At 45.9% G+C, this 72,089-nt stretch overlaps 1 long non-coding RNA gene across 1 annotated transcript; it reads left to right on the forward strand.

The window, feature by feature from the left end:
- The first annotated feature begins 15,899 nt into the window (after window positions 1–15,899).
- On the forward strand, window positions 15,900–31,550 carry LOC116988253. The gene is made up of 3 exons (XR_004415900.1): window positions 15,900–16,021; window positions 24,458–24,460; window positions 31,538–31,550. It is a non-coding gene; the product is annotated as an uncharacterized LOC116988253 (long non-coding RNA).
- Window positions 31,551–72,089: the final 40,539 nt, after the last annotated feature.

Consider the following 72,089-nt stretch of genomic DNA (forward strand, 5'->3'; position numbering starts at 1 on the left):
GATAGCCATGTGAGTCAGTGGGTTTGTAATGTATGTCGGTCAGGAGTCTGTCCCCTGCGATGGAGATGGTGAGGTCAAGGAATGGTAGGGAAGTGTCGGAAATCGTCCAGGTGTATTGGAGTGCCGGATGGAAGTTGGTGGTGAAGTGAATGTAGTCAGTCAGTTGTGTGTAGGTGCAGGAGGTGGCCCCAAAGCAGTCGTCAATGTAGCGGAGGTAGAGGTCGGGGATGGGGCCCTGGTACATCTCGAACAAGGATTGTTCAACGTAACCGACAAAGAGGCAGGCGTAGCTGGGGCCCATGCGTGTGCCCATAGCTACGCCTTGTGTTTGGAGGAAATGGGAGGAGTCAAATGTGAAGTTGTTGAGGGTGAGGACCAACTCCGCTAAGCGGGTGAGAGTGTCAGTGGCTGGGTATAGGTTGCTCCTCTGGTCGAGGAAGAACCGGAGGGCTCCGAGGCCATCCTGGTGGGGGATGGAGGTGTAGAGTGACCGGACATCCATGGTGAAGATGAGGGGGTGAGGGCCCAGAGAGTGGAATGCGTGGAGGCGGCGGAGAGTGTCTGAGGTGTCTAGAACATAGGTGGGGAGGGATTTGACCAAGGGGGATAGGATGGAGTCAAGGTATGTGGAGATGAGTTCGGTGGGGCACGAACACGCAGAGACAATGGGTCTGCCGGGAGAACCGGGTTTGTGGATTTTGGGGAGAAGGTAAAAACGGGCCGTGCGGGGCTGGGGAACGATGAGGTTGGAAGCTTGGTCGGGCAGGGCGTGGGAATTGATGAAGTCGGTGATGGTGCTAGAAATGGTGGCCTGGTGCTCGTCAGTGGGGTCATGGTCCAAGGGTAAGTAGGAGGAGGTGTCCGAGAGTTGGCGCGTGGCCTCAGCTTTGTAGAGATCGGCGCGCCAGACTATCCACGGCACCTCCCTTGTCGGCTGGTTTGATGACCCAATCTTTGCGGAGTGATTCAATGGCAGTGCGTTCAGAGGGGGAAAGATTAGAGTGAGACAGGGGAGTGGAGAAGTTGAGGAGGTTGACGTCGCGGCGGCAGTTCTGGATAAAGAGTTCCAAAGCCGGGACTTTATGAGGGGGGTTCCACGAGGAGGGGGTGCGTTGGAGACGGGAAAAGGGGTCATCATTGGGGGGCGAGGACTCCTTCCCATGGAAGTACGCTGTGAGGCGGAGACGACGGTAGAAGCGCTCCAAGTCATGGTGGGCGCGGAACTCATTGAGATGGGGACGGAGGGGGACAAAGGTAAGACCTCTGCTGAGGACAGACCGTTGGGTGTGGGAGAGGGGGAGGTCGGGGGGATGGTGAAAACCCGGCAGGGGTGGGAGTTGGGGCCAGAGGAAGGCAGGTGGGTAGACTGGGGACGGGGCGATGTGTGGGGGGGGGGGGGGTTGTGGGTGTTGGAGGAGTGGTGGGTGGTCAGGGGGTGGGGGGGAGAGAGGGCTGTAATGTGGGTGGGGAAGAGCGGGAGTGACATGGTTGGGGGGGGATGGGGGAGGTCCAGTGGAGCAGCCACTGAGGTTAGCAAGGCAGGGCAGACGGGCGCTAGGACCCAGTGGAGTTAAGTCCAGGAGAGTGGGAGTAAGCAGCGTGGAGGCTGCAGGCCCAGTGCAGAGTCCAGGCTCCAGGTAAGGCGACGGCTGTGGGTTTCTGGAGGGGGGTGGAGTGGCGCGGGTCACCGGACCCGATGGTCGGAGTCCAGTGGCGCGGGTCACCGGACCCGATGGTCGGAGTCCAGTGGTGGTTGAGTCGTGGTCCGCGGGCGATGCGTGCGTGGTCCCGGTGGGCGGAAGGTCGGCGGGTCGGCGGCGAGATGAATCGGGTGCGTTGCGGCGGCCATGTTGAGAGAGCCCCGGTTCGGCGGCGATGTCGGGTAGGTCGGGTCCGGCGGCGATGTCGGAGGAATCGGCGAGGGGGAGAAAGTCCGAGTTACTGTAGAAGCTGCGAGGCTGGGCGTCATCGGTCGGCAGGTGAGGGTCGGCGGTGGCATCGATGTGGAGGTCGGTGAAGGCGGCGTCCCGGTGAGTATGGAAGTCGCTCATAGTGGCCAAGATGGCGTCGCGGGACTCGGGCAGGCGATGCGGGCCAGAGTTGGGGCCCGGAGTCTGCGGGCGGTCGAGTCGCGGAGTGTAGGCGTCGGGAGCGGCCTGGAGTCGGGATAATTTAAGGTACTTAGTGGAATTAAGGTAGGCCAGGAATTTTTTATTAAAGAGGTGGATCTTCCGGCGGATGAAATACAGCTGGGGTCCGTTGCAGGTCTGGGTTAGTGAGGCCTGAAGTCCAGGGAGTGTCGATGTGAGGTCCTGTTGGTGCCGGCGCATCGCGACCAGGGTAGATCTCAGTGCCCGGTTGGAGAATTGCTGGGTATGCCGATGGATAGCCAGTCGGTACCGATGGTCCGGTTGGGGTCCGAACTGGGAGGTAGGGAACTGGAGCTGGAAGCCATGGGGTATGAGATGATGGCGCAGGCAGGCCCCGAGGAAGCAAATGTGGCTGTGGTATCGAGTCTGGGTAAGGATGTGGTCGTACAGTTGGAGGGCAGGGGGGATCACAGAAGGTGTGCAGTTAGAGAGGAGGTTGTGAAACTGTCTCCGGAGAGAGGAGGAGAACTTCTTCAAAGTAGGCATACCTTGAGGAGATATCGCAGTGGAGTAGATAAAGTTGTTATGGCCTATCTGGATGATATTCTAATTATAGGGAAAACGCTGTATTTGGCAAAATTAGCTGTTTCTGCCACAAAACTCATATTTGAGAAATTGGGGTTTCTCATCCATCCAGTTAAATCCAAGTTGATACCAACTAGAGTTATTGATTATTTGGGATTTACCATTAACTCTATTAATATGTCTGTGACTCTGCCCTGGGGCAAGAGATTTGAATTAATAGAAGCCTGTAACAACCTTGTTGTCATTGAGCAGCCTTCTATTCACCAGGTGGCTAGTGTAATAGGCAAAATAGTGGCTGTTTTTCCAGCTGCATAATTTAGACCTTAGCATTATCAGAATTTACAATGTGCCAAGGAACAAGCACTCAAGTACCATTTAGGTCATTTTAACAGACCTATGCTATTACTAGCTGAAGCCATATCATAATTACAATGGTGGATGACCAATATTCAGCATTGTTCCAGTAACATTTTGGTCAGTAAACCTTCAGTTATATTACAAACTGATGCTAGTGCTCAAGGATGGGGAGCTACTAATACCATCTCTAGTTGCGGTGGCAAATGGGATGTGCATGAGTTGTCAATTCTTCAGTTATATGGTATAAACTACCTGGAGTTGCTGGGGGAATTCTATGGGTTAAAGGCTTATTGTGGGAATATGCATAACTGCATGTTCAACTACAAATTGATAACACTACAGCGGTGGCATATATTAATCACATGGGTGGAATCAAGTCAGTATCCTGTGATAGTTTAGCTAACCTCATTTGGCGCTGGTGTATTGAAAAAAGCATTTGGATTTCAGCTACCTACTTGCCAGGTAGGTTCAACATGCTGGTGGACATCAGGTCACACAAATTTAATGACAACACAGAATGGATGTTGAATCACAAAGTATTTAACGACATTTTGCTCGGTATGGAACACCAGATATCGATTTTTTTTTGCATCCAGGCTCAATCACCAATTGCCAAAATATGTTGCATGGGAGCCAGACCCTGGGGCAGTGGCGATAGATGCATTCTGGCTACACTGGGGAGGGATGTTATTTTATGCCTTTCCTCCATTTTACCTCATCAGTCAGGTCTTGCAAAAAATCCAGCAAGATTCCACTTCAGGCATTTTGATAGTGTCTGACTGGCCTATGCAGCCATGGTTCCCGCTGATGTTGGGAATGATAATAGAACCATATATGGTTATTTCTAAACACAAACATTTACTGGTTCATCCCGTGACTCGGGAAGCCCACCCTCTGCATGATAGAATCCAATTATTGACTTGCAGACTCTAAGAAGACCTTTCCTGGGGTTTGGGTTGTCAGACTGAACCGTGGACGTGATCACTGCAGCTTGGAGGGATAGCACCAAGAAGCAGTACATTTCCTACATCAGGAGATGGGAAGTGCTTTGTTTAAATTCTAATATAATGTATAATACGATACGGATAACTGACGTCTTGGAGTTTCTTTCAAAATTGTTCTTTGACGAAAAATTAAGTTATAGTGCTATTAACTGTGCCAAAAGTGCCTTGTCATCATATTTGTTGCTGGGTTCGGGACACCACTCTGTCGGGTCTCACCCTCTCATATCCAGATTTATGAAGGGTATCTTTAACACAAATCCTCCCAGGCCCAGGTACACGGAAGTATGGGATGTTAACATTGTGTTAACACTACTTCGCCGGTGGGCTCCAGCTACATCCTTATCTTTGACCCAGCTCACATATAAGGTAGTTATGCTCATGGCTCTAGTTTCAGCGCAATGCGGCTGGACAGAATGGTTATATCTACCAACAAAATAACGTTCTATGTAAATGAGCTAATTAAACAAAGCTGACCGGGGGTGTTAGGTCTAAAGCTGGAATTTCTGGCATATCCTATGGACCATAGATTGTGTGTTGTCACACATATTCATCAATATTTTAAGGCTACAAAGAACCTTAGAGGCACTGAGCTGGCAATGTTCGTTAGCCACAAAAAACCACACAAGAGGGTTTCAGTGCAGACCATCCCCAGATGGTTAAGATATGTATTGGATTGTGCAAGAGTGAACACTGATGTTTTTAAATCTCACTCCACCAGGGCTGCAACAACATCAGCAGCGAGGTTCATGGAGGTTCCGTTGGACCGCATCCTAGCGACAGCAGGATGGTTGAATGAGCGGACTTTCCAAACCTTTTATAATAAACCGATTGCCAGGCCGGGTTCGTTTGCCAACTCAATTTTTAATTCTGTTCAATAATTTGCTTTCCGGATGTAAGGGATCACTATTATTATTATCATTTGTTTATTAAAAGCATCAGCATGTTTTAAATCTATGTCATGTCTGAATGCATTATCTTTTCAATCATTTCTGGTCAACTAATGCAGTGTGTTGCATGGACTCGAGTTCGCGGAATGAAATCACAGAGCTTTAAAGTCTTCACATAGTCACTCACGTGACTTCGAAGTAAAGTAGAAAGATTAAATAAGAACTTACCAGTTTGAAGTTTGATCTTTATTTATTGAGAAGTTGCGATGAGGGATTACGTGCCCTCCACTCCCAACCCTCTTCTCATAAAGATCATGTGGTAGTTCTAGTTCTTGAATCTTACTATAATCTGTTCAGCAATTGTTTCTGTAATTTCACACCGCTGCTTTAAAGGTTGACGCGCTTGCGGGCTGGCGGGCTTCTTCACGTAATCCCTCATCGCAACTTCTCATAAAATAAAGATCAAACTTCAAACTGGTAAGTTCTCGTTTAATCATTCTATTCTTGATCCCTTGATGAGATGACCTAATAAGCTGACTCACCCAGCTGCAAACTATTCTGAGCTATGTCAATAGCTATTGAAAAAGTGCGGACAATCATTCATCTTATTTGTAGAAAGGTAAACCAGAGAATGAAATAAGCGAGGGTATAGTGAGAAGAGATGACTCATGAACAGATGGGATAATGTTTTGCAGTAGCCAAGATGGAATAAATATATTTCGGGAGAAGTTGTGAGGCTGATAGCACTAAAACCAAGCTCCAAAGGAGAGTGGAGAAAGTAAAACGGGTTTCTGTCAGTAGCATTTCTGAAAAATATGGATATTACATTGTACTGCAGAAGCAAATGCACATGTTATTTGTGGAATAGAAAATTTATTGCACTTTTAAAAACAATAAACTAATTGGTGTAGGAACTATGTGTGGGAAGGAACTGCAGATGCTGGTTGAGGCCAAAGGTAGACACAAAAAGCTGGAGTAACTCAGCGGGTTAGGCAGCATCTCGGGAGAAAAAGAATAGGTGACGTTTCAGGTCAAGACCCTTCTTTAGACTGAGAGTCAGGGGAGAGGGAAACGAGAGGTATGTCAAGGTACCTAGAACCAATGAATGAAAGATATGCAAGAGAACAAATCACAGCCAGCAATTTGTTCTATGTACCTTTTCATAATCCCTCGTTTCCCTCTCCCTTGACTCTCAGTATGAAGAAGGGTCTCCACCCGAAACGTCACCTATTCCTTTTCTCCAGAGATGCTGCCCGACCTGTTGAGTTACACCAATATTTTGTATCTATCTTTGCCAGAGGAGCTGTGGGTCAGGCAGCACTTGTGAAGGGAAATGAACAGTCGACATATCAGGTCTGGATCCTTCCACTGGACTATAACACTGGAGGAGAGATAGCACCCTGCTTCATGCTGGCTATCTCCCCTCCACTGTTTCAGTGCAGGGGAAGGATCTCCACGTGAAACATCAACTGTCTATTTTCATCCACAGGTGCTGTGAGTTTGTTTTTCTGCTCCAGATTCAAGCATCTGCAGTCTTTTGTGTCTCAAGTTTGCATTTATAAAATACCTTTTACAACCAAGAACATCCCAAAGCATGGTATAGCTGTCAACAGCCTTCCAGCCAGCATCTCTCACATGCAGTAATACGATGATGCTTGATCATGGACCAATTATGCATAAGAATTTAGTGCAACTTTTCTTCATGTTGCTTTTGTTAAACAAAGAGTGTCATTGACAGTCATAGAGTCATACAGCATGGAAACAGGCCCTTCGGCCCAACTCGTCCATGTGACCAAGATATTCCATTTAAGCTTGTGTCATTTCCCTGCGTTTGGCCCATATCCCCTAAACATTTTTATTCATGTACCTGTCCAAATGTTATAGTGTCTTTTCAATGCTGTGTTAGTACCTGCTCAACTACTTTCTCTGGTAGCTTGTTCCATATGCCCACTACCCTCTGAGTGAAACCCCCTCAGGTTCCTATTAAATCTTTGGGCAGCATGGTTGTGCAGCAGTAGACTTGCTACCTTACAGCGCTTGCAGCGCATGAGACCCAGGTTTGATCCCGACTGTGGGTGCTGTCTGCACGGAGTTTGTACGGTCTCCTCTTGACCGCATATAGGCTGTGGGCCAAGGAGCTTTTTTCTGCAAGTTCGTGACCCAACTCACGCAACTACATGAAATTTTAACATATTGCGTAAAAATATTATATAAATCATCCCTGAAATTCGTCAAGAACAAAATCTACACATTTTTAATAAATTTGAGAAAAACCTGAAATTTTTTGAGTAGCTTTTGTCCAATCAAAGCACGTTTAACATTGAGTCGGAGGCCAATTGGCCAATCACATGCTTTGTTTCAGGCCAGCTAGGCAGGGAGCACATATCATGGCTGGGAGTATTTCTACTGATTGAAACATTGTGAATTAACTGGAACTGAAAGGTAAGATCTAAAGTCTGAATTTATGAAAATTAATCTGTATGGACTTTAATTAAATTAATTGCACCCTTTTATAATTTGAAAAAAATGAGATTTGGAGGCTATTCATTCATTCATTCATTCATTCATTCATTCATTCATTCATTCATTCATGAAGTTGAGGGCCTAAACTAAGTGTATCCATAACAAAGTAAATTAAAAATGTCACTAATACCAGCTTGGTGAAGTCTAATAAGTCTTCTTAACATCTAATCTTGGAGCTGCCTGCGATCGCTTAAACCCCTGTCTCACGGTGCGAGTCGACTCACGAATGACCCCGAGTTTAAAACAAATGAAACTTGTGGTAATCACGTACAATTAACGTAGCGGGAACGTCGGAACTCGTGGACGCAACTTAGCGACTCGTGGCGCTAATGGCAGGTACCCGGAAAACTTGTTAACTCTTGAAAATTTTTAAACATGTTTAATGATTTCCACGAGTTAAATTTACTCTTGAAGTTAAAATTTGAAACATTTAAACTCGTTGTAAGAACGTAGTGCCCGTGAGTTTATGGTAGTGACTCTTGAGTCTACCATGGGTTTGGCCTGAGTGCCAGAAGTGAAATGTTGAAGATTAGTCAGATCTTAATAGAAAATGAATGAATGGATGGATGGATAGGGGTCGGAAATTAACTTGGATACTTTCGATGGGAGAGAACCGCCGATGAAGCTGAAGGTACAGAGCGAAGACGGGGGCTCAAGTTCAAGTTCAAGTTAGTTTATTGTCATGTGTCCCTGTATAGGACAATGAAATTCTTGCTTTGCTTAAGCACACAGAAAATAGTAGGCATTTACTACAAAACAGATAAATGTGTCCATATACCATGATATAAATATATACACACATGAATAAATAAACTGATAGTGCAAATAACAGAAAGTGGTTGGTAATAATCAGAGTTTTGTCCGAGCCAGGTTTAATAGCCTGATGGCTGAGGGGAAGTAACTATTCCTGAACCTGGTTGTTGCAGTCTTCAGGCTCCTGTACCTTCTACCTGAAGGTAGCATTGATGGGAAGGGTTAACACCGGGCGGGACGCGTGAAAAGTGACCATACTGAGGGAATTCCCACGTATATGATGCAGAGAGAAATGTGAGTTCTACATAGATTATGTTTGAGCCAGCGAGGAGACATTTCTTCCGATAATGATTTTACATTGTGAGGTGACATTATAAGCCATGGGAGAGAGACACAAAATGTTGGAGTAACTCAGCGGGGCAGACAGCATCTCTGGAGAAAAGGAATTGGTGACGTTTCGGGTCGAGACCCTTCTTCAGACTGGTTTTGTGCTGTGCTGTTGCCGTATCTCTGGAGGGAAGTAATGGGTCTCGACCCGAAACGTCACCCATTCCTTCTCTCCGGAGATGCTGCCTGTCCCGCTGAGTTACTCCAGCATTCTGTGTCCATCTTCGCTGGCGAGGAACCGTGCGTGCCCTTTGCAAGTTTTCGCTCTCGAACACAGATAGCAGCGGATTATTAGGGGAAGAAACTCGCGTTCATGCCGCACAATGTGTTTGACCACCTGCCCCCGCTACTCAAGGAGCTTGTGCTGAGCGGTAACCAGCTGTGGAGCTTCAACTGGGGCAGGTTTTACCTGCTAGGCTGGTTGGAGCTGCTGGACCTCGGTAGCAACCTGTTGACCACGGTGCCTCGCATGCTGTCCAAATGCACCCAGACCCTGCGCGTCTTCAACCTCACCCGCAACCAGATCTCCAAGCTGACCAAGGACTTCCTGCGGGACGTGACCTCCCTGCAGTACCTGGATCTCAGCTACAACAACCTGAAGACCATCCAGGCCTCCAGTTTCCCGGACAGCGCCATCAAACACCTTCGGGAGCTGCGGCTAAGCGGCAACCACTTCCTCTGCACCTGCGACGCCAGGTGGTTCGTGTGGTGGATCAATCAGACCACGGTCTACATCCCTCGCCTGGTCACCGATGTCACCTGCACCTCCCCCAAAGCCCACCGCGGCCACGGCGTCGTCATGGTAGACCTGCGCTCCTGCCAGTTGGAATACCTGGGCATTGGCCTCGACACTTTCTCCGTCTTGATCATCTTCTTGCTCCCCTATTTGATACTTAAAACACGCCTTCATTCACGGTGGTGCAGCTGCCTGACAGCGAATGCAGCGTCGGAGACCCGGGTTCGATCCCGACTACAGGTGCTGGCTGTACTGAGTTTGTAAGTTCTCCCCGTGACCTGCGTGGGTTTTCTCCGAGATGCCCCCACACTCCAAAGACGTACAGGTTTGTAGGATAATTGGCTTGGTGAATGTAAAAATGTCCGTAGTGGGTGTAGGATGGAGTTAGTGTGCGGGGATTGCTGGTCAGCGCGGATCCGGTGGTCCGAAGGGCCTGTTTCATCACTGTATCTCTAACTAAACTAACATGGGGAGAACACTGGACAGTTTATTATTTTACATTTATATACATCACATAGATCACGGAGTGTGAAATAAAGCTGGCAAGCCGCAGTCATGCAAGAAACGGAGGAAAACGGGAGACGATTTTATTCAGCAACTCTGTTCTGTCAGAACATCTATCCTGTGTTAAGAAACCTAACTTTCAGGGCATTTAAATCTTGAGTTCAACTTCTACCTGAATTTAATCGATTTACAAAAGCTTTGAAGTTCTCCCTGCAGTCCGTTTCTTAAACACCTTTACGTTTTGCGCTTTTTTTGACAGCCAAGTGCTTTAAATGCCATTTATTGCATTGTAGCAATAAGAGGCAACGATTTGATAAAAGCGGTTAATTACACGACAAGAGAAGCATGCAGCTACATAAGAGACACGGAGAAGCTGATCATCGGGGCAGTTCTGTCCATGGTCATGGGAGGCTTTTTATAGTAAAAAAAAACTGCATGACATTTTTATCCATGTGATGATTTTTCCACACGTCGGTACTCGTTGTTGGCTGAAGAGTAACTCGGGAGTGGAACTTGGTACATCGCAGAAATGAGAAGTAAACGGCAAACTTAGACTTACACGTGGGAACTCGTTTAAACTTGTGAACATAAACTTGGAATCTCGTAGACAGCCACGAGTTTGATTTTTTCTTTCACTCGGGATCACTCGTGGGTGGACTCGCACCGTGAAAAAGTGCTCCGACCGCGGGGCCTATGTACTTAAAATAGTGAAGCCGCGGTCTCCGTTAAGAAGCGGACGATTCGCGAATGCGGAGCTGCGGAGTGTGTTTGGATCATCTCCGCGGGCGGGAGGCTGTACATAGTGCCATCCGTAGTGGCCGTTTTCTGGCCCCAACCACGGGAGAACAACAGAGGAATATGGACTGCACCTTATAGGCCTCCATCAAAGTAAGAAATGGTCAGAAATGGTTGATGTTTATGTTGAAATCAATTGGTGTATGTGAACTTGAACTTGAACTAATTTATCTACGGTAGTAACAGTGTTAGCCTCATTACATTAAGAAGAGGTTGACATTTTATGAATTGAAGTCCATGCAGACCTAATGACTATGAAATGTTTTTTTGTTCCTGTAGCCTCTGCCCCTCCAGTCTTCAGAGCCCCATGCAAACTCACACACAAAAGTGTTTTGTGTGGACATGCACTGTAGGCACTGTGCCATAATGAACACTAATTTGATCATTTGCTGACTTGCCATCCCATCTACCTGGACATGCGTACATGTATAATTTCTCCATTGATATGTTGATATTGTCTTACATAATATAAAACATGAAAAGATGTAAAATACTCCCTGACACATATTATCTTCTATTATTAGGAGGCAGCAGTATATCCCGGGTTATCATGCCGAGTGCTATCATCACTTCTGCAACATAACAATAAATCGAGCTTTAGCAAGGTCTAGAAGGAAGAACAGTAATGATAGGACTCAAACAACAATTCTTTGTATTTACGGTCATAAGATGTTACTTTGAACAATGAAAAGATATATTTGAGGATATTAATTTATTTTACTTTTCATTCCTTTTCTGTTTTGTTTTTCCTCTTTCAATTGATTTCAAGAAGCTGAAAAGCCTGAAGCAGGTGAATCACCTCAAGAGGCAGTTCCAGGTAGTGAAGCAGATGAGCCGGCCCCAAAGAGACTGCTTCTCTTGGTCAACAAACAGCACCTGTCGAGCACCCTGACCACAGTAGATGAAGCTAGATACAGCCTGTCCCTTATTCAATTCAATTCAATTCAATTCAACTTTAATGTCATTGCACAAATACTGAGTATGGGTACAACGAAATGCAGTTTTGCGTCAGTCCGTAGTAGTGCAATATAGAAATTTTAAAAAAAAAGAGGATACAGAATAATAAAAAATACAGAATAATTAAACAATGGGGACGGAGGGACCAGAGGAATCTATCGGCGGGACTCCGAGTTCAGCAATGCGACGGTATGATTGTAGAAGCTGTTCCTCATCCTACTGGTACGAGACCTGAGGCTCCTGTACCGCCTCCCTGATGGGAGGAGGGCAAACAGTCCATGGTTGGGGTGGGAGGGGTCTTTAATGATCTTCCCAGCCCGTTTCAGACACCGTTTTCGGTGGAGGGCATCCATGGCAGGGAGCGGGGCACCGATGATGTGCTGCGCGGTTTTCACCACCCGTTGTAGTGCCTTCCTGTCCGCAACAGTGCAGCTGCTGTACCATACCGTGAAGCAGGCGGTCAGGATGCTCTCGATGGTACACCGCTAGAAGTTGGTCAGGATCTGGGGGGACAGGTGGGCTTTCTTGAGCCTCCTCAGGAAGTAAAGGTGCTGTCAGAGGCACGTCGTCCACCAACAGCAGACTCTCTCAGAAAGCATGTCATGAGAGCAAATTACCAGGCTGCTGTACATTCAAAATGTCTGGAACAGTTTCCACAAATTCCTAGTCCAAAGGGACATGGGTGGAAAATTGTAGGTGGTGAATTGGACATTGACTGGGGTGATCTGCCTCCAGCCCCAAGCACCTTGCTAGAACTAACATACTTTTCATGCAAGAAAACAAGCTGTGAGAAGTCAAGTACAGGGAAAGGAAGATGCTCATATCATATGCATGGTGAGCCATGTACAGATTTATGTAAGTGTGTTGACTGCAGAAACTCTATTACTGCAAAAGACTTGGAATCTGATGAAGAATATTCAGATGAAGAATCTTTCCTGCAGCAATAAAAATACAAACTTCTCATTTAAGTATAAAAAGGAAAAATATAAAGTACATAATTTCAATTGAAGCAACATTTCAGCAATAGTCAGACTGCCAAGAGAGGGAGGAATAAGAGCATAGATTTAGTCTGGATAACCGAACGAACTTGTCCATTACAAAACGTCTCCACTTTATTTAGAGATTTTTTAGAGATACAGCACGGAAACAGGCCCTTCGGACAACTGAGTCTGTGCCGGCCAGCGATCCCCGCGCACTAACACTATCCTACACACACTCAGGACAATTTACAATTTTACCAAGCCAATTAACCTACAAATCTGTACATCTTTGCAGTATGGGAGGAAACTGGAGATCCTGGAGAAAACCCACGCAGGTCATGGGGAAAATGCACAAACTCCATACAGATAGCTCCCAGAGTCATGATCGAACCCGGGTCTCAAGCACTGTACCACTGCACCACCGTGCTGCCTAGTATTCTCCAATCTGGATTCCGTATAAAGTGAAATCTGATATGTGTTTGTCATACAGCTACGACTTGTTGAAAGTCAATTGCATTATAATTCCAGCACTTACTAAAACGGTAGTTACTCTCAAGGGAGAATGCCATTACAAAGAAAACGAATGCAAGCTTTATCATTGAATTTCCCTTAAAAAAAACACACTGTTGATGAAAGAGGTATTGCCCACTGTCCTTGGTGTGAAATACAAACACATTAATGTTCCTCTCGAACAAAACAAATTAACATTTTTAACCGACATTCTCTGATCAATTTGATTTAAATTGTTTATAAAAATATTTGAAAAATATATTTAAATTCCCACAATGTTGCTTGGGTTCATAAAATGTTGACTGCTTTTCCTTGCAACATTATGTATTATTTTCATATGCATCAACAATGTCTGCCTCCCGTTATATCTCTTCCAATCCCTTTATTTGTCTATCACTGCTTCTATGTCTCGCTTCAATTGCTCTGCCTTCTTCTCTGTTCTCCCCTACTCCGACCATTTGATGTGTCCACACTTATTCCTACTGTTCCAAATATTACCTTTGCATGTGTCCCATCTTTTCTGCCGCCATGTGTTGATAGAGGATGGAGTTGTCCTCAGGTTCATAAGTTCATAAGTGATAGGAGCTGAATTAGGCCATTCGGTCCATTAAGTCTACTCCTCCATTCAGAGCTGGGCTGATCTATCTCCCCCTCCTAACCTCCCATCTGCTTTCTCCCCATAACCCCTGACACCCATACTACTCAATAATCTATCGATCTCTGCCTTAAAAATATCCACTGACTTGGTCTCCACAGCCTTCTGTGGCAATGAATTCCACAGATTCTAAACCCTCTGACTAAAGAAATTCCTCCTCATCTCCTTCTTAAAGGAACTTCCTTTTGTTCTGAGACTATGACCTCTGGTCCTAGACTCTCCCACAAGTGGAAACATCCTCTTCACACCCACTCTATCCAGGCCAAGTTCATGGGAGAAAAGTTGAGGACTGGAAGTCAACTGATTAGTTTAACTGGAATGAGATAGACTGGGGTTATGCAATGAAAAAGAGCAAAGGAAATGCTGGAACGGAATAGGAGAAAATAGAACATGTAGATTTGAGTGGAATATGCATGACTCTCTGATTAATTATTTAGTATATTCATGAACTGCGCTGTTATTTAATGTACTGTGACATTTTAATTAATTGCACTGAGCTTATTTCACCGGTTAACATTGGCTGTATAAATTACATTACAAATTACTGCATTACATTGCAACTTATTTCAACAAATTCACAGTATGATTTGTCACAATATGCTTCCTTTATGATATATTTTTGTTAGAATATTTTATACTATTCAATTTCCAATTTATTATTCTGCACATTAAAGCATCTTGGTGGTGTGGGTATATCACACTCTAAAAGACCAGAGCAAATTTTAATCTACGCCGCAAAATGGTTGATTGTAAAGAGTGAAGCAGGCTCTCTTCTCATCTATTATTGGGATTGTGAAGACCGAGACCATTGAACTCTGTATCTTATGTAATGGATGCAATGAGATGCCAGAGAAACAAAATGGAGCTCATTGTTTGAGAAGGTTGGGGAACTCCTTCCCAGAAATGACCAGCAGCATTTCCTGCCTTTCCCAAGCTTTAAAAAAAAAAAAGTGTTTATTGAACAACCTCAGTGATCCCTTTAAAGAAATCCTGCCACTGATCACTGTAAGAGGTTTAGCTTTGAGATACAGCGCGGTAATAGGCCCTTCGACCCACCGAGTCTGCGCCCACCAGCGATCCCCGTACATTAACACTATCCTACACACACCAGTTTATACCAAGCCAATTAACCTACAAACCTATATGTTTATGGAGGGTGAGAGGAAACCGAAGATTTCAAAGAAAACCCATGCGGTCACGGGGAGAACGTAAAATCTCCGTGTAGGCAGCACCTGTTGGCAGGATCGAACCCAGGTCTCTGGCGCTGCAAGGCAACAACTCTTCCGCTCTGCCACCGAGCCACCTGATGACTGACAGTATGACTGAGAAAGGGATGTAATCATATGCCACTCTAAACGAAGCCTATTTTCACACGAGCAGCACTAAAGCAAAGTGCTCTCGCAAGAATGTCTAAATCTTTTTTTTAATGTTCCAACTATGTTTTGAAGTGATGCTCTGTGTTTATGTTTCACCTCATGCTTTTGATGTTTATCTTATTACTTCATTGACATTAAACATACCAGAGGATTATAACTACCACATAATCCAATCCCTAAAGCCATGGCATTCTCAGATGTCCTTGCTCTGCTGTGGTTATCTGCATATACTTGTTAACGTCTTGTTAGCTGAATGTGACATTAAAATGGCAATTATGTTGAAAATCCAGCACGGGGAAATGAAATAAAAGCCAACACATAAAACCCTTAATTAAATACAAAAACTGACATGCGATGGGTTGGGATATTGTAATAAGACTTGCTCAAAGATGTAATCAAAGACAGTATTGAATCTATGCAGCGTTTATGAATAATCTGTTTTCTTACTGTTTAAAAGGAAATATAATTGTTCTGACAGTTTCAATAGCTATTTTTGCTGCTAAGATCTCTTTGATCTAGGTTGTGATGTGCTAGTCACTACATCATACATACATCCCTCTTTATCGATTTCAATTTGAAAATAGAGACACTTGATTTTAAACACTGCTGTTACATGGAGTGATAATCATTTTGTCACACAGTAAAATGCTTCCCCCTCTGAATCTTTCAAATGCATTTAATGTGTGTCACTTTGTGAGGCAGGTTTGCCCATTGAAGTCACTGAGGCACACGTCAGATATAATTGGGTGTCCAAAAGAAACATTTTCTCTGAGATGTCACAGACCCATTCACACTTTTTTTCTGAGGTAAATATTCTTTTCATTTATACCTTTATGATGTCTATTTTTTTGTTCAAAGTTAATCTCATTGCAAAGGTACAGTACAATACACCACCATATCTAATCTGACAATGTTAACTTCAGTGTGCTGAGACGTGGCACCGACGGACGAGAAGCCGAAGCAAAGTGGAGCCAAATAACCGAATGGAAACGAAGCCGAAACGCCAACTAACCGAAAGGGTGGGACGCCTAAAAGCCAACTAACCGAAAGGGCGGGACGCCTAAAAGCAAACTCACCGAATGGTCGCTCTGCCAAAACCCCACCTACTCGAAAGGCGGCATCGCCTACAAGCCAACGAACCGAATGCCACTCAACAGAAAAGTCAAATAACGGACATGACATTGCTGGGAGGTGGGACTCGTCAGTGATTAGTCCAGACCCCTGTGTCCATCACATCACTGTGGAGGGATGAACATTGTCCCACACCTCCCCTCCACCCGACCACAGCCCGCGGAGGGTGGCCGTGGGAGAGTGCGGGCTGTCCCGAGGGATGCGCACCTTCGGCCGCTTACAACTTGGTGCTTGGGTTCAGATTGCCCGGTCACCTATGGGTTGTGTGGGAAAATGACCCCACCCTCCCGCCCATTTCTCAGTTCTCTGACCAGTCTTACTGTCTGACTACACTTTATGTCTGTTTGCCTTCTTGTTACTCCTCCAAACTAACAATGTTCTATACAACATTTTCCTTTGCCCTGTTTTCACACGTTACACTTCCTTATCTATGTACCTCCCACTCCCCTGACATCAGTCTGAAGATGGGTCTCGATCCGAAACGTCACCCATTCCTTCTCTCCAGAGATGCTGCCTGTCCCGCTGAGTTACTCCAGCATTTTGTATCTACCTTCTTTCAAACCTTTGCACTTATCTGTTTCAGCCACAACCTGGAATGGATGGCTGGTTGTTTCAAATGGATCACCAGGCAGGATTTGCCAGTGATCAAAGACCACTGGGCTTATATTGACTAGAATTCAGAAGGCTGAGAGGGAATCTTATAGAAACATATACAATTATTAAGAGATTGGACAGGCTAGATGCAGGAAAATTTTTCCCGATGTTGGGGGAATCCAGAACCAGTGGTCACAGTATAAGAAAAAGGGGTCGGCCATTTAGGACTGAGATGAGGAAAAAACGTTTTCACCCGGAGAGTTATGAATTTGTGGAATTCTCTGGCAGACAATTAACTGCCACGGATACAAATAATGTCATACACAAGAAAGGGCAGATGCTGGTTGACAAAAAGTGAACACACAGTGCTGGAGTAACACAAAGATGCAGCAGAAATTTGGAAACGTCATCCCGTCACCCATTCCTTCTCTCCAGAGATGCTGCCTGTCCCGCTGAGTTAAAGAGTGCCCACGGTAGACTCACGAGTCACTACGGTAAACTCACGGGCTACTACGTTCTTACAATGAGTTTAAAAGTTTTAAATTTTTACTTCAAGAGTAAATTTGACTCATGGAAATCTTTCATTATGTTGAAAAATTTTCATGACTTAACAAATTTCCCGAATACCTGCCGTTAGCGTTACGATTTCCGATGTTCCCGTTACGTTAATTCTATGTGATTACCATGAGTTTGATTTGTCTTAAACTCGGGATCACTCGTGGATGGACTCGCACCGTGAGACAGGGCCATTACTCAGTGTTCCCCTCTGCTCCAAGCGCACCAGGTTTTGTTCCGATCGGTGGAATATTACAAAATTATGAAGGTTTAAAAAATCGTGAGATGAGCAGATAGGTCATCTCGCCTGTCAGTCAACATTAAGGTAACGCCCCTTCCGGCACCCGCTGGAGAGTAAAGTGCCGGAGGCGGTGCTGAGTCCACAAGTGCTGATTGAGTCCGCAAGAGTGAATTCAGGAAGGCCGCTATGTGGAGTCGGGAGGTGCTATGTGGTACAGCAGCTGGTGGCCGCTGAGTGGAGTCCTTCCCCCCCCATACAGACCCCCTCCCCCACAACCCCACACCCCCCCATTCCCCCTTCACCCTTCCCCTCTCCCCTCCTTCCCACTCACCCCCTCTTCCCCTCCCCCCCTTTCCCCCTTCTGCCCCACCCCCACCTCCCCTCACACCCCCTCTCCCCACAGACCCACACCCCTCCTTTACCCCTCCTCCATTCCCCCCATCCGCCACCCCCATACCACCCCACCTCACACACCACCTAACGCCCCACACCATCCCACCCCCTCCCCCCACACCAACCCCTCCCCCACACCACCCCTCCCCACACCACCCCTCTCCCCCACCATGGTGGAATATTGCATTGGCGACCAGGCCTCCTGTGTGACTGGGACCCAACGCCTCCCACTTAGTCTAGTATCCCTTTAAACCTATGCTACCCAAGTACCTGTCTAAATGTTTCTTAAATGTTGTGATAGTACCTAACTCAACTACCTCCACTGGCAGCTCATTCCATATACCTATCACGTTTACCCCTCAGGTACCCCTCCGGTTCCTAGAAAATCCTTCCCCCCCCCACCTTAAACCTAAATCCACTGGTTCTCAATTCCCCTACTCTGGGCAAAAGACGGTGCGTTTATCCGATCTACTCCTCTCATGATTTTGTATACCTTTATAAGGTAATCTCACATTCTCCTGTTTTGCAAGGAATAAAGTCCTAGCATGCTCAACCTCTCCCGCAAGCTCTGGCCCGCGAGTCATGGCAACATTCTCATACATCTTTTCTGCACCTTGTCAAGCTTGAGAATATCTTTCCTGGAACATGGTGACCAGAACTGAACACAATACTGTGAATGTGGTCTCACCGATGTCTTGTACAACTGTGACATAACCGCCCAATTTCTATACTCAGTACTCAGACTGATGAAGGCCAATGCGCCGAAAGCCTTCTTGATCAATCTATCTACCTGTGACTCCACTTTCGAGGAACTATGTACTTCATAAGTTCATAAGTGACTGGAGCAAAATTAGGCCATTTGGCCCATCAAGTCTACTCCGCTATTCAATCATGGCAGATCTTTCTCTCACCCCATTCTCCTGCCTTCTCCCCATATCCCCTGACACCCGTACGAATCAAGAATCTATCTATCTGTGCTTTAAAAATATCCATTGACTTGGCCTCAACGGCCTTCTGTGGCAATGTATTGCACAGATTCACCACCCTTTGACTAACTCATCCACTCTCTGATGTGACCTCGGAGATCCCTCTGTAGCCGGGATGCTCATGGCAGGCAGGCCCGGCAACCCACCACGATCTCTGGCAGGATCGGGAACCCGCCCGAAGGCTCGCTGTCGGCTGAACCTCACCTCAATGCTCGCAGTCAGTGGGACCTCGCCTGAAGGCTCAGTGGATGGCGCATGTGTAAAATATGCACTATTGATTGTTGACTATTAGCTCTCTTGCGTGCTATCCAGTCAGCAAAAACCTTACACATGATAACAATGAAGCTATCCACAGTGTACAGATACAGGATCAGGGGTATAATGTTTACTGCTCGAAAAAGCCCAGTAAAATTAATCAGAAACTTACCTATAATTAGTTGATGTTGTGTTTAAATGGCATGGTCGAGGGATTCTTAACAAGCAAACTGATAAGGGCATTAATTGGAATGAAGAATGTCATGATTTGTCTGTACTACATACAAATTGAACAGGACGGCCAGCAATGTGATTCACCCTGAGATATGTAAATGCACTTTTAATGCCACTTTAGACATCTATACTGGTGCTAATGATGCCATTTTTTTTGGACTATGGAGAACCTCCTTCTCAGAACCTCCTTGACTCTCAGTCTTAGTAAATGCAAGTCACTACTGGAAATATCTTTACCTGCTGGTTACTTGGCTATAGATAGTTTATCTTCAGTTCATATAGTGTAGTTTATTGTCACGTGCACAGTCGCATGCTAACCAGTCAGCGGAAAGACAATACATGATTACAATTGAGCCATTCACAGTGTACAGATGCATGATAAGAGAATAACTTGAATAACCTTTAATGCAAGATAAAGCCAGTGAAGTCCAATCAAAGATAGTCCAAGGGTGCTCAATGAAGGAGATAGTAGCTCAGGACTGCTCACGTTGTGGTAGGATGGTTCAGTTGCCTGATAACAGCTGGGAAGAAACTATCCCTGAATCTGGAGTTGTGTGTTTAGACACTTCTGTACCTTTTGCCTGATGGGAATGGGGAGAGGAGGGAATGGCCAGGGTAAGACTCGTTCTTGATTATGCTGCTGGCCTTGCCAAGGTATAAATGGAGCCAATGGAAGAGAGGTTGGTTTGTGTGTGTTATCTTTGGATAATTGAGGGCGGATGTTCTGGGAATGGGGGCCTGATGTCTCAGCAGACCTCGGTATCGGGAGGGAGCCGCTGGAGACATCGGACACGAGTAGCAAGGGTGGCTAGGAGGGTGAACTGGGGTAATACGTCCAGCACCTGCAAAGTCGGCTAAACCAAGATGGTGGCGCTGGCTTAACAGCTGTGGCCCACCTGCAGTCCGTCTGTTTTTTTCTTTCTTTTTGTTCCTTGTCATGTTTTAGTTAATTTTGTTTTATTAAGTTGTGTATGTGTGTGGGTGGGGTGGGAGAAACATGTTTTGGTCTCTTCCTTCGGGGGATGCGACTTACCTTTCTGTCGTATTCCCCGTCCCCGTCTCCGTCTGCGCCGAGGTCTAATGGCGGAGCTGGCGGCCTCGGTGCTGTGGCGGCGGCAGCGGAGATCCGACTCGGCCCCGGAGCTGTGGCGGAGGCAGCGGAGACCCGACTCGGCCCCGAAGCTGTGGCGGAGGCAGCGGCAGCGGCGGCGGCAGCAGCGGCAGCGGAGACCCGACCCGGCCCCGGAGCTGTAGCGGCGGCAGCGGCAGCGGCAGCGGAGACCCGACTCGGCCCCGAAACTGTAGCGGCGGCAGCAGCGGCAGCGGAGACCCGACTTGGCCCCGAAGCTGTGGCGGAGGCAGCGGAGACCCGACTTGGTCCCGAAGCTGTGGCGGAGCCAGCGGCAGCGGCAGCGGCAGCGGCAGCAACGGCAGCGGAGACCCGACTCGGCCCCGAAACTGTAGCGGCGGCAGCAGCGGCAGCGGAGACCCGACTTGGCCCCGAAGCTGTGGCGGAGGCAGCGGAGACCCGACTCGGCCCCGAAACTGTAGCGGCGGCAGCAGCGGCAGCGGAGACCCGACTTGGCCCCGAAGCTGTGGCGGAGGCAGCGGAGACCCGACTCGGCCCCGATGCTGTGGCGGAGGCAGCGGCAGCGGAGACCCGACTCGGCCTCAGAGCTGTGGCGGTGGCGGCGGCGGCAGCGGCAGCGGCAACGGAGACCCGACTTGGCCCCGGAACCGTGGCGGCGGCGGCAGCGGAGACCCGACTCGGCCTCGGCCTCGGAGCTGTGGCGGAGGCAGCAACCACCCGCGGAGTTTGAACCGTCGCCTCGGCGCAGAGGGAGAACAAAGAGGGAAGAGACAGAGACTTTAAGATTTTGCCTTCCACCACAGTGAGGAGGTGTGTGGTGAACTCACTGTGGTGGATGTTAAATTTGTGTTGATTGTGTGTTTTTGTCATTTTTATATTATATGTATGACTGCAAGGAAACAAAATTTCGTTCAGACCGAAAGGTCTGAATGACAATAAACGCATCTAATCTAATCTAATTTAAGGAGGGGCCCCGGGCCACAAAGATGGGCGGGCGAGGAGAGGGACGTCGGTTCGCAGGCCGATCCAGTCGAAGGTGACAGAGGAAAGCCCTGCAGGAACCTGGGGCTTACCTGGATCGGGAAGTGCTCCACTTGACCGAGTGCGGAAATGGTGGAAATGGCGCGGAAAGTGGAAATGGTGCCAAAACATCGCATGTGTAAATATGTAAAAATAATCTCACTACACAATTGCACATGTGACAAATAAACCACCTTTAAAAAATGAACACTTGGCTAAAAATAGTTTATCTTTGGATAATTGAGGGGGAATGGGGTAGAAAGGGGACACGGCTACAGGTGGTTTATATTCGGATAATTGGGGAAAGCTAATGGGGAAAAGAGGATTTATCTCATAAAGAGAACAAAAAAAATAATATATACAAAAGATTACAATTTGTAAGAGTTAGAAAGTATCCTTTCCTTACACTCCAAACCTATGCATTCATACAACATATCACAGGAACAGGTCATATGGCTCAAAATGTTTTTTTTACTTCAGCAATAAACATTATTCAGAATTAAAAAAAATATACAGAACAAAAACTGTGCCGACCCCCTTCATACATTATTAGTGTCTGGACATTCAATAGTGGCACACTCAGTAGTGTTTGCACATATCTTTCAAGAAAATATCCTTGCCACTCATGTCCCCCCCCCCCCCCCCCCCACCCCCAGGTGATATCCTTTCCCTTGTTTGAGGTGTGTCGCTACTGGATTCTGCCCCTCAATGTTGGGCAGCGGAAGGATCCTAGAGTGTGGTCCTCTCCTACTGGCCTTTCGTGTTGGCTGCACCAAGCCTCTGTCTGTCCCTCAACATGTGGTCATGCACTGTTGAACGCAATGCCAATCTTAAATAATCTCAGCGACCCAATCTTTTAGTCTAACATGGCCAGTGAATGGTAGTAGGGCTCTAGGGAGTGTTGTAGAGCTGAAGGATCTAGTAGTGCAGGCACAAAATTCCTTGAAAGTGGCGTCACAGGTGGATACGGTGGTCATAAAGGCTTTTGGCACTTTGGCCTTCATAAGTCAATGTATTGAGTATAGAAGTTGTGAGATCATGTTGTGGTTGGATAAGGCATTGCTGAGGCCGCATTAAGAGTATTGTCTTCAGTTTTGACCGCCTTGTTACAGGAAATATATTGTCGAGCTGGGAAGGGTGCAAAGAAGATTTAAGAGCATATGGGATGGATTTGAGGGCCTGAGCTACAGGCAGAGATTGAGCAGGCTAGAAATCTATTCCTTGGAGCACAGGAGGTTGAAGGGTGATCTTATAGAGGTTTACAAAATTATGAGAGGAATAGAACGGGTAAACACACCGGGTCTCGTGTCCAGAGAAGGGGAATCGAGAACCAGAGGACTTAGGTTCAAGGTGAGGAGAGGGTAAGATTAAATGGAACCTGAGAGGTAAATTTTTCACACAGAGGATTGTGGGTGTATGGAACAAGCTGCTGGAGAAGGTAGTTGTGGCAGGGACTATCGCAACATTTAAGAAACAGTTAGACAGGTACATGGATAGGATAGGTTTAAAGGTGGTTTAAGGCCAAATGCAGGCAGGTAGGACTGGTGCAGATGGGATATATTGGTTGGGGTGGGCAAGTTGGGCCAAATGGATGTATGACTTAATGACTCTAAGACTATGCTTTCAAGACAGTGGGATGCCCTGACCCACACTGCCCTAGTGGTATGTGGTGATTTTGGAAGAAGAGTTCTATTGTTAAGTGAATAATTCTCCATTCAATGTTTATAATTCAAGTCTAATGAAAGGGGCGGAAAGAAATTCATGCAAAATGGGGCACAACAAAAAACGTCACTAAATTTGTAATGTATTCCGAGAGAGAGGCTAATTCACAAGGCACATTTACACATTGATTACAAAATAAACTATGATCAGTACTACTAGAGTTACCGGAGCGAAAACCATCAGCCACTTAGCAGCTTCAAAAGAAATTGGGGAAATCCATTCATTAGTGAGTTGAGTAGGCTCATCGAGAGTGCCTTTCCACTTGTACTTATTTTGTACTTAGGAAGTTTAATTTGAAACAAACTACTGGCATAAGGGTTGTTCAAAATGACACAATTTCTGACAATGACACTCCTGAAGAATTGACTGTCAGGGGATTGAGATTTTTCCCTTCAATGTTCGATTAAGCAGATGAACATATTAAGCATATTAAACAGGTGGCCGCTCCTCTCTGAGAGACAAGAGCCTTTTGGGATTCTGTGGGAATGATGTAAGTGTGAGATGATCCTACTGTCTTGTATAATTGATTGAGTGTATAACTTAGCAGTTCTCTGATACAGAAACCATCACCCTGGGACAACAATGACTGAAAAATATATCTACTGCTCGTGGCAGTATTGCAGTGATTTTGGAAGTACATTATGGCTCTGTTGCGAGCGGCTGCCTCACAGTGCAAGAAACCTCCGTTCCATCCTGACTCCTCGGGTGCTGTCTGTGTGGAGTTTGCACGTTCTTCCTGTGACCGCGTGGGTTTCCTCTGGGTGCGTTTCCTCCCACATTCAAGATGTACAATTTTGAGGGTAAAATGGCCTCTGAACATTACCCCAAGTGCGTAGGGACTGGATGCAAATTTGGTATAACCTTGAAATAGTGTGAGCGGATGATCGATGGTCCGCATCGACTTGTCGGGGTGAACGCATTGTTTTCATGCTGTATCTTTCAGACATGAGTTTAGTGTATTGTCTCATTTACCGATGAAAAGCTTTTATTGCATGTTAACCAGTCAGCAGAAAGACAATACATGATTACAATCGAGCCATTTACAGTGTATAGATACATAGGAAAGGGAATAACATGCATAAACTTTAGTGCAAGATAGTCCAATCAAAGATAGTCCAAGGGTGTCCAATGAGGTAGCTAGTAGCTTAGGACTGCTCTTTAGCTGTGGTAGGATGGTTCCATTGTCTGATAATAGCTGGGAATAAACTATTCCTCAATCTGGAGGTGTGCGTTTTCACAGTTCTATACTTTTAGCCGGATGGGAGAGGGGAGAACAGGGAGTGGCGGGGGTGCCCATTGATTATGCTGCTGGCTTTACCAAGGCAGCGTGAGGTATAAATGGAGTCAATGGAATGTTGGTCTGTTTGTGTGATGGGCAGGGCTGCGTCCATAATTCTCTGCAATTACTTGTGGTCTCAGATGGAGCAGTTCCTAAACCATGCTGTGATGCGTCCCAGTAAAATGCTTTCTATGGAGTTTCAATCAATCAATGATATAGTTATTCGCATGTGAACATATATGCTTCCTGCTTGTTGTAGATAGACAGCAAGTGTTGCACAAGCAATATTAAATGATGGTAACATCCCAGGCCTTGAAAAATGGTCGCCATCTGAACAAACATATGATTAATGTATTCCACACACCCTTTTCAGTCCCATTCAGCAAGGCTACACATCATTCATGCTCACCCACAAAGTAATTGCAAAGTAACAAGCAACAATTCACGCACGATCATGTAAAACATAATGCAATATGAACGAGGAATATGAGCTCAATTATGTCCAGTGGTGTACATGTGTTAGAAGGAAAGATTGGAGCCTAGCTTAGCTTACAGTTTAGAGAAACAGGCCCTTCGGCCCACTGAGTCTGTGCCGACCAGAGATCCCCGCACACTAACACTATCCTACACATACTAAGGACAATTTTACATATATACCAAGCCAATTGGCCTACAAATTGTGCAAATTTTTAATATAAACATTTAAAAGAAAAGGCTGGATGGCAACAGTTAGTTTATATTAAACTTATCTCCACACTCCGCACTCCACTGAGGTTTGCCAAAGAAACAGGAACGACCATTAAAAATAAAGGGATAGCATTACAATTATTTAACTGAAAAATGATGCGTGATGTTTTGGGTCGGGATCCTTCTTCAGTCTGAAGAAGGATCCCCACCCAAAATGTCACCCATCCTTTATCTCCAAAGAAGCTGCCTGGCCCATTGAGTTACTCCTGCACTTTGTGTGGGGGTAACTCATCTTGAGTATAACACATCTTGGGTATAAACCAGCATCTGCAGTTCTTTGTTTCCACATTTTGGACATTAATGTAGATGGGTTTGTTAACAAGTTTGCAGACGACACCCCGATTGGTGGAGTTGTGGATATTGATGACGGCTGTCAAAGGACACAGTGGGATTTAGATCAACTACATAAATGGGCTGTGAAATAGAAGGTGGTTTAATCTAAACAAGTGTGAGGTGCTGCACTTTGGGAGGCCGAATGTCAGGGGAAAATATACAGTTCATGGCAAAACCCTTACCAGCATCAATCTGCAAAGGGCCTTGGGGTCTAACTCCATAGCTCCCTGAAACAGGCAACACAAGTAGATGAGGTGGTCATGAAGGCATACGCTAAGCATCATTGGTTGAGTATAAGATCAGGAAGTCACGTTGCAGCCATATAAGACTTTAGTTAGACCGCATTTGGAGCGATTTGTGCAGTTCTGGTTGCCCCATTACAGGAAGATTGTGAAGGCTTTGAATAGGATGTACAAGAGGTGTACGAGAATGCTGCCTGGATCAGAGGGTACAAACTTTAGGAAGAGATTGGACAAACTTTATTGTTTTCTCTGGAATGTCAGTGGTTGAGAGGAGACCAGATAGAAGTAGATAAAATGATGACAGGCACAGAAAGGGTATGTGCAAGTATAGGGTATGTGGAATAAAACACATTCATTTAAGAGTTGTGGGTTTTGCAGCCCGAGCCATCATTTAATGAGAAGGTGCCTCATGAGGCTGCTGTGCTCCTCAAGGTGTCACTACACCCGCAATGCTGTTAGACAGGGGTTTCTAGGATTTTTACCCAGAAATAGTGAAGGAACAGTTATATGTTCCCAGGTAATTGACAGCATAGATCTGCAAAAGGATCTTGGGGTTTACGCCCGCAGCTCCCAGAAAGTGGTGATACAAGTAGACATGCTTCATTGGTCAGGGCATCGAGTAAAAGATCAAAACGCCATGCTGCAGCTTAAGAAACCTCTGCTTTGGTGTGAGGATCGGAGGGCAACTTGTGTTCCCATTCTGTTCCCATCCTTCTGCTGCCCTTGAACTTGAAGCTGGTAGAGGTTTTGGAATTGGAAGGTGCTGTCTAAAGTATCTTGGTCAGTTCCTGTGGTGCATCCTGTAGATAGCACAAATACTATTGTGCAATGGTGGTGGCGTGAGTGAATGTTTGTGGATGGCGCGCCTATCAAGCCGATAACTGTTTTCTATAGCAACCAGCTACTTATTCCTTACTTTAGAGATATAGTGTGAAAACAGGGCACCAAGCCCACCAAGTCCACGCCCACCAGCAATCACCCACGCACACCAACACTATCCTACAAACCTGCACGTCCTTGTTGGGGGAAAGAGGAGCACCTGGAGGAAACCCACGCGGTCACAGGGAGAATGTACAAACTCAGTTCAGACAGCACCCGTGGTCAGGGTTGAAACCCTGTCTCCGGTGCTGTAAGCAGCAACTCTACTGTGCCACCCCCGAGTGTTGTTGAAACTGCACTTATCCAGGGAAACCTCCCAATTCTGGATGCCAGCCACAAAAACAGGGACATATTAACAGCAGGAACAAGGTAATAGGTTTGGCACCATCATCTTCATTGCTTTATTGCCCTTACACCAAACAAGGACAAAGCAAGTGTCCAAAGTAATTACTGGTGGGAAATATGTTACCTCCATTCTGATTCCTTGAGATCGGGGTAGAAAATGAACACTAAAAGCCTTTGTGGATTTTATTGGTAGAAACATGGTGGTTAAATGGAAACATATTTAATTGCAAGTTATTTACTGTGTTTAATTTGGAAATAAACAACTGAGATAGAACACCTCTTGCTCTGAGAAATGTTTTCTGAAGGTTGATATACTGTAAATTATATCAGTTGTGATGACATGGGTGCAGCAAACAGCCAGTAAATCCCTGCAATAACTATTTTTAATGAGGCTCAGGCTGAAAAAGGATGATTCAAACTGACATATTAACGAGTGCATAATGACGGCTGAAGAATGGTGGATGTAACTGATAACAAAGCTCACATAGAAATCAGTTAGGTCAAAGTAGAAATGGGTAGTGAAGTTACCACCCTTCTTAGCTCAATGTTTCAAGCCGCAGGTGCCCTCAACCATGAAAGAAGAAGATTACAGAAACTGGTGGACACAGCCTGGTCTGTCACAGGTACTGACCTCCCCACCATCAAAGGGATCTATAGGAGGTGCTGCCACAAACTCCCGTTTGATTGCAACCTTGTCGTGGTTGGGGAGCTTGTGTGTCTCAGTGACCCCTAGAGCTATGCCAGCGGGGGATTCGTCTCCTGTTAGGGTCTCCCATGCTGGACAGGTCGAAGGGTAGAGGGGAGACGAAGAGCGATCCACTGGTCCTCTAGGTTGGAGGTTGAGCACAGGGCTAACAACCCTGTCTTGTAAAACAAATATGTTACAGAAACAGCAACTGAAGGAATCAACACTACTGGGCGTGATGGACTTCCAGCCAACAATGGACCTGACCTGGGGTAGTGTCCAGAAGCTGGCCCAGAACAGGCAGGAGTTGAAACCTTCGTTGCTGCCCTACATGTCAGGAGGCATAATAGGCAGTAAGTAAGTAAGGAAGGAAGCTGCCTCAAAAAGGCAGCCAGCGTCATCAGAGACCAACACCGCACTGACCATTATCTCATTCGACTCATGCTATGGGGACGAAGGAATAGTAGCCTGAAAAAATTGATCTCCATTTTCATCCCAACAACCACCAGGCACTTGAACACGACAAACAACAACTAAACCAGGAACTATGAACTGTCTTGATCATAAGGTCATAAGGTCATAAGTGATAGGAGTAGAATTAGACCATTCGACCCATCAAGTCTACTCCACAATTCAATCACGGCTGATCTATCTCTCCCTCCTAACCCCATTTTCTTGCCTTCTCCCTATATCCTCTTACACCTGTAATAATGAAGAATCTATCTATCTTTGCCTTAATAATATCCATTGACGGCCTTCACAGCCTTTTGTGGCAAAGAATTCCACAGATTCACCACCCTCTGACTGAAGAAATTCCTCCTAATTTTCCTGAAATAATGTCCTTTAATCTGAGGCTATGACGTCTAGCCCTAGACTCTCCCACTAGTGGGACCATCCTCTCTACATCCACTCTATCCAAGCCTTTCATTAGTCTGTATATTTCAATGAGGTCCCCCCTTTTTCTTCTAAACTCCAGCAAGTGCCGACAAACGCTCATCATAGGTTAACCTACTCTTGGTTGCTTTAACCCTTGGTAGCTTTCAGGACTTTGGGCTTTTATTGACACTAATATTGTTTTTATTTAATTAATTGAACTTTGTTTTGTTGATTATGTTGGCTATGAGTACTGTGTTTACAGATCTGTTATGCTGCTGCAAGTAAGAATATCACTGTTCCATTTTCGGACTAATGACATTTAAACTCGATTGATGGACACAAAGTGCTGGCAGGCGGCATCTTTAGAGAGAAGGAATGGGTGATGTTTTGGCTCGAGGCCCACCTCAGACATGAAACGTCAACCATTCCTTCTCTCTAGAGATGCTGCCTGTCCCGTTGAGTTACTCCAGCACTTTGTGTCGATCTTCGGTGTAAACCAGCATCTGCAGTTCCTTCCTACACATTTAAACACCATTGACTTGACATTGCAAAACTCTAATCTGAGGACCTCCGATCGATGTACTCATACTGGCTGCAAGGTCCCTGACAAGGATACGCCAGAGATTTGAAGCACCCAGTTTAGATATAGGTGAGAAAATCACAGAAGATGGAAATTTACCTTCCTCCTTTGGAAGAGATTTACTTTTCTGCCACAGAAGGTAGTTGAGGCCAGTTCATTGGCTATATTTAAGAGGAAGTTAGATGTGGCCCTTGTGGCTAAGGGGATCAGAGGGTATGGAGAGAAGGCAGGTACAGGATACTGAGTTGGATGATCAGCCATGATCATATTGAATGGCGGTGAAGGCTCGAAGGGCCGAATGGCCTACTCCTGCACCTATTTTCTATGTTTCTATGTTTTCATTCCCGACTGCTAAAGTGCCAGCTGTTGCTAGCTTTTTTTTATCTGTCCTCCCGGGTGCCACATTCCTAGTGTTTAAATGACCGATGACCTCCGAAGGCAAGATCAATCATTTGCAATTGGTTTGGGACCTGCTGCTTCAGTTACTTCAGTTGCAGAATCCACAACGGTTGACCTTTGCTGATGTAACCGAAGTTGCTGAGATTGAGAAATGTCGGCTGACACATCCAGCTGGGGGAAATCCAGTTCAGAAAGTTTCACCGACATAACGCCCATGAAACTTTATAATACAGCGATAGGGCGGCATGGTAGTGCAGCGGTAGAGCTACTGCCTTACAACGCCAGTGACCTGGGTTTGTTCCTGACTACGGGTGCTGTCTGTACGTTTGTACGTTCTCTCCGTGACATGCGTGGGTTTTGCCTGGGTGCTCCAGTTTCCTCTCACACACCAAAGACGTATAGGTTTGTAGGTGGATTGGCTTGGTTATCAATCTAAAATTGTCCCTAATTTGTAGGATAGTGTTGGCGTGTGGGAATTGGTGGTCGGTGAGGACTCAGTAGGCCGAAGAGCCTGTTTCCGCGCTGTATCACAAAAAAAAAGATAATGGTCCATGTAAACCATGAGGACTGACAATTTAAAAAAAATTAAATTAATTCTCGAAGCGAGCATCATTGGCAAGATCTTGTTGCCTTAGAAGGCTTAGATTTATTACTGAAGTGCCATGAGAAGCTTTGTTTTGTATGCTATCTAATCAAATTAGATAATACTATATGCAGGGAATGGAGGGATACGGATTATCCGAGGTCGATAGGAGATGGTCTTGGCATCATGTTTGGTACAGACATTGCTGGCCAAAGGGCCTGTTCTTGTGCGGTACTGTTCTATGTTGTGCATGCGAGGGGCAAAGTTTAAAGGAGACTAGGCTAAGTGGGACCCATTGGGTCCCATTCTCACATGGGAGGCCTGGTCCCCCAAAGCAATATTCCACCACTCACACATAGGGTTCTCATTGTGACATAGAACACGCAGGTATTACTGCGCAGGCGCAGTTGACGGGCACTGTAAGTGGAAAAGGGATTTATTAAAGCTTAAAATGTGAATAACTCTTAACATATGGCCTACCCCTGCCGATACCGCTTGAGTGGCCTAATGCTTCCACTGGCATGGCCGACCGCTGCTGCTGGTGGGGTGTGTGTGTGGCGGGGGGGTGTGGGAGTTGGGGGTGTGTTGGTGGGGGTGGTGTGGGGGGTGTGGGGGTGTGGGGGGAGGGGGGGTGCGGAGGGGGGAGTGGGGGTGTGGGGGAGGGGGGTGCGGAGGGGGTTGTGGGGTGGGGTTGTGTGATGGAGGGGGATTATGGGGAAGGGGATGTGTGGGGGAGGGGGAGTGTGGGGGAGGGGGTGTGTGGGGGAGCGCTGTGAGGGGGGGACAGTATGTGTGTGTGGGCGGGAGGCATGTGGGGGGATGGTGGTTTTTGGGCAGGGTATGTGTGAGGGGGAGGGATTTTTGTGAGGGTTGGGGAGGGGGTGTATGTGGGAGGGGTGTGTGTGGTGGTGGGAAGGGGGGTGTGTGGGCTCAGCGGCTCCCGGCTCTGACAGCACTCACCTGGTGTCAGGACCTGGCTCCGGACTCAGCGGCTTCTGGCTCGTGGTGGTGGTTGCAGCCGCACCCCCACCCACGGAACACAGCCCCCGCACCCCCGCAAACACAGCCCCCGCCCCCGCAGGCCGGTGCGGACTTGGTGGGCCGAAGGACCTGTTTCCAAACTAAACTTAACTAAATGTGTGGGACAAGCTTTTTTAAACAGAGTGGGCGTAGTCTCGACAGATAGGAGAGTGGCATTTAAAAGTCTTTTGGATGGGCACATGGACATGCAGGGCATGGAGGGATATGGATCACGTGCAGGCAGAGGAGATTAGTTTAATTTTGGCATCATGTTCAGCATGGACATTGTGGGCTGAAGGGCCCGTTCCGGTGCTGTACACTCTATGTTCTGGGACAGAGGAGAGAAAAACAAAGACTATTGCTGGACTGTGGCATGAAAAAACCCAGGATGGTAGATATAGAAAATGAAAGATGATGTTGGAAACATCCAACAAGTCAGACAACAAGTGTATGGACAGAAAAATAGAGTTGGACATTACAGATTGGAAACCTTTCATTAGAATTAGCCGGTACCTCAGGTGCTTGTTATTCAATCCTTCCATTTGTTGCTGTATATATCCTTCAAATATATCTTCATTTTTAGCCTAAATGTTATTTAAATTGGGAAAGAATGTGTGACTGCTTCCTTCGAAGATGGCGCCCAACGCAGGCGACTATATGCGTGCTGGCCACAGAAGCAGATCTATAATACTTATTATAATCGCTCCACACTCTTAAATCTTTATTCCCTTATCATGTACCTATGCACTGTAAATGGCTCGATTGTAATCATGTATTGTCTTTCTGCTGACTGGATAGCTTTTCACTGGACCCCGGTACACAGGACTATGAACTGAACTGAACTAGTGTGGCAGAGTAAATTCCCACAGGAGCATTGTTGGATGAAGGGTGTTTGCTTAAACGCAGTCAATTTCTGATATAGTCTGACACTTGTACTCTTCATGAGGCCTTATGATGGCAATCGTAAGCAGGCAAAAGCGGATTGTTCATGTATTTCACACACATGTATTTGTTTGAAGCACTTCCCTGCCACAAATCCAAACTCGAGCTTCAAATGTTCACTGATCGGCAGAATTGGTCACTGATTTAGGCGGAACGGTGGCGCAGCGGTAAGTTGCTGCCTTAAGGCACGCGCCAGAGACCCAGATTCGATCCTGACTACAGATGCTGTCTGTATGGGGTTTGTACGTTTTCCCCATGACCTGCATGGGATTTCTCCAGGAGCTCTGGTGCGGAGGTTAATCGGCTTGGAAAAATTGTAAAATTTGTCCTTAGTCTGTGCAGGATGGTGTTAGTGTGCGGGCTTTGCTGGTCGGCGTGGACTTGGTGGGCTGAAGGGTTTGTTTCCGAGCTAAAGTAAAACTCTCTAAACTAAATCTAAACTAAACTGAAAGTATAATGGAAGAAATTAGGCCATTGAAGTCAATAAGACAATTATCAAATATAGCTCCAAGCACTGGGTAGTTAAGAGAGGCAATGACTTCTAATAGCACACCACTACACAGCAAGCTAGCCGTTAGGGCAGATGTGGACTAAACTTGTTCAGGGGGCTCGGCTTCTTGTTTGATCTATTTATTGTCATGTGTACCGAGGTGACCAGTCAACAAGAAGACTACACATGATTACCATCAAGCCTTCCACAATGTATGATACAATATGATAGGATAAGATAGAACTTTATTCATTCATTCCCAGAGGGAAATTGTTCTGCCGACAGTCACAACACACAACAAGGTACACAAAAACTTGAAATTAAAAGTGAAAACAAAAATAAAAAGTCAAGCGACTGTTGTGTGGCTGCCGAGTGCCCAGCGCCTTCACACGAACAAGCGGACACACGAACACAGACTAATCCTCTGCACAGAGGATTCTAAACCAGAGAGCCCCCCCGCTCCCCCACACCAGGTCCCCCTTTGTTCTCTCACCATCTCCATTGTCTTCCCCTCCCCCCTCACGCTCATCAAATGTGAGGCCCCACCACCACCGAGGCTCCCACGTGCCGCCGAGGCTCACACTGCCACCACCGAAGTTCCCGCTGCCACCGAGGCTCCCATCGCTGCAACCATTGAGGCTCCTTTGGCCCTGACAGGCCTCGCCACCCAGCTTTACGGCAGTCCCCTGGGAAGCCTGTGGGGCGAGACAGAATTACCGGGGCGCATTCCAGTACGGATACAGGATACAGGGAATAATGTTTAGTGCAAGATAAAAATAGTTCAAAGGCCTCCAATGAGGTAGGAGGCCAGGACTGCACTTGTCCTGGTGAGAAGATGTTTCAGTTGCCTGATAACAATTGGGAGGAAACTATCCCAGAATTTGGTGGTAAGTGTTTTCAAACTTCCGTACCTCTTGGCTGATGGGGGAGGGAAGAGACTGGTCATTGATTATGCTGGTGGCCTTACCAAGGCAGTGAGAAGCGTAAATGGAGTCCATGGAAGGGATTAGGTTTGCATGATGGTGCGGGCTACATCTACAACTCCCTGCAATTTCTTGCAGCCTTGGATGGAGATGTGGTGCATCCCAATAAAATCCTTACTACGGCGCATCTATAGAAGGTGGTGAGGTGATAGAAACATAGAAACATAGAAACATAGAAAATAGGTGCAGGAGTAGGCTATTCGGCCCTTCGAGCCTGCACCGTCATTCAATATGATCATGGCTGATCACCCAACTCAGTATCCTGTACCTGCCTTCTCTCCATACCCCCTGATCCCTTTAGCCACAAGGGCCACATCTAACTCCCTCTTAACTTCTTGTTGAACTTCTTAAGCCTTCTAACAAAGTAGAGGCATTGGTGTGCTTCTTGGCCATTGCTTTGTTGTGGCTGGTGCAGGACAAGTTGCTGGTGGTATTTCCTCTTCGAAACTCGTAGCTTTCAATGGTTCAATAGTGATTTGACTGTCTCATGTACGAAGTACTAACACTGTGAAAGACTTTTCCTTACAAGCAGTCCAGTAGAGTATTGCCACCCCCCCCCCCCCTCCCCCTCCCCCCACCGATTAGCAGGTGTTAAATTTATCAATTTACACTGAAGAACATGAGGGTTTTAACCATCTCGACTTTGGCACCATCAATGTACACTGGGGTGTGTTTACCGCTATGCTTCCTGAAGTCGATCACAATCCACTTCGTCTTGCTGACATTCACGGAGAGGTTGGTATCTTGACACCAGGTCAGGAGGTTCTCAATCTCCTTCATCTACTCCAGCTTGTCATTATTTGATATCCAGCTCACTGTGGCAGTGTCGTCGGCAAACTTGTAAATCGAGATGCATTTGTATTGGGCTGCACAGTCGCAAGTGTACAAGGAGTATAGTACTAAACCGCATCTTTATGGGACCTTGTGTTATCGTAGAGGATGATTTGTCACCTATCCTCACTGATTGTGGTCTGTTGGTTCCTTAGTGGAGGATCCAGTTGCAGAGATGCATGCTGACTCCCAATCCCGCAAGTTTGAAGATGAGCTTGGATGGGATAACGGTACTGAAAGCAGAGCTGAAGTCTATGAATAGGAGTCTGATGTAGGTGTCCTTCTTATTGTTCTTCCAGGGATGTGTGTAGGGCCAGGGAGATACAATGCAATACAATACAATACAATACAATACAATACAATACAATACAATACAATACAATTCAATACAATACCGTTTATTTGTCAACAGATAGCATCAGCCGTGGACCTGTTGTGGCAGCAGCTGAACTGCAGCGGGTCAAGGTTGCTTGGTCGGCTGGATTTAATGTGTTCCATAACCAGCCTCTTAATGCACTTCATCATAATCATAATCATACTTTATTAGCCAAGTATGTTTTGCACCATATAAGAGGAATTTCATTTGCCATACAGTCATAGCAATAAAAAGCAACGGAACACACAAAATACATTTTGACATAAACATCCACCACAGTGACTCCTCCACATTCTTCACTGTGACGGAAGGCAAAAAAAAGATCAATCTCTTCCCTTCTTTGTTCTCCCGCTGTCGGGGACCTTGAGCCCTCTGTTGATGGGGCGATCTTGGCTCGCGTAACCGGTAGTCGTGCCCTCCGCGCCGTGGTGATCAAGCTCCTGCATTGGGGGAGAATCTCAGCTCCCCCGCGCCGGGCGATCTGATCCCGGGTCAGGGCTGGTCGAAACCTTCCGACTTTGGAGCTTCCCGACATCAGTCTCTACCCGAGACTGCAAGCTCCTCGATGGTGAAATCCGCAGGCTGCAATTGGAGCGTTGATCCCAGGCAAGTGCGGTGGGGCTCAAAGTCAGTCCCGAGCAGGGCCTCCAGCTCCATGATGTTAGGCCGCAGAGAGACCAGAGATACGATCCGGTAAACAATCGCATCTCCGGCAAGGTAAGAGATTGGAAAAAGTTTATTGCTTTTCTTTGGCATCGGGGTGATAATGTCTTGAACCAGATGGGGCTCAGAACAGGGGAGGGAGAGATTGAAGATGTCCATGAACACACCTGCTAGTTGGTCCATGCAGTTATTAAGGACACAACACAAGTTATTAAGGACTCCATCCGGGCCAATTGCTTTCCATGGGTTCATCTTCAGGAAAGCCAATCTAATGTCTGCAACAGGGACCCGGGAAAAGACACACTAGAGTCTGAAAAGACACACTCGAATCTGAAAAGACACACACAATTGTGATTCTTCCTATATTACTTTAGCTGGATATTAAGAGCAATCTACAATTGCCAATCTATTGTACATCGGTAGCTTCTGTTCTCTCCCAGCACACCAGCCAGTACAAATTAATTTACAGAAACTTCTATAGTAGGTTAATGCTAGATGTTCTGCCTTCAGTGCGGTTGCCATGCTTACAGTTCATTCTGCCGTGTTTGTTAAATTGTGTGTTGAGACAAAGTGAGTTTTATTTGGGTCGATGATCTTTGCTGCACAGAACATTACTCTCCATGTGTCCTGTCCGGGCTTCTCATAACACTCTGACAGTGACTCACCTTCCATATCGCTCAATGTGTTTTGCTTTCTGAAGATCTGTGCGCCAGAATTAGCTTCTGTCAGGACTGGGCTTTAACCACTTCTGTGCGCTAGAAATAAAGAGAAACAGTGCTGGTTGCTCACAGACTACTTTTGTGGCAACGGAGCACAGCCAGTACTGAGGAACTTAGGGCATGATTTGTCTTTGCCTTCAAACCTCAGTTGATTAAAACTATGTCCAAAGCTTGTCTCACGTCAAGAGGAGAAACGACAAGCTACTTTGTGGCTTTGATAAACTAAACAGCAAAGCAACTTATCATGTTCTCCTGTTGCTGTCACCATCCATCTGAAAGACTTCAGTACGAGTGATTTTACTGTTCTACTGCCTTTGGTCTTTTTATGAGATGCTGCAGTATTTCTGTTGCGCTTCTCAATTCCCTGGTTGAACCAAAGGTATGTTTCAATCATTTTCACTTTAAATAAAACATTTTCACGATTAAAATTTAAGCACGCTTTTTCTTCATCGGTAGAAAAAGTTGAGTTTGTCATTGTTCCCCCTTGTAAGTGTCAGATATTCTGCACAATAATCGACAAACTTGCGGTAAAGTAGTGTGGTGTGAAAGCACAATTTAAAAAGGTCCATGGTTGTGCGGGAGATAATCTGTGGTGTTCTGTGGTTAAGATAGGAATAGAGTTGTGGAGATTGTTTCACGATGGCACAGTAGCGCAGTGGTAGAGCTGCTGCCTTACAGAGCCAGCGATGCAGGTTCAATCCTGACTATGGGTGCTTGTCTGTAAGGAGTTTGTATGTTCTCCCTGTGACTGTGTTGTTTTTCTCCAGGCCCTTTGGTTTCTTCCCACATTCTAAAGACATGCAGGTCTGTAGGCTAATTAGCTTGTGTAAATTGTCCCTAATGTGTAGGATAAAACTAATGCATGGGGTTTGCTGGTTGGCATGGACCCAATGGGCCGAAGGGCATGTTTCCACGCTGTATCTCTAAAGTAAATTAAACTAACCAAACTTGGGTTGAAGGAAAGTAGTTGTTCTGCAACTTGGCGGTGTTGGACTTCAGGTTTCTGTACTTCCTGCCCGATGGTAGCAGCAGGAAGAGGGTTTGGCCCCTTTTTGAGGCAGCGCCTGCTGTAGATGCTTTCAATGGAGGGGAAGACTGTGCTGGTGATGGACCAGGCTGAGTCCATCACTCTCTACAGCCTCTTGCATGCAGGTATGTTTGAATAGCTGTAGCAGGCCATGATGCGACCTGTATGGATACTTGTCCTCAGTGCATCCGCAGCAGTTTGTTAGTGTATAAGGTAGCACGCTAAATCTCTTTAAACCTCTAAGAGAATAGAGGGGCTGACAATCCTTCCTTGTGTTTGCATCCATGTGTAGAACAGGTCACCCAAGATATTGAAGCTCTAGCACTTGGTGAAAATTAAGCTTGTGCACTGAATGAGATGCTAACCAACAGGAGGTTGCATTGGAGAATGCAGAAAAACAGGCAATTCAGTCTATCCAGTCTATGCTCGTGTTTGCGATCTTCTTAAGCTTCCTCACATCTTTCCTCATCCACATAATCCTGTGTTTTCCCATTCAAATGCTCGTCCAATAATCCCACTATTAACCACTAGCACTCTTCTAAATTGAGAATCCAACATTTCCTTTGGGTATTTTAAATTTTTCTGTTGGATTTCTTGAATGACTGTCTTGTAGTTGTGTCGTGTAGTTGTCTCAGTTGTGTTGTAGTTGTGGCCTTGATGACTGCCTTGAAGCTGCGGCCACTACAGTGTACACATAAAAGGTAGAGCAGACAACACTTAGTGCAAGATATCACATTGAAGCTTTAACCAGTCAGACTTTAAATTAAATATATCTAATTATTAGAAGAACAAGTTATTAGAAGAACAATCTTCTGAGGAGGCAATGTAATGATTTTATTAAATTACAAAATGCATTGTTATTTATAAAACTTTGACAAATAATTAATTTTGTTCATGTTTACTTGTAAACTGCTCTCTCAAGTTAAACAAAGTTATTATTTTCACTTTTTAGTTTAGTTTAGTTTAGAGTTACAGCACAGAAACTGGCCTTTCGGCCCATCGAGTCCGCACTGATCAACAATCCCCGCACTTTAACACTATCCTGCACTAGGGACCATTTTTTTTAACATATGTACCAAGCCAAACCTACAACCAGGTCATGGGGAGAACATACAAACTCCGTTCAGACAGGATCGAACCCGGGTCTCCGGCACTGTAAGGCAGCAACTGAACTGCTGCACCACCGTGCCACCCGTGAGTTGACCATTGTTGGCTGTTTATCACCTGTGGCCTTTGTGAATTGGTCTCGTCATCTAAGATAGTTAGGTAGCTGATGCACCAGATTATAATTCTGGCTTTGTATCCAAGGCAAATCAATCAGAATATTTCAGCATCTTTTTTGCAGGTCTCTGAAGCAGCAGGTATTAATAGCTGCTGCATTCTGTTATCTCAATTGATTGCCTTTAGCAAATGCCTGCAATTTCAGAATAATCACTATCGAGTGATGATGAAGACAACGTCTGAAAAAAATGCCTCTTCTCAGAACACTCACATGTTTGTGCCTGTGTCATAATGAAAGCCATAAGATATGCATTGCAGACGAACAATCACCTGAAATTGTCAGCAAAATTGCACCAAAGGAATTGAACTGAAGGCAAATTAATAGCATAAAAATTTTAGATTGATTTTCTTTTCTCCGTTAAAGAGAAAAACATATTCTTTTGAACAAAACAACTGGCTGCAATTACCTCTCTGCCCATGGGGTTAAACTGTAGAATTTAGACTAAAAATACTACATTTTATTTTCATGATTCAAGGTAAATTGTAATCTTATAATGGCTGAATCATAGGTTATCATGTAAGGATTATGTGATGCCCATCATGGCAGACATTCTCTGCATCCGAATTACTCTCTGAATTTCCTGTCCTTCAATCTGCTCATTGTTTCACTTCATCCACATTGTTTTCCATGAGTGTTAGGCAAGGCTATAACCAAATGTGTTGCATTCTTTCTGAAGCAGTCTACGACTTGCATGGAAGACAGAGTGAAACTAATCATTTTTCATGTGACTCACCAGTTCTGCTTTAGTTCATTTTAGTTTTAAAGATACAGCACGGAAACAGGACCTTCGGCCCACCACGTCCGCACCGACCAGCGATCACTGCACGCTAACACTATCCTGCACACACCAGGGACAATTTACAATTATTTACAATTGAAATTACCTCCGCTCAGTTCGCATTAACCAACCTGATCTCCTGGAGGCTCAGCACTTCAACTCCCCTTCCCATTCGGAATCCGACCTTTCATCCTGGACCTACTCATGGTCCGAGTGAGTCCCACCACAAATTGGAGGAGCAGCACCTCATATTTCGGTTGGGTAGTTTACACATTGACTTCTCCAATTTTAGGTAGTCCTTGCTTTCTCCCTCCTTCCCCTCCCCTTCCCAGCTCTCCCACAGCCTACTGTCTCTGCTTCTTCCTTTTTTCTTCCTGCCCTCCCCCACCGCGACATCAGTCTGAAGAAGGGTCTCAACCCGAAACGTCACCTATTCCTTCGCTCCATAGATGCTGCTTCACCCGTTGAGTTTCTCCAGCATTTTTGTCTACCTTCGATTTTTCCAGCATCTGCAGTTCTTTCTTAAACATTTAGTAATAGCCTAGTTAAAGCAAAAAGGAAGATACAATTCACAATGTTGAGGAGTTTTTAAAGATTCAGGTGAGACCAAAAGGTTTGCATTGGCTGAAGGGGCAGTAACTACAGGACACAGCTGTAAAAGATACATGGCAAAATAATCAGTAACAACTGGTATTACTTGTAATGACCTGGAATGTACTCATTGAAAGAGGCATGGTGATAGGCTCAAAAATAACTTTCAAAAGGGAAATAGGTATATACTTGTAATGGAAGAAAAAACAGGATTGGGAATAATTGGATAGCTCAGATATTGACTCCAATGCTCTTTGTGTCTATAAATAATAACAATTATATATTTGTTGACACACTACCAAGTGCACTGCATAAAGGCAATCTCTTTGTTGCCTTTATTTCTGTCCGTGCCTAATAAATTATTTTATTTTATAATTCAGCTCTTTTATAAATTAATGAGAGCTTAAGTAATAACTTAACTTAAGAGGGAACTAATTTAGAACAACCGATATTTTGAAAATGTTTTGTCCATTGAAACACATCATGTAGCCATTCAAATGTTGGTGCTCATGTCCTGAAACCATTATTATAATTCAGGCTTTGTGGCCATTTTAATATATATATTCTCCCAACATTACAAGTCCACTTTGTGCTTTGCATCATTCTGTGAATTTAGGTATGAGGCACCTGGATAAAGACATTTTTACCTGAGGATCTGAAAATGAAGAAAGTACATAATCCATACAAAACAGCAATTTCTGCATCGATTTTATTTCGCAAAATGTTGAGAGTCACAAATTTACAGCATGGAAACACTGGCCCTTTGGCCCAATTTGTTCATGCCAACCAAAATGCCCCATGGCTCATGTTTGGCCCATATCTCTGTGAACCTTTCCTATCCATGCAACTCTGCAAATGACTTTCAAATGTTGTTATTGTACCAGCATCAACTACTTCCTAACAGGGTAACCAAAACTGAACATAGTACTCGAAATGTGGCCTCATCAATGTATTGGACAACTGTAAAATAACCTTCCAACACTAAACTAATTTTCAAGAGTCATGAGAGTTTTATTGTCATACTGGACCAAGTGCAGACCCGTTGGGTCTGGTCCCCGAACGTGCTTCAGACCACAAGTACGGGGAGGGTGGGGGGGGGGAGTGGGGGGGGGGGGGGGGGGGGGAGGGTGGGGAGGGAGGAGGGGGGGGAAGGGGTGTATTGTTACCGAACTGTACTCACTGTGGAATGAATGCATTAACGGAGCCGGTCTGCTGCTGGATCTGGTTGCCCCTGCCGCTGACGGTAAAGTCTGTGAAAGCGCCCCCATCAGAGACTGTGAGGCCTCGCATCCTCGACGTTTCTGACATGCCGGCTCTGTCACGCTGGCTGTTCCCCCGCTGCTTTTTGCCAGAGGGCGAAAAGCAGCGGTTGAACATCCGATGTTTGGCTTGAGGCAGTGTGACAGAGCCGGGCCGGGCACCAGCGGTTGGGAAAAATGTCGCAATTTTTCGAGCAGAGCCGGGCGTCAGCAGCCGTTATGGTCGCTGGCCAGCAGGAGGCGACAAAATGCTTCAAACCCCGAGTACTGAGTTACGGTGGCTGGCCAGCAGGTGGCGACAAAATGAGTGAGGGGGGGTTGGGGGGGGTAGGATTTTATTAAAAAACGTGTACATAAAAATGTCCAAATGTTTTGAGGAGTGCATGATTGAATGTAAAAGTGAATTAGCTAGCGAAATGGAAAAAAATCACGGAGTTTCAGCGTGTGGTTTTGGCGTACCAAGGAATCCAAGGCCAGATCTGACACCCACAAATTAACACACACACACACACACACACACACACACACACACACACACACACACACACACACACACACACACACACACACACACACACACACACACACACACACAGTTTTAATAGTATACAGATAGATGTCCCAAAAGAGAACAATAACATTCTTACTTGCAGCAGCACAACAGGTTTGTAAACACAGTACTCAATAGATGATTTAATAAACAAACAAAACAAGTATAATAAATTAAACATCCAATATAGTGCAAAGAAAATCAAAGCCCAAAATCCTGAGTGCAAATCAGGCAGTTCATCGTCTGGTTTAATTGGAGTTCATAGTTTTCAATAGCCTGATGGTTGTTGCGAAGAAACTGTTCCTGAACCTGCCCATTACAGTTTTCAGGTTCCAGTACCTTCTTCCTGATGGCAGGAATGAAATGAGAGAGTGGCCAGTGTGGTGTGGGTTCTGATGATGCTGGCTGCCTTTCTGAGACAGTACATCATGTTGGGAGGTCGGTGTCAGTGTTGGATCAGGCAGTGTCTGCCACCTTTTGTAATCTCCTTCATTCCTGGGCATTCAAGTTGTGAACCAGGTGGGCATGTGCTCTCTACCATATACCTGTAGATTTTCAAGAGAGTATTCATTGCCTGAGGCCGACCAGCATGGAAGCCCTCTATATATTAAAAAACAAATTCAGGGAGTTAGGAGGTAAATTAAAAAGTACGTTCTCAAAGGTAATAATCTCTGGATTACTACCAGTGCCACGTGTTAGTAAGAGTAGAAATGACAGGATATTTTGGATGAATACGTAGCTTGAGAGATGGTGCAAGTGGAAGAGATTCATATTCCTGAGGCATTGGAACCGGTTCTGGGAGAGGCGCGACTAGAATGAAACGGACGGTCTTCACCAGGGATGGACTAGAACCGATGTCCTTGGGGAAGTGTTTGCTAGTGCTGTTGGGAGGAGTATAAACTAATATGCCAGGGGGATGGAAACCAATGCCGGAAGACAGAGGGCCATAAAATGAGGGCAGAAGAAAAGGTAGATGGGAGAATAGTAAAAGTGGAAGAGGTAAAAATGTTAAAAGAAACCTGAAAGCTTTGTGTGACAATGCAATGAGCATTCGTAAAAAGATGGATTAATTGAATGTGCAGTAAGTTGTTAACGGATATGACATAGTTGAGATTCTATAGCCAGGAAGCAAGCGGGTAAGATCATCTCTGACCCTTCTCACCCTGGCTATAAACCCTTTGAATCACTTCCCTCTGGAAGGCGACTCCGGACTGTCATAGCTGCCACAGCCAGACATAAAAACTGCTTTTTTCCTTGAGCAGTAGCTCTACTCAATAACCAAAAATCTGTAGCCTCCTTTTGCTCTGGTGTTTTATTTAATTCAGATGTTTAATTGATAATGTTTTATTATGAATGTTTAATGTTTTATGTATCATTCCTAATTGTCACTGTATGTCATGTTGTCACTTGCGGGTGAAGCACCAAGGCAAATTTCTTGTATGTGAATACTTGGCCAATAAACGTATTCATTCATTCATTCATTCATTCATTCATTCATTCATTCATTCATTACGGACATGGCTCCAGGGTGACCAAGGCTGGGAGCTCAATATGCAGGGGTAATCAATATTCAGGAAGGATAGAGAGAAAGGATGAGGAGGTGGAGTGGCATTGCTTGTTAAAGAGGAGGCTAATGCAATGGTAAGGAGAGACATTAGCTTGCATGCTGTAGAATCTGTATGTGTAGAACTGCGAAATAGCCATGGGCAACAAAACACTTGTTGGAGTTGCATACAGACCACCAAACAGCAGCAGGGAGGTTGGGGATAGCATCAAGCAGTAAATTAGGGATCATGGGAGACTTTAATCTACATATAGATTGGGCCAAACAAATTGGTAACAACACTAAGCAGGAGAATTTCCTGGAGTGTTTATTAGTTTTTTAATCCAATATGTAGAGGAACCAGCTAGAGGGCAGGCCATCCTAGACTGGGTATTGTGCAATGAGGAAAGATGAGTCAGCAATCCTGTTGTGCAAGGCCCCTTGGGCAACAGTACCATAGTATTGTAGACTTCTGCATTAAGATGGAGAGTGACACGGTTAATTCAGAGACAAGGTTCCTGAACTTAAAGAAAGATTACTTTGATGGCATGAGACGGGAATTGGCCAGGGTAGACCGGCAAATTATACTTAAAGGTTTAACGGTGGATAGACAATAGACAATAGACAATAGGTGCAGGAGTAGGCCATTCGGCCCTTCGAGCCAGCAGCGCCATTCAATGTGGTCATGGCTGATCATCCACAATCAGTACACCGTTCCTGCCTTCTCCCCATATCCCTGGACTCTGCTATCTTTAAGAGCCCTATCTAGTTCTCTCTTGAAAGTATTCAGTGAACCGGCCGCCAGAAAATGCCACAGACTTACCACTCTCTGAGTGAAAATGTGTTTCCTCATCTCAGTTCTAAATGACTTACCCCTTATTCTTAAACTGTGGCCCCTGGTTCTGGACACCCCCAACATCGGGAACATGTTTCCTGCCTCTAGCATGTCCAAACACTTAATAATCTTATGATTTCAATAAGATAGCCTCTCATCCTTCTAAATTCCAGAGTATACAAGCCCAGCCGCTCCATTCTCTCAGCATATGAGAGTCCCTCCATCTCGGGAATTGACCTTGTGAACGTACGCTGCACTCCCTCAACAGCAAGAATTATCTTCCTCAAATTTGGAGACCAAAACTGCATACAATACTCCAGGTGTGGTCTCACTAGGGCCCTGTAGAGCTGCAGAATGACTTTTTTGCTCCTGTACACAACTCCTCTTGTTATGAAGGCTAACATACCTGCCATTCACTTTCTTCACTGCTTGCTGTACCTGCATGCTTACTTTAATTGACTGATGAACAAGGACCCCCCAGATCCCGTTGTACTTCCCCTTTTCCCAATTTGACACCATTTAGATAATAATCTGCCTTCCTGTAGTTGCTACCAAAGTGGATAACCTCACATTTATCCACATTAAACTGCATCTGCCATGCATCTGCCCACTCACCCAGCCTGTCCAAGTCACCCTGCATTCTCATAGCATTCTCCTCACAGTTCACACTGCCACCCAGTTTTGTGTCATCTGCAAATTTGCTAATGTTACTTGTAATCCCTTCATCTAAATCATTAATATATATTGTAAATGGCTGTGGTCCCAGCATCGAGCCTTGCAGTACCCCACTAGTCACTGCCTGCCATTCTGAAAGGGACCCGTTAATCCGAAAGGGACTCTTTGTTTCATGTCTGCCAACCAATTTTCTATCCATGTCAGCACTCTACCCCCATACCATGTGCCCTAATTTTGCGCACTAATCGCCTTATCAAATGCTTTCTGAAAGTCCATGTACACTACATCCACTGGCTCTACCTTGTCCATTTTCCTAGTTACATCCTCAAAAAATTCGAGAAGATTAGTCAAGCATGATTTCCCCTTCGTAAATCCATACTGACTCAGATCTATCCTGTTACTACTATCCGAATGTGCGGCTATTTCATCTTTTATGATTGACTCCAGCATCTTCCCCATCACTGATGTCAGGCTAACTGGTCTATAATTCTGCGAAGGGAGACTTGGACCGAAGGCTGCGGACGATGACGACAATCATCATCAGCCTAGCTGTGGAAAGGTTTGGAGAAGTGGAGAAGAAGCCGGCCAGAACACCTTTCACCATGAACCAACGAGCAACGAAGATCCACAAGATCCAGCAGGAGCTGAAGTCCCTCAAGAAGCAGTATAAAGAGGCCACCAAAGAGCAACGTCCCCCCTTGGCTGAGCTGCGAACCATCCTGAGGAAGAAGCTGATGACCCTCCGTAGAGCTGAGTGGCACCGAAGACGCCGGAAGGAAAGAGCCAGGAAGCGAGCATCCTTCATAGCCAACCCCTTCGGCTTCACCAAACAACTACTCGGGCAGAAGCGCAGTGCGAGTTTGGCTTGCTCTAAGGAGGAGATCGACCGGCACATCCAGACGACCTACAGTGACCCCGTCAGGCAGCAGGAGCTGGGCCAGTGCAACATCCTGATAAAAACACCTCCACCCATCAAGGAGTTTGATAGTAGAGAGCCACTCCTGAAAGAGGTCCAGGACGTTGTGAAGAGAGCAAGAGCTGGCTCAGCCCCTGGCCCGAGCGGAGTCCCCTACAGGGTCTACAAGAACTGCCCCTTGTTACTGAAACGGCTGTGGAAGATCCTGAAAGTCATCTGGAGGAGAGGAAAAGTGGCGCAGCAGTGGCGATTCGCTGAAGGAGTCTGGATCCCAAAGGAGGAAGATTCCAAGAAGTTCGATCAGTTCAGAATCATCTCCTTGCTAAGCGTTGAAGGCAAGATTTTCTTCAGCATAGTGGCGAGGCGGCTGACCAACTTACTCTCCAGCAATGGCTACATCGACAGCTCAGTGCAAAAGGGAGGCTTGTCTGGAGTGCCGGGGTGTCTAGAGCACACGGGAGTGGTGACCCAGCTCATCAGAGAAGCCAGGGAGAACAAGGGAGGCCTGACAGTGCTCAGGCTTGACATGGCCAATGCCTACGGCTCCATCCCGCACAAGCTGATCCAGACAGTCATGGCCAAGCATCATGTGCCGGGCCAAGTGGCAGATCTCATCCTGGACTATTACAACTAGTTCAGCATGAGAGTCTCATCAGAGTCAGTAACATCAGAGTGGCACAGACTAGAGGTTGGGATCATCACAGGCTGTACCATCTCTGTGATCCTTGTTGCCTTGGCGATGAACATGATCATCAAGTCTGCTGAGCCAGAGTGCCGGGGCCCTCGGACCAAGTCAGGAATGCGCCAACCACCAATCAGAGCCTTCATGGACGACCTGACTGTCACCACTGAGTCAGTGCCAGGAGGCAGGTGGATCCTGCAGGGGTTGGAGAAACTGATTGGATGGGCAAGGATGAGGTTTAAGCCAGGACAATCAAGGTCACTGGTGCTGAAGAAGGGCAAAGTCATGGACAGGTTCCGCTTCAACATCGAAGGGACACCAATCCCAACTGTCTCCGAAAGGCCAGTGAAGAGTCTTGGCAAGGTGTTTAACAGCAGCCTGAAGGATACAGCATCTGTCCAGGCAACCTGTCAGGAGCTGGAGAGTTGGTTGAGAGCAGTGGACCGATCGGGGCTTCCCGGCAAGTTCAAGGCATGGATTTACCAGCATGGTATCTTGCCAAGGATACTCTGGCCACTGCTTGTCTAAGAAGTCCCAATATCCATCGTAGAGAGATTGGAGAGCAAAGTCAGCAGCTTTCTCAGAAGGTGGCTGGGACTGCCCAGGAGCCTTAGCAGCATCACCCTTTACGGAAATAACACCAAGCTCCAGCTGCCCCTGAAGTACCTGGAGGAGGAGTTTAAGGTGAGCAATGTGGCTCAGGCAGGGGTGGAGGTGAAAACTGGGAGGAAGTGGAGAGCCGGCGAAGCCGTGCTGCAAGCAGAGTCTCGGATACGCCACAGAGTCCTGGTGGGAGCAGTGACTCGGGGAAGAGCAGGCCTGGGAATCTTCCCATCTCCCCAGTTTGACAAGGCCAAGGGGAAGGAGAGGCACAGGCTGGTCCAGGAGAAAGTGAGGGCAGTGGTGGAGGAGGAGAGGTGTACCAGAGCAGTTGGATTGAGGCAGCAGGGAGCCTGGACAAGGTGGGAGCAGGTCATGGACCGAAAAGTCACATGGACTGAGCTCTGGCAGGCTGAACCACAGCGCATCAAGTTCCTGGTCCAGGCAGTGTATGATGTCCTGCCCAGCCCATCGAACCTCTTCATTTGGGGCAAAGCTGAATCTCCAGATTGCCCGCAATGCTCAGGCAAGGGGACGTTGGAGCACATCCTGAGCTGTTGCCCAAAGGCTCTTGGGCAGAGCCGGTACACATGGCGTCACAACCAGGTTCTTAAACCCATTGCAGAAGCCATCAGCATGGGAATCAGCAGCTGCAGATGAGAACGGCCCACCACCCAGATGATCACCTTCGTGAAGGCCGGAGTGCAGCTGCCAAAAACCACAGCAGCCAGGAATCCGTCAGGAATCCTGGCAACTGCGCAGGACTGGCAGCTTTCCGTAGACCTGGTGAAACAGCTGAAGTTCCCACGGCACATTGCCACGACCAAAAACATCGTCTTGTTGGAACTGACTGTGCCGTGGGAGGACCGTCTGGAGGAGGCCCACGAGACGAAGTTGGCCAAATATGAAGGACTGGTCATAGACTGCCGCAAGCAGGGCTGGAAGGCAAGGTGTATGCCCATCGAGATTGGCTGCAGAGGTTTTGCAGGGCAATCGCTCTACAAAGCCTTGAGTGCACTGGGCATCAACGGAGTGGCGAGGAGAAAGGCCATCAAGAACACCACAGAGGCAGTGGAGAAGGCCTCAAGATGGCTCTGGATCAGGAGAGGAGGTCCATGGGGAGGAGCGAATGCCACCTGAACAGAAGTCGTGGTCTGATCAACTACGGCTGGGTTGCCTGGGTGAGGGTGCCTGATGTTGAAAGACCCGAAACACCCAATGACCCCAGGTTACATCACTGATGATGTGTTCAGGAGCATCTATCGATGTATTTGTATCAATCACCTGTTTTCTCTCTCCAGCCTTTCTTAAAAAGTGGGATAACATTAGCTACCCTCCAATCCACAGGAACCGATCCTGAATCAATAGAACATTGGAAAATGATCATCAATGTGTCCACAATTTCTAGAGTCACTTCCCTAAGTACCCTGGGATGGAGACCATCAGGCCCTGGGGATTTATCAGCCTTCAGTCCCATCAGTCCACCCAACATAATTTCTTGCCTAATGTGGATTTCCTACAGTTCCTCCATCACCCCAGATCGTCTGGCCACTACTATATCAGGAAGATTGTTGTGTCCTCCTTAGTGAAGATGGATCCAAAGTACCTGTTCAACTCACCTGCCATTTCCTTGTTCCCCATAATAAATTCACCCTTTTCAGTCTTTAAGGGTCCAACTTTGGTCTTAACTATTTTTTTCCTCTTCACATACTTTAAGAAGCTTTTGCTATCCTCCTTTATATTCTTGGCTAGCTTACCTTCGTACCTCATCTTTTCTCCACGTATTCCCTTCTTTGTTAACTTCTGTTGCTCTTTAAACGTTACCCAATCCTTTTTACCCTTACAAGTCCTCAGTTCTATCCATATAGACTCTGTATCTCCTGATTCTGTCACCCCTCTCAAGGGACTGAATTTCATTCCTCACCAACAGAGCTACCCCACCCCCTCTGCCTACCTGCCTGTCTTTGCGATAGAATGTATACCCTTGAATATTCAGTTCCCAGCCCTTGTCTTCTTGCAGCCATGTCTCTGTAATTCCCACGACATCAAACTTGCCAATATCTAACTGAGCCTCAAGCTCGTCCACTTTATTTCTTATACTTCGCACATTCATAAACAACACTTTGACCGGTATTCACCTCCCCTCTCACTCCGTTCACTATTGCCCCAGACCTTACTCTGTTATCCCTTCTCGAGCTCTCATTCCCATTACTTCGGGAGTCTTTTGCAACTTTTCCTGGACTCACTTCCCCTTTAACTCCCAATTTGTCAATCCCTCCCCTCCACTATTTAGTTTTAACCCACATGTGTAGCCCTAGCAAACCTGCCTGCCAGATTGTTGGTCCCACTCCAGTTAAGGTGGAATCCGTCCCTTTTGTACAGGTCACTACTACCCCAGAAGAGATCCCAGTGGTCTATAAAGCTAAATCCTTGCTCCCAGCACCAGCCCCTCAGCCACATATTCAGATCCCCTATCTCCCTGTTCCTGCCCACACTAGCACAAGGTACTGGAAGCAATCCAGAGATAACTAGCGTAGAAGTCCTGCTTTTCGGTCTTCTTCCTAACTCTCTAAACATGCGTTGCAGAACCTCCTTTCTCTTCTTCCCGACGTTGTTTGTGCCTACATGCACAACTACTGCCAGCTGTTCACCTTCCCTCTCGAGGATGTTCTGAAGTTGGTCTGTGATACCCTGGCACCAAGGAGGCACCAGACCATCCTTGCGTCTCGCCTGCCACCACAGAATCTCCAGTCCGTACCTCAGACAATGGAGTCACCCACCACTATAGCTCTGCCCGACGTCGGTCTCACCAGTCGAGTCTCATCGCTTGGGTTGGAGCCACCGACCTGTCCCCCTGTCGGACTGGAAGCGTCGTCTGCCCCGACAGCTTCCAAAAGAGTGTACCGGTTTTTATTAGGTACAGCCACCGGGGCCTCCTGCACTCCATGCCTACTCCTCATTCTCGCAGTCACCCACCTTTGCTCTTCCTGTAGCCTTGGCGTGACAACCTCACTGTCAGTCTTAGCCACGAAACTCTCGTTATCCCGGATGGCCCTGAGGTCATCCAGCTGCTTCTCCAGTGCCCCAACAAGGTCCTTCAGGAGCTGAACCTGGACGCACTTACCACAGTTGTAGCAGTCAGAGGCACCATCAGCGTCTCTGGCCTCCCACATCCTGCAAGCCTCACACTGAATCAGCTTACCCATCATGTCTTCACCACGTCCCATCCTCTCCAACCTGGCGTAATCTATTCTCCTCAGTCTCCTCGCCGAAGACTCTGGAGCCAAAGACTCACACTGTTCTCACAAGGCACTTCCCTCAACAAGGCCGCTCACCGACTGCAATGGCAAAGATTTAAAGATCGCATGGATGAATTACAACAATTGTTCATCCCTGTCTGGTGTACAGCAGTAACTCTACTCAACAGCCAAAAGTCTGAAGCCTCCTTTTGCTCTCGTATTTTATTTAATTCTTCACATGTTTAAATTGTAACGGTTTATATTTACTTGTCTACTGTATATCGTGTTGTCACTTGCAAGCAAAGCACCAAGACAAATTCCTTGTATGCATTCATATTTGGCAAATAAAATGTATTCAATTCAATTCAATTCAATTCAATTCAATTGTACCGTGGTGAACGAGAGAAGTTAGGGATTGAGTTAAATCCAAGGAAGAAGCATATTCTGTAAATTGGCCAGAGGCCAGAGGAAGCAGCAAACCAGAGGACTTGGAGACATTTTGAATTCAACAGAGGAGAACAAAGGGGTTAATTAAGAGGGGGAAAATAGAGCATGTAAGAAAGCTTGCAGGGAAAATAAAAAGTGACTGGAAAGCTTCTATAGATATGTGAAGTGGAAAAGATTAGTGAAGACAAATGTAGGTCCCCTACAGTCGAAAACAGGTGGATTTATAATGTGAAACAAGGAAATGGTTGACCAGTTTAACAAGTACTTTGGTTCTGTCTTCACTAAGGAAGACACAAACAATTTCCCAGAAATACTAAGGGACCGAGGATCTAGTGAGAGGGAGGAACTGAAGGGAATCCACTTTAGTCAGGAAATGGTGTTCGGTAAACTGTTGGGACTAAAGGCATATAAATCCCTAGGGCCTGGTAGTCTGCATCCCAGAGTACTCAAGGAGGTGTCCCTAGAAATCGTGGATGCATTGGTGATCATTTTCCAGTTTTCCCTCGTCTCTGGATCAGTTCCTGTGAACTGAAGGGTACCCAATGTAACCACACTTTTTAAGAAGGGAGGGAAAGAGAAAACAGGGAATTAGAGACCAGTCGGCCTGACATACTTGAGTCAATTATTAAAGATGTGATAGCAGCGCATTTAGAAAGCAGTGACAGGATCGGTCAAAGTCATTATGGATTTATGAGTGGAAAAAGCATGCTTAACTAACCTTCTGGAATATTTTGAGGACATAACAAGTAGAATGGATAAAGGAGATCCAGTTGATGTGGTGTATCTGGACTTTCAAAAAGCCTTTGACAAGGTCCCTGACAAGAGATTAGTGCACAAAATTAGAGCGCAGAGCATTGACATTGATAGAGAACTGGTTGGCAGACAGGAAGCAACGAGTAGGAATTAACAAGTCCTTTTCAGAGTGACAGGCAGTGACCAGTGAGGTGCCGCAAGGTTCAATGCTGGGGCCCCAGTTATTTACAATATATATGTTAATGATTTAGACAAAGGAATTAAATGTAACATCTCCAAGTTTGCGGATGACATAAAGCTGGGTGGCAGTGTGAGCTGCGAGGAGGATGCTATGAGGCTGAAGGGTGACATGGATAGGTTGGGTGAGTGGGCAGAGGCATGGCAGATGTAGTATAATGTGGATAAATGTGAGGTTCTCCACTTTGGTGGCAAGGGATCCAACTCTTTCTCTAAAGATGCTTATAAAGTCTCTTCAGAATTTCATTAATCATTTCCCAGAATGAATCATTTCATTAATCATTGCCCTCATGAGTTTCCTCTTCAGTCCACTAAACTCTTGGAACTACCTATACCTAACCTATGCCTTTTCCTTTTTGCTGACCAGAAACTCAATTCCTCTCATTTTTGAAAGTTCCTGAGTCCTACCTACCTTCCCCTTCACTCTATGTAGGAAGGAACTGCAGATGCTGGTTTACAACGAAGATAGACACAAGATGCAGGAGTAACTCAGCGGGACAGGCAGCATCTCTGGAGAGAAGGAATGAGCAAAGAAGGGTCTCGACCCAAAACATCACCCATTCATTCCCTTCACTCTAACAGGGACATGCATACCATGAACACTCACGAACTCTCCCTATCTCATATTTTCAAAGCATCCCACTTTCCAGATGTCCTTTTACACACAAGCTACACCAATCAACTTTTCCAAACTCCTGTCCAATGCTATCCAATTTAGAATTTTAATTATGGACTAGCCCTGTGCTTTTCTAGAATTTAAAAAAAACTAATAGAACTGTGGTCGCTGATCCCAAATGCTCACGCACTTCCACCTCAGTCAATTGTCCTGCTCTATTTCCTAAGAGTAGGCAATATTTGACAGAGGTGCAGCCCATGAGCCACTGAGTGACCTAAAATGCTATCTTGACCTTCAGGTGCTGTCTCGATGGGGTTTGGACATACTCTGTGTGACCTTAGGGGTTTCCTCCAAGTGCTCTGGCTCCCCAAAAATGTAAATTGCCTCTAGTATGTCGATGAGAACTAAATTCTGGAGTGGGGTGGGGTGTCCATGAGAATGTGAGGAGACTATGAAGGGTCAGGGTTGGGTCAGTGTAATTGGGTGCTTTAGGGTCAGAGTCATAGAGTGATACAGTGTGGAAACAGGCGCTTCGTCACAACTTGCCCACACCGACAAACATGTCCCATCTACACTAGCCCACTTGCCTGCATTGGCCCATTTCACTCTAAACCTGTTCTATGCATGTACCTGTCTAATTGCTTCTTAAATGTCCCGATAGTTCCTGCCTCAACTACCTCATCTGGCAGCTCTTTCCATACACCGATAAATCATTGGGTGAAAAGGTTACCCCTCAGATTCCTATAAAATCTTTCCCCCTTCACCTCAAACCTATGTCCTCTGGTTCTCGATTCCTGCACTCTGGGCAAGAGCCTCTGTATGGTTTCAGTTTTAGAGACACAGTGCAGAAACAGGACCTTCAGCCCACCAAGTCCACACCGACCAGCAATCCCCGCATATTAACACTCTACACACACTAGGGACACATTTTACAAATATACCAAGCCAATAAACATACAAACCTGTATGTCTTTCGAGTGTGGGAGGAAACCAAAGATCTTGGGATAAAACCCACGTGGTCATGGGAGAACGTACAAACTCTGTGCAGGCAAGCATCCATAGTCAGGATCAAACCCGGATACCTGGCGCTGTAAGGCAGCAACTCTACCACTGTGCCAGTGTGCCACACAGATTGAGACAGACAGCCATATGATCTGCCATGATCATATTAAATGGCGGTGCTGGTTTGAAGTGCTGAATGGCCTACTCCTGCACCTATTTTCTATGTTTCGATGTTTCTATTTTTTCCAACCCTTTGAAATCCTTTCCCATATCTCTGAATTATATTTTTCCAATGCAAGTCTATGTCTCATTTCCCTTTGAAAGTTGCAGTTGAATCTGCTTCCAATAAGCTCTCAGGCAGCGCTTTCCTGATTACAGAATTAATATCTAATCATATTCAGGAGGTCACCGAATTATTCACTAAATTCTAACGTACAATGGATAATTGGTGTGAACTGCAGTCAGTCCTCGCCAACATTAACTGTGGTCTTATAACTGATAATTGGCAGTACCTTGACACAAGGTCGTACGATACAAGAAAGAGAGGCAATTATGTTCCAAATGTGCTGGTGGTAGACCAGGGATGATATTAACCTGACGTTAACCTGCTGCATGCGCTGAGCTACATCAGACAGGGGGTGGGAACAAGGGATCTGATCCACTGCATCTGAGCAGGTGTCCACAGAGGTTTAATGAAGCCTTAGCTGTGTGTAAGTCCCAGGCAGCATTCTGCAGAAAATCAACTCCCAACCACACCTTTGAGAGGAAGCGATGCTGGCGGTGAGAGCTGTCTCCTGGCATAGCGTGGATACGTTTTGCAGCAGTTTTAAATTATCTATGATATTCAGACATCTTAAAAACTATAACGGTGTCATGGTGGCAGAATACAGTGCCAGAGACCCAGGTTCGATCCTGACTACGGGTGCTGTTTGTATGAAGAGTGTACGTTCTCCCCGTGTCCTGCGTGGGTTTTCCCCGGGATCTCCGGTTTCCTCCCACACTCCAAAGTCGTACAGGTTTGTAGGATCATTGGCTTGGTATAATTGTAAATTGTCCCTTGGGTGTGTAGATCGCGTTAGTGTGCGGGGATCGCTTGTCAGCGCGGACTCTGTGGGCCAAAGTGCCTGTGTCCACGCTATATCTCTAAAACTAAAAAAATGCCATAAATAATATCTGTGATATTGTGATATTCAGACATTTAATTCTAATGCAATTATAAAATTTGCTGTAAATAATTAAAAAAAACCAAAAGAAGTATTCTTTTTTTTAAGTTGAAAATAAATTCAAAGGATCTCAAAGGGTCAGGCAGCATCTGTGGAAGGGAAGGACAGATAACGTTTTGGTTCTGCAACTTTCAGAATGAATGGATCAGTCTGAAGAAAGATCCCAGACTAAATATATAGGAAGGAACTGCAGATGCTGTTTTAAACCAAAGATAGACACAAAATGCTGGAGTAACTCAGCGGGACAGGCAGCATCTCTGAAGTGAAGGAATGGGTGATGGTTCGGGTCGAGACCCTTCTTCAGAGTGAGGTATGCTGCCTGTCCCGCTGAGTTACTCGAAGGTTGTCTGTCCATTCCCTCCACAGACGCTGCCTGATCTGCTGAGTTCCTCCAGGGCTTAGATTTAACATGCATTGAGGTTTCATTGTAACCAAAGTGGATTCCCAAAACCAAAGATGTATAGGTTTGTAGGCTAATTGACTTTCATATAATATAACAATTACAGCATGGAAACAGGCCATCTCGACCCTTCTAGTCCGTGCCGAACAAGTATTCTCCCCTAGTCCCATATACCTGCGCTCAGACCATAACCCTCCATTCCTTTCCCGTCCATATAACTATCCAGTAGAAATAGTAAATTGTCCTTGGAGTGTAGGATAGTGCTGGTGTATGGGGTGATAGTTGATGGGTGTGGAGTCAGTGGGCCAACTTTGGTCATGGTGGCGGAATACAGCGCAAGAGACCCAGGTTCGATCCTGAGTGGGCCTAAACTAAACTGGAAAAGATATTCTCGTAAGTGCAGAGAAAATGGACAGGGGTGAAGAGCTTAGAACTTGTTTTGATTCTGATTTTTCCCACCATCTGCGACTCAACACCTTGCAGATATGGAGTTGGCTCCCATTAACCTGTGAAGGCTCATGATTCCCATCAAACTCATTGCTTACTTTAGTTCCGTTTACAGATACAGGCCCTTCGGCCCACCAAGTGCACACCGACCAGCGATCCCCGCACATTAACACTATCTTACACACACTAGGAACAATTTACATTTATACCAAGCCAATTAACCTACAAACCGGTATACCGGTGTAGCGTGGGAGGAAAATGAACATCTCGGAGAAAACTCACGCAATCATGTGGAGAACGTACAAACTCCATACAAGCAGCACCCATAGTTGGGATCGAACTTGGGTCTCTGGCGCTGTAAATACTGTAAGGCAGCAACCCTACCGCTGTGTCACCATGCCGTCCCATTGGTCCAATATTCAGCAGCATCTGGCAGGTATTAGGACTTTAGACATAGTGGGCTTATCCCACTTAGGTGACTTTTTAGGCGACTGCAAGATACTATGCGGTCACCACATGGTCGCCACATGTTAGCTGGTGGTTGCCGGGGAGTCGCCTTCATGGTCGTGAGGAGTTCCCACATTCTGGGAACTGGTCGCGGCCTCATTATGGTCACCGCAAATTTTTCAACGTGTTGACAAATTAGTGGCGACCAGAATGAAGCCGCCTTTTGAGAGTAGCAAGAATTCTACTGAAGGTAGAAGGTTGTCGTAGGTTCTCGTTGGTTGTAGCCGGTGCTGACCAGTGAATTTCATCGGCTCATTGGGAACAAAACACGTAAGCAGTAGTTTTCAGAACCAAGGGTAATGATAATGGCCGCCGAGCTTCACAGCCGTGTATCTCTGGATTCTTAAAAGTTGTCTCCACGCCTTCTCCCCCCTTCTCCCCCCCCCCCCCCCCTCTTTTAAAGGACTTACGTGACCCTTCCGGTACACTGTGCTTTCACCGTCTTAATTACAGCGCCAAACTTCCTGTTCTTCGTGGTGTGTGTCTGAATCGTCTTGGCTTTGCACCGTGTGAGTTTCACTCAGACAGCACTCCCCCGCTTGCCCTGTCCCCTGCCTCCATAACTTGACAGTCGCCAGCTGTCACCTGAAAAATCTCCAAAGTGGGACAGGCCCATTAGAGATCTGGCCTACAAAGAAAAAAACTGTAGAAAGCTTCAGCACAGGGACAGTCACTTCAGCCCACCATGTTTGTGTTGAACATTAGGTCAAGAACATGAGGCACACAAGTCAGGACATGGTGTTACATAAACTGTTGGGACTGAAGGCAGATAAATCCCTAGAGTCTGAAGGTTTGCATCCCAGAATACTCAAGGAGATGGCTCTAGAAATCGTGGATGCATTGGTGATCATTTTCCAATGTTCTATAGACTCTGGATTAGTTCCTGTGGACTGGAGGGTAGCTATTGTAACCCCACTTTTTAAGAAAGGAGGGAGGATTAACAGCATTATCAACCAGTTAGCCTGACATCGGTAGTGCGGGTGAAGATGCTGGAGTCGATTATTAAGGATGTTATAGCAGCGCATTTGGAAAGCAGTGACAGGATCGGTCAAAGTCAGCATAGATTTATGAAGGGGAAATCATGCTTGACTAATCTTCTGGAATTTTTTGAGGATGTAACAAGTAGAATGGATAAGGGAGAGCCAGTGGATATGGTGTATCTGGACTTTCAAAAAGCCTTTGACAGGGTCCCGTACAGGAGATTAGTGTACAAAATTATAGCACATGGTATTGGGGGGTAGGGTGTTGACATGGATAGAGAACTGGTTGGCAGACAGGAAGCACAGAGTAGGAATTAACGGGTCCTTTTCAGAATAGCAGGCAGTGACTCGTGGGGTGCTGCAAGGCTCGGTGCTGGGACCCCAGTTATTTATAATCTATCTATTGTTAAAATCAATTACTAAAACTCTCATCTTGTCCTCTTTGTTTGTGCTGTTTTTAAATTTGTGCAAAAACGGTACCCTATATCGCTTGGATTTTTTTTTTTTGCCATCTTGCTCACCGTTCTCCTCTGCTCCAAGCGCACCACGTTTTGTACTGATCGGTGGAATATTACAAAAGTTATGAAGGTTTAAAAAATCATGAGGTCAGCAGATTGGTTTTCTCGCCTGTCTGTGACCATGAAGGTAACGCCCCTTCCGGCACCCGCTGTCAATCACCGGGGCGAGAAGAATAAATTCCCGGAGGCGGGGTTGAGTCCGTGAGTCGTGCTGATTGAATCCACAAGCTGTGCTGGCAGAGAGCAGCGTGCTGGCAGAGAGCAGCGTGCAGGGAGTGAGCAGTGTGCGGGCTGCTTCTGCGGCTACTGCGGTCGGTGCAGTTGAATCACCTGCAGTCGAGGTGATTGAAGCTCCCGCAGCCGACGATCAAAATGCACGTGGTTTGGCGATCTAAGCTCCCGCGTCGGGGTGATTGAAGCTCCTGTATGAGAATACTTGTATCAGGTCTCCCCTCAACTTCCGGCACTACAGAGAAAACATTCCAAGTTTGCCCAACCACTTCATGTAACTAATACCGCTTAATCCCGGCAGTATTCTGGTAAAGGTAGACACAGGATGCTGGAGTAATTCAGCAGGACAGGCAGCATCTCTAGAGAGAAGGAATGAGTGACGTTTTAGGTCAAGATCTCTTGTGCACCCTCTCCATAGCCTTCATACCCTTCCTATAATGGGAGACCACAAACTATTATTTAATGTGCACCAGTCAATTGTGGCTGTGCAATTAGAGCAAAGAAAAAAAAGTTACTTAATTTGACAGACCAAGGAAATCACTCGGATATAAGGACATCAGAATTCTGAAGCCTGAAGAAGGGCCTCGACCCAAAACGTAGGTTTACAAGGTTAATTCCCGGGATGGCGGGACTGTCATATGCTGAGTGAATGGAGCAGCTGGGCTTGTACACTCTGGAGTTTAGAAGAATGAGAGGGGATCTCATAGAAACATATAAGATTGTTAAGGGCTTGGACACACCAGAGGCAGGAAGCATGTTCCCGATGTTGGGGGAGTCCAGAACCAGGGGCCACAGTTTAAGAATAAGGAGTAAGCCATTTAGAACGGAGACGAGGAAACACTTTTTCTCACAGAGAGTGGTGAGTCTGTGGAATTCTCTGCCTCAGAGGGCAGTGGAGGCAGGTTCTCTGGATGCTTTCAAGAGAGAGCTAGATAGGGCTCTTAAAAATAGCGGAGTCAGGGGATATGGGGAGAAGGCAGGAACGGGGTACTGATTGGGGATGATCAGCCATGATCACATTGAATTGCAGTGCTGGCTCGAAGGGCCAAATGGTCTACTCCTGCACCTATTGTCTATTGTCTATTGTCTATTGTCTAAAACATCACCTACTCCTTTTGTCCAGAAATGCTGCCTGAGTTACTCCAACATTTTGCGACTAGCATCCGAATTAGGAGGAGGAATAGGGTGAGCAGTTCTTCAAATCTGTTCTGCCATTCCAAAGGATAACAGCTTTGTTTTCCTTACTACTGCACATAACGCTCGATTCCCCCAGTGTCAAAAAATGCATTGGTCTCAGCTTTGAGTCTTCTTTCATAGCCCGTACTAGAAACAGCAAGTGATGGAACCCACAGCATGGTCGGCAATACCTGCGGAGAGAGAAATGGAGTTAATGTTCCAGGTCAATGACCTTTCATCACGGAACCTTTATAAGTCATGCTGAGCTTCAATAATCCAATTTTTCCCCCTCCATCTGACAAATTAAAAAAAATAATGACAAAATAACATTACAGATATCTTGGAAGATTTATCCATTTACATGAGCTGCTGGCGTTGAGAAGCACATAGCAGCACAGTAATACATTAAACTCCAGACTGAGGAGGTTATTGAAAGTGTGAGGGGGAGAGGAGAAATGGCCCATGATCCAGGTTAAATTTTGGACACTTGACAACATTGAATGATTGAAGCATCAGACAACTGGGTGAGAAGTGTGTTGGAGCTGAGGGTAAGGTGAGTTGTTGAGTCAGAAGAAGGTGATTTGGTACTTTGTGTCCATGCAATTCCAAAATTGACCTACTTAGTTCCTTAAAAATAGCTCTTGATCTATAGATATTCTTCAAGTGCTCATTCAGGTATCTTTTCAAATGTTTCCTCCTTCACCATTGTTAAATATTGAACTTCAGAACATAATATTTTATATTACACATTATAAAATGTAAATTATATTATAAAATTATATATATATATGCAGATTGATTTGTAGGTCAGGCAAACGCCTCCGTTGCTATGCTGTGAGAATGGAGAGGTTGAGAAGGAGTTTCTTCCTAGAGGCCATTCGGACTGTAAATGCCTTTCTCACAGGGACTAACTATACTGAACGTTTTTCCTTCCAATATTTATTATGTAAAAGAATATGTGTGTTTATGATTGTGTTTATAGTTTGTTTGGTTGTTTGTTTGTTTGTCTTTTTGCACAAAGTCCGCGAGCATTGCCACTTTTCATTTCACTGCACATCTCGTATGTGTATGTGACGAATAAACTTGACTTGACTTGACTTGAGGTAGGATGTTACAATCAAGGTTTTTCACTACAATTGACATTTGGTATTCTTGGGGATGACCACTAGGTGATTTTGCTATCAATCAGACACATTTCAGTTGTTTACCTCAACGTCACTGGGTGTTTCGGCATTTTATCACAAGACACCGTCAGTCAAGGCAGGTCCACCGCAGGGTGATCAGCCCTGGGTATGTGTCTTATGGTTAGCCTCTAGATGGTCACGTGACAGCCCAGACAGCATCTTTTCTCTTCAGCCACAGCCAGCGACTGCTCCATTCGGCTTTTTTCCTTCCATCTTCCTCTCTACTGCTGACTGTGGCTGGTTGGGCTCTGGACTCGTGTCCGTTGGTGGCACAGTACTTGGTTGAGCTTCGCCTGGGGTGCTGATACCCTGTGGACTGTGGTGGTTAACCTGCCACTGGGCTTCACTTGAATGATTTGCCCTACCTCTTAGAATGTAATGGTCAATGCGAGGCCCCACACCAAGCTCTCTCAGGCACTTTTTCCTGCCCTGGTGGATCTTGAGACCCTTCTCTGATGTTATCTTTTCCCAGCTACAGATGTAGCTTTGTAGCTTTATGTCCTGCCGGTGCTGCTGCTCTGTCAATTGCTGTGCTAGTTGTCTTATTCATAGTCGATTCCTTCCGTAGCAATGTAAGGGTGGATCGAAAACACTGATTAGAGTTGGATCCTGCTGGCATGAGGAGCTAGCCCATGCCATCCCTGGTGGGGTCTATTTCCTCCAGTCAGCAGTCTCTCCAGGTCTTCACTAGGTCTTTTGCCTGGTTGTCAGCTGCCCTTTCGCAGCGGCTCTAAATTCTATTCTAAATTCTCAGTGACTGAGCAGCCTGGCCTGAGTGACTGAGTTGCCTGGCCTCAGTGACTGAGTTGCTTGGCCTCAGTGACTGAGCTGCCAAGCCTGAGTGACTGAGCTGCCAGTCCAATAATCCATTTGGCCCACTATGTCCATACTAGCCCTCTGGAAACCAGTCCCATCGACCCACAACACCCATACTAGTGCACCAGAAAGCCTCCGCCCCCTCACTGGCCAGGAATATTGGAATTGGTGGAGAGGTGGAATATTGCTTTGGAGGACCAGCCCTCCCATGTGAAGCTGGGACCCAATGTGTCCCACTTAGTCTAGTATACTTATAAAACTCTGATATTGGATGTTTGTGGTTATGTGTATAATCATACTGCTCAAAAAAACGACACCCTGATGGTAAATATTTTACATATTCCTGTAGAGATTTATCCAGTGAAGTAAAAAAAAATGTTGAGCTTTATTTCTTGAGTTATTTACGAAAATGTTCACAAATATTTGAAAATAAATGAGATGGGCACGTCACAATGGCTCTGCTTGCGCTGTGTTCCATGCGCTGCGAGTGATGTCACCCTCCGACCTCTCTACCCCCACCCCGGTTTTTCGCTATGTTCCACGTGCTGCTATTGACGTCATCCCCTCCTCTTCACCCCCTCTTTCCCCCCTTCTCCCCCCCTCCTTCCCTGCCCCCCCCCCCCTATTCCCACCCTTCCTTCTACCCCTATTCCCTCCCCCTCTTTCTGCCCTCTTCCCCCCCCTCTCCCCCCCCTCTTTTACCCCCTCTTTCCCTCCCCCTCTTTCCCACCTCTTTCCCCCCATCTCCCCCCCCCTTTCCCCCCCTTTTCCCTCCTCTTCTCCCTCTACCCCCCCTCTCTCTCTCTGCCCCCCTCTCTCTCTCTCTCTCTCTCTGCACCCCCCCCCTCTCTCTCTCTCTCTCTCTCCTCTCTCTCTCTCTCTGCCCCTCTCTCTCTCTGCCCCCCCCCTCTCTCTCTGTACCTCTCTCTCTCTCTCTCTCTCCCTCTCTCTCTGCCCCTCTCTCTCCCCCCCTCTCTCTCCCCCCCCCCCTCCGCTCCCCCTTCCCCCCTCCATCCTCCTCCACCCCTCTCCACCCCTCTCTCCCCTCTCCCTGTCCCTTCCCCCCCCTCCCCCTCCCCATCCCTCTCCCCCCTCTCCCCTATGAGTCAGATGAAAAGGCGGGGATGGGGTAAAAGGAGACAATGAATAATATTAATATAATATTAAGGAGGATGGTTTATGTGTGTGTGACGCTGCAGGCCGCCCCCCCGCCCCCCCCCCCCCCCCCCCCCCCCCCCCCCCCTCCCCACCCCCGCAATGAAGGAGGACAACTTGGGGAAATATTTATATTCATAGTTAGACACAAAATGCTGGAGTAACTCAGCGGGTGAAGCAGCATCACTGGAGGGAAGGAATGGGTGATGTTTCAGGTCGAGACCTTTCTTCAGGTCTCCACCCAATCTTTTTCTCCAGAGATGCTGCCTGTCCTGCTGCGTATACATGCTTTCCCTTGTTTATTTTGCTATTTCTGCTACTCACCTTTCTGGACTGAGTTTCATTTGCTTGTTTGTTTGGCCCACCTGACCCAAACTCATCCATCAATCTCTTCTTGCAGCCTGCAATGTTCTTCCTCATCATTAATTGCCCAGTTAGTTTTGGTATAATTGGAAGACTTAATTTTTATGGACATTTCATTTAGATTCAATTTATTGCTAAAAGCAAAAATAAAACTCAGTGTAGTAAGGACTCCACTGCATATAGTTCTTCAATAACTCAAACCCTCTTTTACAAATGTCCTTTACACTCCCCCACCTAACTAAACTTGAATGTAAATTGCTGCTTTACATTAGATTGCATGGATTTTTTTGCTCTAATGAATCTGCCATATTGGACTTCATCAAAAAACTCAACTAAAGTCCATGCAGACAAATCCAATCATTCTATCTCATTTAATTTTCCTTCTCATGTCTTCAAAGTAACTGAATCAGATTCAATCAATGTGAATGGATACTTCACAAGCGATTCCTTTTGAACCATTTCAAAAGTAAGGGCAGCGCGGTGGTGCAGCGGTAGAGTTGCTGCCTTACAGCGCTTGCAGCGCCAGAGACCCGAGTTCAATCCTGACTACGGGTGCTGTCTGTGTGGAGTTTGTACGTTCTCCCCGTGACCACGTGGGCTTTCTCCGAGATCTTCGCTTTCTCCCACACTCCAAAGACATTACAAATTTGTAGGCTACTTGGCTTGGTATAAGTGTAAAAATTGTCCCTAGTTCGTATAAGATACTGTTAATGTACGGGGATCGCTGGTCAGCGTGGACCCGGTGGGCCAAAGGGCCTGTTTCCATGCAGCATCTATAAACTAAACTAAGCAGCAGGATAGTTGATGCAGATGATGACTGGATAGAAGAAGCTGACTGTGTCATGGTAAAATGAACACCTGCGTACAACAGAATGAGTTTGAAAGCATAATAATGAGGGAAAGCCATGGGCATGTTGAGGGTTCCCAAGAATCGTTAGCGTACTGCAGCTCAGTCGAAACGCCATTTGTATTTGCCCACTGATTGATGCTTTCACTCTTGAGTCTGAGCGCTGAACCACTCATAGGAACATAGAAACATAGAAAATAGGTGCAGGAGTAGGCTATTCGGCCCTTCGAGCCTGCACCGCCATTCAATATGATCATGGCTGATCATCCAACTCAGTATCCCGTACCTGCCTTCTCTCCATACCCCCTGATCCCTTTAGCCACAAGGGCCACATCTAACTCCCTCTTAAATATAGCCAATGAACTGGCCTCAACTACCTTCTGTGGCAGAGAATTCCAGAGATTCACCACTCTCTGTGTGAAAAATGTTTTCCTCATCTCGGTCCTAAAAGATTTCCCCCTTATCCTTAAACTGTGACCCCTTGTCCTCGACTTCCCCAACATCGGGAACAATCTTCCTGCATCTAGCCTGTCCAACCCCTTAAGAATTTCGGAAGTTTCTATAAGAACCCCCCTCAATCTTCTAAATTCTAGCGAGTACAAACCGAGTCTATCCAATCTTTCTTCATATGAAAGTCCTGACATCCCAGCAATCAGTCTGGTGAACCTTCTCTGTACTCCCTCTATGGCAAGAATGTTTTTCCTCAGATTAGGAGACCAAAACTGTACGCAATACTCCAGGAGTGGTCTCACCAAGACCCTGTACAACTGCAGTAGAACCTCCCTGCTCCTATACTCAAATCCTTTTGCTATGAATGCTAACATACCATTTGCCTTCTTCACTGCCTGCTGCACCTGCATGCCTACTTTTAATGACTGGTGTACCATGACACCCAGGTCTCGTTGCATCTCCACTTTTCCTAATCGTCCACCATTCAGATAAGAGTCTACTTTTCTGTTTTTGCCACCAAAGTGGATAACCTCACATTTATCCACATTATACTGCATCTGCCATGCATTTGCCCACTCACCCAGCCTATCCAGTCACCTTGCAGCCTCCGAGCATCCTCCTCACAGCTAACACTGCCCCCCAGCTTCGTGTCATCCGCAAACTTGGAGATGTTGCATTCAATTCCCTCGTCCAAATCATTAATATATATCGTAAATAGCTGGGGTCCCAGCACTGAGCCTTGCGGTACCCCACTAGTCACTGCCTGCCATTGTGAAAAGGACCCGTTTACTCCTACTCTTTGCTTCCTGTCTGCCAGCCAGTTCTCTATCCACATCAATACTGAACCCCCAATTCCGTGTGCTTTAAGTTTATATACTGATCTCTTATGTGGGACCTTGTCGAAAGCCTTCTGAAAGTCCAGATATAACACATCCACTGATTCTCCCTTATCCACTCTACTAGTTACATCCTCGAAAAATTCTATAAGATTCGTCAGACATGATTTACCTTTCATAAATCCATGCTGACTCTGTCCAATGATTTCACCACTTTCCAAATGTGCTGCTATCCCATCTTTAATAACTGATTCTAGCAGTTTCCCCACTACCGACATTAGACTAACTGGTCTGTAATTCCCCGTTTTCTCTCTCCGTCCTTTTTTAAAAAGTGGGGTTACATTAGCTACCCTCCAATCCTCAGGAACTACTCCAGAATCTAAAGAGTTAAAAAAAAATATTACTAATGCATCCACTATTTCTGGGACTACTTCCTTAAGTACTCTGGGATGCAGCCTATCTGGCCCTGGGGATTTATCGGCCTTTAATCCATTCAATTTACCTAACACCACTTCCCGGCTAACCTGGATTTCACTCAGTTCCTCCATCTCATTTGACCCCCGGTCCCCTGTTATTTCCGGCAGATTATTTATGTTTTCCTTAGTGAAGACAGAACCAAAGTAGTTATTCAATTGGTCTGCCATGTCCTTGTTCCCCATGATCATGTCACCTGTTTCTGACTACAAGGGACCTACATTTGTTTTAACTAATCTTTTTCTCTTCACATATCTATAAAAGCTTTTGCAGTCAGTTTTTATGTTCCCTGCCAGTTTTCTTTCATAATCTATTTTCCCTTTCCTAATTAAGCCCTTTGTCCTCCTCTGCTGGACTCTGAATTTCTCCCAATCCTCTGGTAGGCTGCTTTTTCTGGCTAATTTGTATGCTTCATCTTTTGTTTTGATACTATCCCTGATTTCCCTTGTTATCCACGGATGCACTACCTTCCCTGATTTATTTTTTTGCCAAACTGGGATGAACAATTGTTGTAGTTCATCCATGCAGTCTTTAAATGCCTTCCATTACATATCCACCGTCAACCCATTAAGAATCAATTGCCAGTCTATCTTGGCCAATTCACGTCTCATACCCTCAAAGTTACCTTTCTTTAAGTACAGGACCCTTGTTTCTGAATGAACAATGTCACTCTCCATCCTAATGAAGAACTCAACCATATTATGGTCACTCTTGCCCAAGGGGCCACGCACAACAAGACTGCTAACTAATCCTTCCATATTACTCAATACCCAATCTAGAATAGCCTGCTCTCTTGTTGGTTCCTCTACATGTTGCTTTAGAAAACTATCCTGCATACATTCCAAGAAATCCTCTTCCTCAGCACCCTTGCCAATTTGATTCACCCAATCTATATGTAGATTGAAGTCACCCATTATAACTGTTTTACCTTTGTTGCACGCATTTCTAGTTTCCTGTTTGATGCCATCCCCAACTCCACTACTACTGTTAGGTGGCCTGTACACAACTCCCACTAGTGTTTTCTGACCCTTAGTGTTTCGCAGCTCTACCCATATCGATTCCACATCCTCCAAGCTAATGTCCTTCCTTTCTATTGCGTTAATCTGCTCTCTAACCAGCAACGCTACCCCACCTCCTTTCCCTTTCTGTCTATCCCTCCTGAATATTGAATATCCCTGGATGTTCAGCTCCCAGCCTTGGTCATCCTGGAGCCATGTCTCCGTGATCCCAACTATATCATAGTCATTAATAGCTATCTGCACATTCAACTCATCCACCTTATTACGAATGCTCCTTGCATTGAGACACAAAGCCTTCAGGCTTGTTTTTACAACACTCTTACCCCTTATACAATTATGTTGAAAAGTGGCCCTTTTTGATTTTTGCCCTGGATTTGTCTGCCTGCCACTTTTACTTTTCACCTTGCTACCTATTGCTTCTACCCTCATTTTACACCCCTTTGTCTCTACGCTCACACATTTAAGAAACCCTTTCCCTTTAACTCCATCCTCAACTATCCCATTCGACACCCCACCCCCCTTATTCAGTTTAAAACCACCCGTGTAGCAGTGGCAAACCTGCCTGCCAGAATGCTGGTCCCCCACCTGTTAAGATGCAATCCGTCCCTTTTGTACAGTTCCCCCTTAATCCAAAACAGATCCCAGTGATCTAAGAATCTAAATCCCTGCCCCGTGCACCAGTTCCTCAGCCACACATTCAGGTCCCGTATCTCCCTGTTCCTGCTCTCGCCAGCACGAGGAACTGGAAGCAAACCGGAGATAACAACCCTGGAGGTCCTGCCTTTCAGCATTTTTCCGAGCTCTCTAAAGTCACGCTGCAGAATATTCATCCCCTTCTTTCCGACATCGTTTGTGCCGACATGCACAACCACTTCCGGCTGTTCACCTTCGCCCTTGAGGATTTTCTGCACTCTGTCCGTGACATCCTGGATCCTGGCACCAGGAAGGCAGCACACCATCCTCGAATCCCGTCTGTTGCCGCAGAAACCCCTGTCCGTACCTCTCACAATGGAATCTCCCACTACAATGGTGTTTGGCCTTTTTGGTTTTGGCTCAACAGCCCTATTCGCATCGCAAGCCAGTCTGCCGCTCAGTGTTAAAACGTCTTCTGTCCCGACAGCTTCTAAGTGGGTGAACCTGTTCACAAGAGGTACAGCACCCGGGGACGTTTGCATTCCATGCTTCCCTCCCTTTCTCACTGTCTCCCACCTTCTCTCTTCCAGTACCTTAGGTGTAACAATCTTACTGTAGGACTTGTCGAGGAATGACTCCGTTTCTCGGATGAACCTGAGGTCATCCACTTGCTTCTCCAGTTCCCCAACACGGTCCTTCAGGAGCTCTACCTGGATGCACTTCTCACATTTGTAGCAGCCAGAGGCACCAGCAGTGTCCTTGACCTCCCACATACTGCAAGCATCACACTGAATCAGCTTGCCTGACATCTCCTTCTTTCGTCTCTCCCTCTGACAGCGGCTGTAGAAACCAACAAGCAGCTATTTGGCACCAGGCCTAAATGGAAAAATCTGAGACTGAATTTACATCAGAAACATGATTAATAGATGAACGGACAAAGAGATTAAACATTCTTGAAGAAAGGTGGGAGCTTCCAGCTGGACAATAAACAATAGACAATAGACAATAGGTGCAAAAGTAGGCCATTCGGCCCTTCGAGCCAGCACCGCCATTCAATGTGATCATGGATGATCATCCACACTCAGTGCCCCGTTCCTGCCTTCTCCCCATATCCCCTGACTCCGCTATCTTTAAGAGCCCTATCAAGCTCTCTCTTGAAAGTATCCAGAGAACTGGCCTCCACCGTCCTCTGAGGCAGGGAATCCACAGACACACAACTCTCTGTGTGAAAAAGTGTTTCCTCTTCTCCGTTCTAAATGGCTTATCACTTATTCTTAAACTGTGGCCACTGGTTCTGGACTCCCCGAACATTGGGAACATGTTTCCTGCCTCTAGTGTGTCCAAACCCTTAACAATCTTACATGTTTCAATTAGATCTCCTCTCATCCTTCTAAATTCCAGAGTATACAAGCCCAGCCTCTCTATTCTCTCAGCATGTGACAGTCCCGCCATCCCGGGAATTAACCTTGTGAACCTATGCTGCACTCCCTCAAAAGCAAGAATGTTTTTCCTCAAATTTGGAGACCAAAACTGCACACAATACTCCAGGTGTGGTCTCACTGGAGTCCTGTACAACTGCAGAAGGACCTCTTTGCTCCGATACTCAACTTCTCTTGTTATGAAGGCCAACATCCATTCGCTTTCCTTCACTGCCTGCTGTACCTGCATGCTTACTTTCATTGACTGATGAACACAAGGACAACCAGATCCCGTTGTACTTGCCCTTTTCCCAACTTGACATCACTTAGATAATAATGTGCCTTCCTGGTTTTGCTACCAACATATTTAGACATAAAAAGCTGGAGAAACTAAGCGGGTGACGCAGCATCTATGGAGTCAAGGAATTAGCGACGTTTCGGGTCGAGACCCTTCTTCAGATAATTGATTTGCTGGTTTGTGAGGTAAGATGGGAGAAGAGTGCTGAGCCTTGCATTGTTTGTTCAATTCCATTGTAACGAACAGGGAGTAGGTCAGTGGACAAGACGGCATATTGTGTTATAAAATGTGAAGATGAGGTGATGAACCTAACTCATTAATCTCTGGAATTACAAAATAAATTCTTCCATGTAGAAGCATAGTAGACCTCAAAAAATGAATGCAGAGAGTAATCAGTGAAATATGTGAAGCAGCGATATAGATATATATTACCAATTAATGGAAGATAGGTTCATCCTGATATTCAAAAAAACATAGGAACGCAAAGGAGAAATTGAGCAAACAGATGATGTAAAATTATTAATTGAAACAATTGATCCCCGTTTATTAATGAACCAAAGTTTCCACCCAAACCACTAAAAAGACAGATATTCTAAATGAGATCAATTGAGACAAAGATCCTTAAATTCCTATCATCTATATCAACAAGTTTGCTCATAATCAATGTTTCTAGTTTCGTTTATTATGGTGCAGTGCGTTTTTGTTGTGCGCTGTCCAGTCAGTGGAAAGACCATACAAGACCAGTCAAGCTGTCCACAGTGTACATGGTAAAAGAATAACATTTAGTGCAAGATAAAGTGCAGTGGTCCAATTAAAAATAGTCTGTGGTTCTCCATTGAGGTAGATGGTAGATCAGGATTGCTCTCCAGTTGGTGATAGGATGGTTCAGTTTCCTGATAACAGCTTGGAAGAAACTGTCCCTGAATCTGGAGGTGTGCAATTTCACACTTTTGTACCTCTTGTCCAGTGGAGGGGAGAAGAGGGAGTGTCCGGGGAGAAGGCTGGTCCTTGATTATGCTGCTGGCCTTGCTGCGGGAGTGTGAAGTGTAGATGGAGTCAATGGAAGGGAGGTCGCTTTGCGTCATGATCTGGGCAGCATCCACAAATAATTTTGTCTACGAGAACTCTCAGCTTATGTTCGGCTATTCACATCAGGTAGAGGGACCTGCATCTATTTTGGATCAAGACCAAGGTGAGTTTTATAGTGAAAGATATCTCTTTAAATTATATTTCCTTTGCCAGAAAAGGAGGCCATTTGGACATTGAGTCCAAACACTTCCATCAATCCTTTTCACAAACTTATTTTTCTGTGAACTATTCTCACTTAATCATTAATACCATACTAATATTCTTGTTAATGTTGACCAAATTAAAGACACTATAAAATGGAGGATCCCTGCGTAACTTTTTTCACACAGAGAGTGGTGAATCTCTGGAACTCCCTGCCACAGAGGGTAGTCGAGGCCAGTTCATTGGCTATATTTAAGAGGGAGTTAGATGTGGCCCTTGTGGCTAAGGGGATCAGAGGGTATGGAGAGAAGGCAGGTACGGGATACTGAGTTGGATGATCAGCCATGATCATATTGAATGGCGGTGCAGGCTCGAAGGGCCGAATGGCCTACTCCTGCACCTAATTTCTATGTTTCTATGTTTCTAAGACTTGCTTAACTTTTGTCTGTGGAAAATTACAGGCTGTGAATGGCGCCTGCTAGTCCTAGATTGATATGCATGATGGAGAAAGATCCAGCTGTGCTCTGCTATTGTTAAAATGTATGAGGACTCTGCAGAGAAACTCCAAGGTGTTCTGAAAGTATTGCTTTGATTGGACAGCTGCAAAGGAATTGTAAATACTGTCAATAATGTTGCAAAGTGTATTTACTGCTGTTTGAAGATTGGCTGAAGTGTGAAGCCTTGTTTGAATTGTTTCCATTACCCGGGAGAATGTTGCGTTATTTGATTAATTGACTTCCTTCCAGAAGCTTCTGTAGAAATATTGTATTGGGACTTTGTAATTGGGTTGGGGAACTGTCATTAATACTTTAATGTAATCAATATGTGTGATTGGCTTGTAAGGGGCGCCACTCCTAAGTTGTTCGACCCTGCAGGGTTTGAAGACCTATAAAAGGTAGCCCCCACGAGGTCCATTGTCGATCTTCTGGAAGGGCACTAGGGACTGCGTGACCTTTTGGAAGTGTCTGCTTGCATGAGGCTGAAGGGCTTGGACAGGCAGAGACAAGGATCAAACCTGTGGTGGTTTAGGTATCGTATAGGGGATTCGTGTTCGTTCAAAAAATAAAATGTTGTGGTCCAGTGCTTTACTCAGTGTTTTTACTGAACTAGACTAAGGGGGGTAAGTTTTAGGAGCATAATTACATTGGGGGCTCATCCGGGATCTCAACGGACCTCGCGACACAAGTTTGCAATCGAGAGTGTTGAGCTGTTCCAGATCGCGAGGGGAGAAATCGGCGCCATGGTACGGTTTTCACATCGGTTTCCCCCACTTTGCTAGTCGGAGCGGATCGATCAATCGCGAACTTGGGTGGTGGTCCCAACGAGATCTGAGAACAGGTCGTCTAGCAAGTACTTTGGGCATCCTTGCCTTTAGGGGTTCGAGGCCCCCTTTCTCAGCGTTGTGTTCGAGGCCTGTAAAACTGAAACTTAGTCAACAGCTGCTGTTAAGACCAACCATTAGGTACCATTGAGTTGGCCTGACATCAAGAATAACTTAGTGGTTTGAGGCCCTGCCCAGAATTGGATATCCGATTGGCTGGATATTGGGTTTAAACAGTACTAAGAGGCAAAGTACTGCGTTGTTGCTGGGGTGCCGATTGGAAAGGCGCTCTAAAAATCTGCATCGACTGTCAGCGTGAAGAGATTACGCGCCGACACCCTGTGCCAAGCAGGTTGGAAGGAGTTACTTCGAGGGATTACGTGAAGACCCCGCCAGCACGCATGCGCGACATTCTTCAAAGCAGCGGTGTAAAATTACAGACAACAGTAAGTGAAATAAACATAGTAAGATAATAAGAACTAAGATACCAGTTGACCTTTGTAATAGAGGGTGGGCGTGGAGGGCACGTAATCCCTCGACGTAACTCCTCATAAAATAAAGATCAAACTTCAAACTAGTAAGTTCTCGTTTAATCTTACTATTTTACTTCGGAGTCACGTGAGTGACTACGTGAAGATTTTAAAGATCTGTGATTTCATGCCATGGAACCAGTCCATGCTTCACTCACTGCCGAAGTCATCCAAGGGAGGAAGTATGTTATCGTATTCAGACATGAATCTAAATTCAAACAATAACAATTAATTTTAACAAAAAATAATGCTCCCTTGGGCTAAATATATTACAGAATTCAAAATTGATTCTGCAACACCGCAGGTTTGGTTATTGGCTTATTATAAAAGAGTTGGAAGGTCTTCTCTCTAGACCATTCTGCTGTTGCCAGGATATGGTCCATAGGCACTTCCATGTCTCTAGCTGCCGATGTTGCTGCCGCCCTTGTGGAATGAGATTTTAAAATGTCAGTATCCACCCCAGCAGCTTCCAAAATCTGGCTGAGCCATTTGGAGATGGTCTGTGCTGATACCCGGCCATGAGGCTGTTTATAGCTGACCCATAGCACCAATTCACTCACTACCTCTTAAGGTTTTAGTAGTGTTAAGGTATAGCAGAAGGTGTGTCATTACACACAGTCGGGTGTCAGATGGGTATGCCTGGAATTCCAATTCTGTCCTGATGTTCCTGGTCTATTTTGTTTAACCAGCTCCAAGATGCGAAAGTTTA

The sequence above is a fragment of the Amblyraja radiata genome, chromosome 27 (assembly GCF_010909765.2).
Source record: "Amblyraja radiata isolate CabotCenter1 chromosome 27, sAmbRad1.1.pri, whole genome shotgun sequence".
Lineage (NCBI taxonomy): Eukaryota > Metazoa > Chordata > Chondrichthyes > Rajiformes > Rajidae > Amblyraja > Amblyraja radiata.